The sequence below is a fragment of the Psittacula echo genome (genome assembly GCF_963264785.1).
Source record: "Psittacula echo genome assembly, chromosome: 1".
NCBI lineage: Eukaryota > Metazoa > Chordata > Aves > Psittaciformes > Psittacidae > Psittacula > Psittacula echo.
The window spans coordinates 56,214,315-56,286,403 of record NC_137735.1 but is presented as its reverse complement, the minus strand read 5'-3'; the positions used below and the strand labels follow the sequence as shown (position 1 = coordinate 56,286,403).

The 72,089-nt window shown below is 38.7% G+C and overlaps 2 protein-coding genes across 2 annotated transcripts; one reads left to right on the top strand and one right to left on the bottom strand.

Annotated features, from left to right (window-relative positions):
* Positions 1-51,152: 51,152 nt before the first annotated feature.
* GIMD1 (GIMAP family P-loop NTPase domain containing 1) lies at positions 51,153-54,297 on the top strand (the record flags this gene model as incomplete). Its single annotated transcript, XM_080638172.1, is given in 3 exon segments — positions 51,153-51,362; positions 51,366-51,545; positions 54,025-54,297. Coding segments are annotated over 3 exon segments (663 nt in total).
* A 1,916-nt stretch (positions 54,298-56,213) lies between these two features.
* Positions 56,214-71,107, bottom strand: AIMP1 (aminoacyl tRNA synthetase complex interacting multifunctional protein 1; the record flags this gene model as incomplete). The annotated part of the gene is made up of 6 exons (XM_080628055.1): positions 70,981-71,107; positions 70,057-70,170; positions 68,572-68,730; positions 64,966-65,177; positions 59,484-59,652; positions 56,214-56,380 (listed from the first exon to the last, which is right to left on the bottom strand). Exons 1-6 carry the CDS (start codon positions 71,087-71,089, stop codon positions 56,214-56,216), a joined length of 930 nt encoding a protein of 309 aa, XP_080484181.1. The 5' UTR covers positions 71,090-71,107.
* Between the last annotated feature and the right edge of the window lie 982 nt (positions 71,108-72,089).

Below are 72,089 nucleotides of genomic sequence, written 5' to 3'. Positions count from 1 at the left end.
TTGTCTGAGCACCTACTGCAAGCTAGATCCAACTATCAGGCCTTGAATAGGGAATGCAATTAAAGATTGACAGTTCCCACAAGAGCACCTTAAGCTATTAGCATTTCCCTACATCCAGCATACAGGAAAATAACTTTCCAAAGACTTAATGTGGAATTTCAGTTATGTTACTCAAACTAACCTTCCAATGCTATTGGTATATTCCCCCCATAATATAAATTAGATCCGAGATTTTTCTAAAGCTTAGTTTATTTTAAGAAGCAAAATTGTGGAAACACTGAGCAGCTATATTAATCTCCAATATTTTTCCAAATTCATGGATCTGTTCACTTTGAGTAGATACTCTCAGATGGCTCAGTTTCATCTGGAATATAAAGGTCCTGGAATAAACGTGTGTAAAAAATATCTCAACAACTGCCATTTTACAGACTTGCGTTCTACTTGGAATAACTCGCAGACAGCAGGTTGGAAACCACCGGTTTTGACTTGTGGAGTGTTCCTGTAATTTTTTTTTTCCCAAGGGCATATTTAACTCTCCCCAAAGAGACCACGAGTTCCATCCCTCAACTTTAGATGGACCTCTACATGCAAAGGTCACCTGCACTACAGCTTGCTACATCTGCTACTCTCATAAGCATACACTCTGCTTAAGTACTCTTTCCAGGTTCTTCCTTGACTGTGAGTTTTTTTCAGAACATCCCTTCAAGGGGAATTTCCAAGCCCCAGAATAGTAAAACATTACAAGCTCTTGCTGACCATGGATTGCACCAGCAGTCTGGGAGAGGGAATGAAAGAGAAACAAAGAGGAGAAAAAGAGAAAGAAAGGGAAGATAATTTATCAGAGTCCCATTCCCAATTTCTACATCATCAAACCTCTGGATATCAAATATGGAAAGAGCATGGCATTAGATCTGGGAAGACTGAATAGAGCACTTTTGGTAAGAGGGAAAGCCTTTTAACTAAACCAGAAGACTCAGTTATAAATTAGATCAACCACATCTCAGACATATTCTGATTTACTGCAGAGGTGATGTTTTATTCTATTTGTGGTTGTGTTAAATTTCATCCATAAGTATAAAATATTGTCCTTGCTTTAGCAAAGGTGTGCTTAGTAGCATAAAGATAAAACATTTTGTTAAATGTGTTAGAATTTCCTTACAACTAGACCAATTCAATGCAAAATCTGGGCTTTCTTCACAGTATTTAAATTCTAGACCACCCTGGGAAAGAGCTTGGATGCACTGCTAACTTTGCACTTGCCTCCTTGAATTGGTTAGTTTGGCCATTAAAAACCTGCCCAGGGAGCGCGAGTGACCAGGAGCGTGGCGAACAGAGCGGGCAAACAGAGTGGGTTGAGGCAGTTTGCGCGGGCAGGAGAGCGGGATAACCGCCTGATCAAGAGGACTCGCCTGGAGCACAGGGGGAGGAAGGACTGCTTGCTTGTGCGGAGAGACATAGACAGACCGATCGACCAGATAGATCATGGTCACAACATGATCAAAAGCTGTAGTGAGGAATAATGTGGGTACCCAGACCGAGTCTTCCCGCAGACATGCGGCCGTGCAGGGCTCTGGCTGCAGCGAATGCCTGAGCCTGGCACTTGTATTGGAGGGAGCCAGTGACACCGCTTGTGTGCGGTGTGAGTGAATAAATGATCTGCTCAGGCAGGTGGTTGAACCAAGGGAGGAGGTAGAAAGGTTGACAGCCATCAGAGAATGCGAAAGTGAAATAGATTGGTGGAGCTACACTAAGGCAAGGGCAGAGGGAAGTGGCTGAACAAGTGATGGATCCCCTTCCCTCCAACCATCAGATAGAAGGAGTGAACTTAAGGGACAAGGAGGTATGGAGGAAAGTCTCTCCTCGGAGCGGTAAGTGAAAACCCTTGCAATCCCTTCCTCCCTCCCAGTTGCCCTTGAATAACAAGTATGACGTCTTGGAACTACAGGGCCAGGTAAATAGAGATGGAGGGGTAGATCTATCTAGTGAGTCACCTAAGGCTTGTCACTCACCCCCATGCTTTAGAACTTCCTCAACCAAGAAGAAAAGAAGAGTAATTGTGGTGGGTGACTCCCTTCTGAGGGGAACAGAAGGGCCCATTTGTCGACCAGATCCATCTCACAGGGAAGTCTGCTGCCTACCTGGGGCTCAGATTAGAGATGTTAAAAGGAAACTCTCTGATCTGGTGTAGCCCTCTGACTACTATCCGCTGCTGGTTTTTCAGGTTGGCAGTGATGAAATTATTACAAGGAGGGCAAGGGCAATGAAGAGAGACTTCAGGGCCCTGGGATGGCTGGTTAGAGGGTCTGGAGCACAAGTGGTGTTTGCCTCCATTCCTGTTACAAGCAAGGGTGAAGAGATAAATAGGAGGAGTCTGCAGATTAATGTATGGCTACGTGATTGGTGCCAAAGGCAGGGTTTTGGGTTTTTCAATCATAGGCTGCTATATGAGACACCTGATTTGCTGGTGGCAGATGGGATACACCAGTCCCAGAGGGGGAAAAGGTTTTGGGGGCAGGAGTTAGCAGGGCTCATTGACAGGGCTTTAAACTAGATATGAAGGGGGAAGGGGAGATAACTGGGCCTGTTAGGGACAAGCCCAAGAGAAACATGCTAGGGCTTGAAGGATGGCGGACTAGGGAAGACTCTCAACCTATTGTTTCCTTTGAGGGAAAGGATAGTTGTTTACACCCTGTCCCTCAGGGGAAAAAGGGTACTAGGGCAAGAGTTAGCAGAGCTCACTTACAGAGCTTTAGGTTACATTCAAAGTGCAAGGGGATTGTAGCTGGGTTTGAACTAGTGGGGCATTGTTCTAGTATTAATGAAGACCAGAAGGCCTCCCGCCTCCCAAGGATGCCATTAGCGTGCTCTGCTCGCTCCCTGAAATGCCTGTACACCAATGCACGCAGCATGGGGAATAAACAGGAGGAGTTAGAAGTCTGTGTGCGGTCTAAAGGTTATGATCTGGTGGCAATTGCAGAGACATGGTGGAACAGCTCACATGACTGGAATGTGGTCATGGATGGCTATGTCGTTTTTAGGAAAGATAGGTCAGCAAAGCGAGGTTGTGGAGTTGCCCTTTATGTGACAGAGCGACTAGAATGTATTGAATTCTGTCCAGGGGCAGATGAGGGGCAAGTGGAAAGCCTGTGGGTACGAATTAAGGGACAGGTTGGTACAGGTGATACAGTTGTGGGGGTCTATTATAGACCTCCTGATCAGGACAAAAGAGTTGAGACTTTCTACAGGCAACTGAAAGCAGCCTCACAACTACATGCCTTGGTCCTCATGGGGGATTTTAACTACCCCAATATTTGCTGGAAGACTCACACAGCCAATCATTCACAGTCTAGGAGGTTCCTCCAGTGCATTGATGATAACTTCTTAATGCAAATGGTGGACAAACCAACTAGGAGAGGAGCGCTGCTGGATCTAGTACTCACCAACAAGGAGGGTCTGGTTGAAGTGGTGATCATCAATGGCAACCTTGGCTGCAATGACCATGAGATGGTGGAGTTTAGGATCCTGTGTGGAGGAATAGAATACCTAGCAAGGCCACAATTCTGGATTTCCGAAGGGCCAACTTTGGCCTCTTCAATCAGTTGCTAAGTGAAGTCTCATGGGAAAGGGTACTAGGTGGTAAAGGGTCTCAAGATAGTTGGTCAGCATTCAAGGACCACTTCTTCCAAGCTCAGGATCAGAGCGTCCCAATGGGTAGGAAATTAAGTAAGGGAGCCAGGAGACCAGCATGGTTAAACAAGGAACTTCTGGGCAAACTCATGTGGAAAAAGAGAATCTATGGATTATGGAAGGAGGGGCTGGCCACTTGGGAAGAATATAGGACAGTTGTTAGGGGATGTAGGGACGCAATTAGGACAGCTAAGGCCTCCTTGGAACTTAATCTTGCAAGTCGGGTTAAGGACAATAGAAAGGGCTTCTTCAAATACATAGCGGATAGAACTAACACAAGAGGCAATATAGGCCCATTGCTGAAAGAGGAGGGTGCCCTGGAGACAGAGGATATAAAGAAGGCAGAGGTGCTGAATGCCTTCTTTGCCTCTGTCTTTACTCCTGCAGACTCTCCCCGGGGCCCCCAGATTCCTATAGCCCCAGAAGGAGTCAGGATAAAGGAGGAGTTTGCTTTGGTAGATGAGGATTGGGTTAGGGATCAGTTAAGCAATATGGACATCTATAAATCGATGGGTCCGGATGGAATACATCCACGGGTGCTGAGGGAGCTGGCGGAGGTCATTGCTAGGCCACTCTCCATCATCTTTGGTAAGTCATGGGAAACAGGAGAGGTGCCTGAGGATTGCAGGATGGCAAATGTCACGCCAGTCTATAAGAAGGGCAAGAAGGAGGACCCGGGTAATTATAGACAGTCAGCCTTACCTCCCTCCCTGAAAAGATGATGGTACAGCTTATTCTTGACACCATCTCTAGACATATCAAGGATGAGGGGGTCATTAAGAGTAGCCAACATGGTTTTACCAGGGGGAAGTCATGTTTGACCAACCTTATAGCCTTCTATGAGGAAGTAGCTAGGTGGATGGATGATGGTAGAGCATTAGATGTGGTTTTTCTTGATTTCAGTAAGGCATTTGATACTGTCTCCCACAGCATCCTCATAGATAAGCTAAGGAAGTGTGGGCTTGATGATCAGGTAGTGAGGTGGATCAAGAACTGGTTGAAAGGAAGAAGGCAGAGAGTTGTGGTCAATGGGGCAGAATCTAGCTGGAGGTCTGTGACTAGTGGAGTCCCTCAGGGGTCGGTGCTGGGACCAGTGCTGTTTAATATTTTCATCAACGACCTGGATGAGGGAACTGAATGTACCCTCAGCAAGTTTGCTGATGACACTAAACTGGGAGCAGTGGCTGACACACCAGAAGGCTGTGTTGCCATTCAGCGAGACCTGGACAGGCTGGAGAGTTGGGCGGGGAGAAACTTGATGAAATTCGACAAGGGCAAGTGTAGAGTCTTGCATCTGGGGAGGAACAACCCCATGTACCAGTACAGGTTGGGGGTTGACCTGCTGGAAAGTAGTGAAGGGGAAAGGGACCTGGGGGTCCTGGTGCATAGGAGGATGACCATGAGCCAGCAATGTGCCCTTGTGGCCAAGAAAGCCAATGGCATCCTAGGGTGTATTAGAAAGGGTGTGGTCAGTAGGTCAAGAGAGGTTCTCCTCCCCCTCTACTCTGCCTTGGTGAGGCCGCATCTGGAATATTGTGTCCAGTTCTGGGCCCCTCAGTTCAAGATGGACAGGGACCTGCTGGAGAGAGTCCAGCGCAGGGCAACTAAGATGATTAAGGGAGTGGAGCATCTCCCTTATGAGGAAAGGCTGAGGGAGCTGGGTCTCTTTAGCTTGGAGAAGAGGAGACTGAGGGGTGACCTCATCAATGTTTACAAATATGTAAACGGTGAGTGTCAGGATGATGGAGCTAGGCTTTTCTCAGTGATGTCCAGTGATAGGACAAGGGGTAATAGGTGTAAACTGGAGCATAAGAGGTTCCATGTGAACATCAGGAAAAACTTCTTTACTGTGAGAGTGACAGAGCACTGGAACAGGTTGCCCAGGGTGGTTGTGGAGTCTCCTACATTGGAGATATTCAAGGCCCGGCTGGACAAGTTCCTGTGTGATGTACTCTAGGTTACCCTGCTCTTGCAGGGGGGTTGGACTAGATGATCTTTTGAGGTCCCTTCCAACCCTCGGGATTCTGTGATTCTGTGATTAGTTCTTCGCAGTCATAGTGACAACTTTAGCTGGCTTATATGATTAGGCACACAGCCAGTGATGGTTTTGATATCTGAGGCACTGACACTTAAATGTTTCACTATAAACCAGTAAACACTGATTGAGCTTAAGTGGAAGCAATGTTTTCAGCAATCCAAGATACATATGTGATATAAATATGTGATATTGACTATGTCTCCATTCTCATTTCTTCTTGATCCCCGTTTCCCCTTTCAACTCTCTCTGAATGGCTGCATTCTCCCAGCTTCAGGAGAGCAAAACTGGGTTCCCAGCCTTTCTGCCTGACCCTTTCCACATTTTAGTTCCGAGTCTGTGCCTACACACGGAGCAAACACAATCAGCTTATATGCAACCCTCTCAGGTACACACACGTGCGCACACACCCCCCATTATCTTGCTCTTTTGCCTTCAGAAATTAGTGGCACTACAGGTGGAGACAGAGCTCTCTGAAGGCTGCTGCTGGTATGACAAACCCAGCTCACCCTGTCCAGGCTCTCAGTGGACAGTTTGTCACTGTATAAAGGCAGTTTACACACTTCAGTGCAAGCAAAATGCCCAGGAGTTTCCCATTAAAACTAAGCAGTCCTGGGACTGAGTGCGCTCTCAGCAAGTTTGCCGATGACACCAAGCTGTGTAGTTCGGTTGATACGCCAGAGGGAAGAGATGCCATCCAGAAGGACCTCAACACACTTGTGAGGTGGGCTGATGCCAACTTTATGAAGTTTAACCATGCCAAGTGCAAGGTCCTACACCTGGGTCAGAGCAATCCCAGGCACAGCTACAGGTTGGGCAGAGAAGAGATTCAGAGCAGCCCTGCAGAGAAGGACTTGGGGGTGTTGGTCGATGAGAAAATGAACATGAGCCGGCTTCAGTGTGCGCTCGCAGCCCAGAAAGCCAACCGTATCCTGGGCTGCATCAAAAGCAGCGTGACCAGCAGGTCAAAGGAGGTGATCCTGCCACTCTACTCTGCTCTCATGAGACCTCACTTGGAGTATTGTGTGCAGTTCTGGTGTCCTCAATATAAAAAGGACATGGAACTGTTGGAACAAGTCCAGAGGAGGGCCACGAGGATGATCACAGGAGTGGAGCATCTCCTGTATGAAGACAGGCTGAGAAAGTTGGGGCTGTTCAGCCTGGAGAAGAGAAGGCTGCGTGGAGACCTCATAGCAGCCTTCCAGTATCTGAAGGGGGCCTACAGAGATGCTGGGGATGGACTATTCATCAGGAACTGTAGTGACAGGACAAAGGGTAACGGATTCAAACTTAAACAGGGGAAGTTTAGACTGGATATAAGGAAGAAATTCTTTACTGTGAGGGTGGTGAGACGCTGGAATGGGTTGCCCAGGGAGGTTGTGAATGCTCCATCCTTGGCGGTGTTCAAGGCCAGGTTGGATGAGGCCTAGGGTGGCATGGTTTAGTGTGGGGTGTCCCTGCCCATGGCAGGGGGGTTGGAACTAGATGATCTTAAGGTCCTTTCCAACCCTAGCTATTCTATGATTCTACGATTCTAATTCTTTCACATCCCATCCTAGAATGGTGCAGCCTTTCTGTCCCTAGCCCACTGGGACTGAATTCATAGATGGCACAGGCCACCTGCTTCAGCATACAGTAAAGGGCTTCTTTATGTGCTAATTGAAGTTAAAAGGAGACAACAGTTCACGTATTAAGTGTGGCTGGAAGCATTTCTTATTCATCACTTTGAAGGTGGATCACAGGTTTCCCATCTTATCTCAGTCTAACAATAATATTCAGGTATATAAAATAAGAGGGGGAAAAGGCTTGCAAGATGTTCTTGAAAAGAGAACAATGAATAAAATACTGCCTGTCCACCAAAGAAATATCTGTGCATGTACAATTAATTTTAAATAGCTATTTTAAATAGCAGAGTACAGATTCCTCCCCACCTACCCATGGAGAAACTCAGGAACTCTACCAAAAAATTGTTGCCAGAAATTACTTGAATTTGGCCAAATTACAAATATCTGAGAAAATTCTCTGTGTCTATGCATTGTTATCAAGACCAAGCTACAATCTTTTCCCACTAATTTACATTACTTGGTATGGAAGTTGACTATTGCAAACTATTTGCACTTGCATTACCTGTGTAACTCTAGGCAAACCTAGTAAGCCCACTTGCTCTTGACTTTAAAGGGACTTCTCAGCTGCATATTGAATGAGCTCTGCACATGCAGAGTTATTTAGAGCTTTGCATCAGTGGGTGTAGGCTGATTACAGGGTAATAGAATATAACACTATCATCAGACAGCTTGCTTGTTTGATGATTCAGCTCTTTCTTTACAGCTGTAAAACAACTAAAGCACATCCTACTAGATTTGTTACAGGCCTCACACTTACCATGTGAAGTCCGAGGAAGAGCCTTGAACTAATTTCAAAGAGCACTCTTATAACCTAGCACAAAGCAAAACTTGGGCTGATCAACACTGCAATCAATCCTTGTTTAGTTTTGTAGTCCAAGTACAACAGTGTCTGCCTTCTGTCAACTTCAGAAAGCCATATGTGACATTGGGCACTGGAAAGTCAACAAGTTTTGGGTTTTCAGAAGAAGTTAAACCAAGTACTTCAAGACATCACAGCTCAAGAGACAGGTTTGCTTAATGTTAAGCATAGGCTGGGTTGCATTCAGTTACACCAGAAGATTAAAGACTTGATTTAAGCCAGTCACAACAATACTGTCTCGTAAAGACTGACTCAACTCCTTCAGTAACAGCACTTCTATTCAATGCTAATGAATAGAAGCGTAATAGAAGTGCTAATGACTAGAAAGCTTGCTTTGAACATGCACAAGAATCTACCAAGAGTGACTTAAGCTTTTACTATTCTGTTTTAGGCGTCTCTGTGATGCCTGAATCTTTTCCTTTGTGCATCCATGAAAAGAGGAGATAGCAAACACTTCTGTTACAATGGCAACATTATAGAATCATAGAATAGTTCGAGTTGGAAAGGACTTCAAGATCATCTAGTTCCAAAAACCCTGCCATGGGCAGGAACACCACACACTAGACCATGTCACTCAAGGCTCTGTCCAACCTGGCCTTGAACATTGACAGGGGTGGAGCATTCACCACTTCTCTGGGCAACCCATTCCAGTGCCTCACCACCCTCACAGTAAAGAGCTTCTTCCTTATATCTAACGTAAACTTCCTCTGTGTAAGTTTGAGCCCGTTACCCCTTGTCCTATCAATACAGTTCCTGATGAAGAGTCCCTCTCCATCATCACATCTGCAGAGCTGGCAAATATTTCATACAGAATGCAAGCATTTTGCAACGTCTGCAGGACCAAAGTCCTGCCATTTACCATGTAAGCATTTGACAACATGAGCACTCCCATTTCAGACCTTGGGCGATCCCTGCTTAGCACTGCTGTTGCCTCCGTTCTGCCAGGACAGTACAGTTTTGGTAAGACATCTCATTAGCTTTTGCAAGATAGTTCAAAAGTAGTTTAGGGAGAGCATTTCCAGCCAAGTTCAGCGTGATCAAATCAGCTCTGCCTCACAACATTACCAGCTCACAAACAACCCTCCTACATCCATGCAGCTTTAGCTACGTGTTTTCCAACAGTTGTGCAACAATATACAGGCACAGTATCTCTTTACATGACTCTGCGGTTTCTACTGCAGCCATAAATATAACACTTCTTTTATGATCCAAAATGTGACTCTGTTTGCTATTTTTTGTTTCCATGTAAAAAGGTATCATTGCTTCTTCTACTATCTGCTCTAGCAGCTTGGAAAGTTGTTGTTGTTGGGGGTTTGGGGTTTTTTTGGTTTGGCTTTTCATTTGGTTGTATTTTTTATCTCCCAGGCATCTCAATCCTCTAAGACAATTTACAAGAGCAAACCCTTATAAAGGTTGCCTTTCGTATTATTCTCCTGTCCTAATTATCACATTCTTCCCACTATTTCAGACACTCTGTATACCTCACCTAACAGCAACATGCTGTTGCTGACATCAGCATATATTAAGTCTTCCTTGATGAGAAATGATGCTATTTAGAAATAGAAGGCAACAATTATCAATTCAAGGGAAAAATGCAAAAAATCTCCATGACCTTCCTGACAGACTGCTGTAATAGTCTGAAAACTGCAGATGTTTTTCCACTAAGTTTTTACAGTGTTTGTTTTGAAAGGACTTTTTTCTTTTTTTTCTTTTTTTTTTTTTTTAATGATGATGTCTTTTTCCCATTGTAATTTCTGTAAAGCAGATGTGACATCTTGGACTTAAGGGCTTTGAGCTGATTTTGATGGCTCAGTCTTGATGCTATTCATGCAGCACAGAAAGGCCTCTTGCAGTGGAAAAGGATCTGCTGTGTAAAGAACGAAGAATCACCTGGGAATAAAGCGGTTGTCTTCACTGTGTCAGTGACGGGACTTGGCCCTTGGATTTAGGAAAAGGGTCCATCTACTGCCTAGTCGCAGGTGGCTAATTCTCCGCAACTGCAAGAACACAATGCATATCAACACAATAGAACACAATGGGCCATATCAACCAGCTCCACACATCTCCATTTCAAGCAGAGTAAGGCCACATAAGCACACACACACACACACACTAGAGCTACAGCAAAATTGGACCTGAGAATGGCAGCTACATGGATTCCATCCTTGAAAGCATTTAAGAGCTAATTGTTTTTCCTAAAATTAAAAAACCTGCAGAACAGTTATGAACTGGAACAGATAGATTAACCTCTTCTGTAGCCAAATTACAGTCAATGCAGAACTAAAGCTTTTCCCCATAATATTTCCTCAGAACAATAGAAGGAGAAAAGCTATTGTCTGAATGTCCAGCTGGTGAGAGTGATCAACGACCTTAAATGCCTTGTCTGCTTGCCAGTGAAGCTGCAAACGGTTTCAGTGAGGTGCTGAACATACTCTTGTATTTTTTCCATGCTGCATTCCCAGGTTTCACTGATGTCTACAGAACAGGCATGTCACACAAAACCAGGTGGATCTTATGCAGTGCTAAGAGAATAATAAAGGAGCTGATTTTTCAATCTTCCTTATGGCTCTGCTCCTCTCCTCTTCCTCAAGACCCTCTCACAGATTCCCACCCGTCAGAAGAGCTTTCACTGTAAAGGAAATTCCATTTGTGGCTGCTGTTCAAAATCTTTTGTTATGATAATGGGTGTTATTCTAGAGTTAGCCACAGAGGTTCTAGCTATTATGTAAAATGAACATTAACAGAATTGACCCGTATCTTCCTGTCATCTCTCTTGCCTCATCTGTGGCCCTTCAGGTTGCAAAACAGCACCATGCAAACCCACCCTCAATGAGACCATTATTAATGTCAAGGGCATTCAATAGTTATGCACTGTTGACTTGCTCAGCTGCTGGGAAATTCCTCCTTTACCTGCAATCATGCCAGGAAATCTCTATTTTCTTGGGAACCTGTGCCCCTGGACAAATGACAAACAAATATTTTTCTCCTGATTCTCAATAATGTCAGACTCTTTTGGAAAGTCACCTTCTGTACAGAATGATTCCCTGCAAGCCTACACATCTACAGAAAGTTTGCTTTCAGAAGTCCTAAGGGGGAAACCAGCGCTGTATGCTACATATTTATGTATTCAAATGCAGAAGAAGACAGAAAAATGAATGTAAATACTTCAGAGCTCAGGAGTATGCTGTGATATCTTATAAGTGAAAGATGACAGACATTTAGTGCCAGTCAGATACTCACAAAGGTAAATGTGTTTTAAAAACACTCGTTAATCATTCCCAGCATGCTGGAAATCTTGAAACAGATGTTCATTGCAGGACAGATAATGTGGTTCATGTCCTCCTAACAGTCATCTGCCTTGGCCTCTTAAGGGACAGTGTGTTGTTTCCTAGCATTACCTCAGAAAACTTGGGAAAGTGGAGTGAACGTTACCACATATTAAACACAGTTCCAAAAACAGAGCAACATACCTTACACAGGCAAAAAGAAAGACAAATGATGGATATCTGTCTTAGGCCCTCAGGCACTCATCACTATAGCATCTTATCACAACTAAGATAATGTATAGTACAGAAACATTAAAAATGGCATTTTTAGAGCTGCCAGGATTACTTAGATAGTCATTAATTTTCAAATACGTTTGACAGGTCAAATGCTACCCTTAAATTTCCAGTGATGGATCAAGAACCACACAGTTAATTCCTACAGCAAACTGTTATCATAAGCAGGAACTGAAATGGTAAACCAACCTAAGGTGGCAGGCAATACACCCAGAATGAATGCTTAATTGATTTTTCAGTAAAGAATTAGCATTCAGTCTTTCATTCCTCTTCTTACACATGCTCACAAGGAAGCTGTACAATGTGAAATAATTAGACCATGCCTTCTGTTGTGGATATGGCTAAACACTGCTCATCAAATTCATTGTTCAACAAAATACTCTTGTTGGTGTTCAGCTACTGTAACTCAAATCTGTACGTTAGTATTTTATTTCTTTTGCGCCTCAAATCAGAGACAAATCAGCAAACAATGTAGTCCCATAAGGCATAAATAAGGCAGCTCTATAACCAGACTGAGCCCTTCACCTCCCTGAAGATTGTCCTTTCCAAGCTGTTCAAATATTTAATAACTCCAGAATATAATTACCCCTTGTATTCAATCATGTGCCAAAGTTTAACTAACCAAGAATTGTAATACAATATAGTTCCTTGAACCAGCTGAACTTTCACATTGTTTATTTCTCTGCCATATGTAAAAGGACCACCCAAACAGAATATCAGGTAAAGGTTAACATCCCTGCTCAGTGAAAAGGAAGGTGCTAGAGAAGATGCTATAAATGACACAGTAATAAACTGGTTTCGTGACACACAAAAGAGTTGGAAGATTTGTGTTTTATTCCAAGTTTTAGCCTCTGACAGCTGCAATGAAAGCAGTCACATAACTTATTTGGCCATGACTCAGTATTTTCTTTGTAAATTGGAGACAACTCCATTGAAATGTATCTGTTGTCTGAAGATTTTCTGAGGCAGAAAGGAAATGCAACTCCAAAATAAAAGTAGATTTTACTTTATTATTTTCAGAAACTGGATTCTCTCCCCAGTCCAACGCTAAGCATGACAAAAGGAGAACACGCTAATTCAAACAAATCACGGAAACTTCATTTGTCCAACACATAACATTTTGGGTTATGTTTAAAGTTTGAAAATTCCATTCATTAAATCTGACACTAGTAAATATCCCTCTATTTTATATCACTGAATTAAGTTTCATCAAGACATGTTATTTGAACCTGAGAATAGCACCTGCTATTCAAGATTTTTTCCTTTCTAGATAACCATTCAACTTTGAGACATGGAAAAGAAAACACTAAATAATCGGTTCAAACAAGAAAAAAAAAGTTGCATTCATAGATACCTTTTTAGGAACTGTTTCAAGACCATGTGGGGAACAGCTGATGAATTTAACAGGATATTTATTTAATATGGGTCATATTAAGGACTAAGAATCTCTTTAAGAAAAGAAATGTCAGCGCCCACTAAGCTTAAAATATGGTATTTCCTGACTGTTTCAGTTCAGATAAGTATCAGAGTCCAATTTTCCTATGTATTCCACTCTGAAGTCTTTCCCCAGCCACTGTCTGGAACACAAGGTAAGACAAAGCATGAAATGGGTTTTCCATATGGAGTGAAAAAGACACCACCACTGTTCAGCTTAAGTGAGGGGAGAGATGTTATCATTTACTGTCAATAGACAAGGGTGAATTAGAATCTCCCAAATTCTGACCCTGGTGCTATAGCAACACCATCTTCAGACAGGTCACCCACATTGTAACTCTCAAAAGGTGGCTAAGTAGGTACCAAACTTTCAATGGAGTTTAGGGTTCACATCCCAATCCAGAGAAGTACTTTATTTTATTATGTGGTTTGCTGGACTGGGATTTTAAGTTACCTGCTTTGCTTTCAGTCTGTAAAACTTGTACAGAAACATGCAGCAAGAGACCAAGAAAAAATCCTACAAGATTTGGAACAGAGTTTCCCAAAATCTCTTTTACATGTATGAAGTTCCTAAATACTTTTTGTACAACTCCAGCCTTAGCTTTTGTACAACTCCAGCCTTAGTTTTAATACAACTCCAGCCTTTTTAAGCTGATGGAGACAGAGCTTCATATGTGGCTCTACCCAACCATTAGCTTCTTTCTGGCAATGAAAAATACAATTATGAGGCTTTCTAGAGATACTTGAACTATTAAGATTAGGACACAGACCCAAATGGTAAACCAAAATGACATGTGAACTAACAGCAAAAAAATCACCTGTAGAAAATGGGGGTGGTAGAGTCTCTGCTCTTCGCTCAAAGCAGCACGATATATTTGGTACTTCTGTGCTGTATATGTCAGCAGATTATGAATTTGAAAAGCTTGTAAAGTAGTATGACAAAATCAAGATAGAAGTGAGAAGAATTCATGTACATGTGTGTACACTAAAATGGCTTTATCACACTGGTACTATCAGGTACATTTCAGAAAGATCCCAGATCTAGAAGGAAAAGTAAGATAAAAATAAGATACATTTGTCAATACAAGCTATCAACCAATCTACAAGCCTGAGTACATCCACAGTGGAGAAGACATGTTACTAGAATAAGGAGCCATCCCACTAATACAGCTGATGAAGGGATACTGGACTGTGTTAAAGACAGGGAGGGATTATCCTACATTTTGCAGGCTTTTAAGTCACTAAAAGCACTTTATAAATTCCTCTGGCACCAGAAGCTACATAAGGAAAACATAAGTTGCTCTATATGAACATAAGGTTTTTTAAAGCTTTCAAGGAAAGCTCAAACTCAGTGCTTCTAATACATTTTCAATGAAAGAGGAGATAAAAAGAGGAAAAGAGACTTTTGTATGAAACAGCCCATACAACAATCCTCTCTAACAGCTCATTTCAAGCCAGCTGTACCTTCTGAAAGGATTTGCTATACTTAAACAGGCTATTTTTCACATGCCACATGACCAAGTTGAGGGTGATGGGATTGTCAGTGTAATTTCACATCAGTATGCTAAAAAACCTCAAAAATCCCCCGCAAAAAACCAACCAGCTAAAAAGACCCACTCTCCTCTTTGCCCACTCACTTTGTGGTACTCAGCTTGAGGGTATGCAACACAGAACCTCAGGTTTTGATTCTACTTTCCATACAGCCTCCTCAGTCGAATGCGAAACCTTGAAGATCACATGTCATCAGAGAGCTGACATATGCATTTCTGAAGAGTTTGTAAAAAAAACCCTACCAAATAAAAACAAATTAGTTCTTTGGGTTTCTGCAGGGCAGTTCTAGTCTGACATTTAGTTTGCCTGCTTTCTGTCGTGCAAAAACCCCTCAGCTGCCACCACTGACTCCATGCAACAAAGAGAGGCTGCATTTTGCTTTGTTTAAACAGTTACACCAAACTGCTTTAAGCCACTGTAGAATTCAATAACAGTTATTCTCTCTGTGCCTCTTGGAAACACATTATCACCATAAGTAGGGCTAGCACATCACTTGCTACTCATTAGCTAAGAGAAACAGAAGCAAATTTGAATTGTACTTAAATTGACTGCTTGTTGCGTATTGAAGGTAAGCCAGCTATTCTCACCAGTGGGAGACAATCAAAGTATACAGACAGAAATAAATAGTCATAGAGATGTTTATTTATGAACAAAGGCATGGACCTTGAAACAGATACCTCAGAGAATGTTGCTGACAGGCAGTAAAGATTCTTCTAACCCTGAAAGAATCAAACGCTGTGGCCACAATGCTATTTTAAATTCTTAAAATCCATTTTCACCACTGGTCACAAATAATATGTGTGTGTACAGATGTGATTAAGTTTAAAAATTAATAAAAAAGGTCAGTATCCATCAGAGTGAAAGCCTAAAAACTCTAAGTGAGAATTGAAGATGACCTGAGACAATATGGCTCTTCAAAACAATGGAAAGTATATATAAACATCAGTAACTATGTAGCAGTGATGGACACATCAACCACAGTTGGTTTAGTATAAACATATTCTACTTAAAGTGTTGTTTGATTTCTACTTGGAAAAGAGCTATTTGTTGTACAAAAAGGTTTCAGATCACATGTGATTAAATTAAAATCAGCTACTAAACTGGAACACCTTCACTAAGAATGCAAAAAAAATTAAGATGCAAGTAGGTCACCCTTCACTCCTGCTACAAATTTCTCAAGCTGTCATCCAACAGCACATAATCAGGAGTGCTCTGTTTCAGAAAAACACACTCCAAGAGGGAGGACATTGTAGCATTTGGGAAATTGGCCAAGACTTGCAAATATGGGTTTGATTTCTTGCTCTCACAAGGGTTTCCAGTGTATCTTGGATTACATTACCAAAGGGATTCCAACAATCTAAAAATCAAACTTTGTAACAAACTTAGCATCAAATTTTCATCAAAAAGAGTAGTTGCTTAACTTGGAAGCATCTAACTCCACCAGCATGTATGCCTTCTACCTTCCAGATAATGAAATAAGAAACTCCCTGTTTTGGAGTACAACAATAACGTATCAGCCTTACCAATGCTGAACAATTCTCTTCTATCTAGTGAGGTCCCCAAGGGACACATGAAGGAATCTGGGCAGCAGACTTCTATGACCTGCTCCAAATGGTGCTTGGGTTCCTGATCTACTTCCATACTCTGGCGATAGGGCACACACAGAACAGACTTGCTGTAGACATGCAATGAAAGCAAACTGTATATCTAGACTGCAGTTGTCACACCAGCTCTACAGTGTCAGTCCCTCACTGTCATGCTATTGTCTTTGAGAAAGCAGAAATTGTCCAGGTGAGATCCTTAGGCACTGCCATAATAAGGCCAAGCTACACAGATGGAAAATATACCCATTTGGGACTCTATATAGGTATGAAAAGGAATGGGGTGATGGGTCTTGTGCAGCAAGTGTTTAAGAGCTTTTCTAGGTCATGGTCCAAGGGGAGAACAAGCCCTAGGGAGTGCAGAGTTTTCTAGCAAAGAAAAACTGATCAGTTGCATAAAAAATGCCTCGAAAGTCTGGCACACCTGTATTTAAGGTCTTTAGTGAATAACACCACAGCACAGTAAAATGTGTTTTCTATTGGGTTACATGAAGCCAATATTTAGATTAATTTTACTTGACATTTTCTACTTCAAATCATTACTTTTTTCATAAAAATGGGGAAAAAAAAGTAATAAGATAGATTCCCCTGAGAAACATTTTTCCAGTGTGAAGAATTTGTATCAGGGACTCTGGCCAATGTACAAATTTAGTATAAAATAATCAAATGCAATTTTACCTGTAGCTTTTTACCACCCCACCCTCAGTCTCCTGAAGGTAGTACTGGCTTTCCATTTTCTTCTCCTTTGTCTTACTTGAGATAGTACTGTGACCCACCGTGTTGTGAAAACAAATAGAGTTCCTGGTTTGTTTGGTTTTCCTTTATCTGTCCTTCAACTTTTGTTAGGTTTCAACTGCAGCTCACATTAACAGAGAACATAAATCGCTATCACTACCATATTCCGGTTTTACAGCTGAAGCACAAAATGAACAAACAAGAGGCAGAAGGACTATAATGAAAGAAGAAAAGAAAATATTCTTATCTTCAACTTTTATCTCTTCTTTTAGATATCTCCCTAATTTTATTGTCATCTCTCCCTGCTTCGCTGCCAGATGGGCTGTTGAAGCCTCTGTAGGACAACCACTAGCCAACAGATTTTTCTTTAAAGGACATGGCCCTTTCTAATCTTCCCCTGCTACATCAGAACCATGCAAGAAAGAAACAATTTTGCTAGGCTATTTTGAAGGTCCTAACATTGACGTGCAGTAACAGTCAGGGATTCTAACAATCTAGCAACAGAAATGCTGGTTAGAAACTAGCATTTGTTTTCTGAATCACTAGAAGTTCAATGCAACTGGCTTTCTTTTTTCTTTCAAATTTAGTTATTGATAACACAAATACAATTTCATGGAAATGATACTTGGGATTTGTCTAGGCCCATGTGCCTAGACTCCTTTTTGATGCAAAGGAGGAATGAGGGATGGTATCATGCCTCATTCTACCCCAAATGGGCTTGAAATGACCCAACTACTCACCCTGGGAAGGTAGTTTGAAAGCACTTCAAAGACCTGCAGTTTAGACATACCTTTAGCACTGCAGGATGATAGTTTCATCAATGAAGAAGCAGTGCAGCCATAACAAGACACACTCAGGAGTGGCTATGCATACTACAAGTACAGCTCTTCCTCATCTGTTTATCCAGAGAGGTGAAAACCGTAGATAAAACTGATAAAATTATCAACTCGCTGCTTCATCACTTGCACATTCAATTCGCGTTGTTTTTATCCTATGAAATTTCATTCCTTAAGACAAGTTCATTTATTTTTTCCTTATACAATGGTGACACACCCTTGTGCAAAATACCAGTATTATATTTCAAAATAACATTACATATTTAGAATAGATTTGAGAAAAGGACTTACAGTTATTACAGGAACTGGAAATTGTCCTACTTTAACATACACTAGAATTTCATGCGTTGCCATCTCAGTCTGGTACTAGTCAAAAAACAAGACAGAATATTGGACTAACGAGATCCAAGGTTTATTTCTAAATCAGGTGGCCATTTCTATGCATGTCTGTGTGATAACTTTTGACAGTGAAAAAGGCATTTGGTCACAGTTTCGTACATACACAAATCATTAAGATTTTTACTTACACTTTATACATATTCATCAGTCACAAAGAGTTCCACACAAGCCATGATCAGGAACAGAATACTCACACTTGAAAAAAGATTCTCTTTTGAGCTATCAGCAACTCAAGGACATACCAGGAAGTGGTTATTTAAAGAGTTTTCTGATCTTCACCAAGGAGTTTGCTGCTAAATGAAAAAGAATGTACAAGCACAAAAGCAGCAGTTCTTTGTGCTACAGTTACTGAGGAAGAACAGACTTTCCCAATCCTTCCTTTCCAGTGAAGCATCGTCTATGCTCTGTGCAGTCCAGGAACATCTCTGGCACTGATGTTTTAATGACCCTTTCCCACAGATTATTCCCTTACCTGATTAACCTTATTGCTGTAACACTATTTATGCTGATCTAATTTCACTTCCAATTTCAGTGAATTTTTCTGCCTGCCAAGAGCACTCATTACTCTGCAACACTATTTGAAACCCAGCCCCAACAAAACAAGGAAGGCTCCTAAAATAGTCCATGAGCTGTTGCAAGTTAATGCCAGAATGAAATCAGATATTTGCCTTTGATCTTCCAGCTACTCTATCTGATCTCTGATGAGAAGACCCCAAAAGCTGTATTTTTGTTTACTATACTTCATATAATGCCTATCTGTAGAGTGATGGGCTTGATATATTAATCTGTGCTAAACTTATCTCTGACTTCACAGAGGAGCAGATCTGAATGCTACTTTTAGGAATTGCTAACCAACAGATTAGCACACAGGAAAGTGCTACATAACATGAGAAAGAAAACACACACTGCAACAAAGATGAATGAAATAAAATCCAAAGCACGGTATCCACAATTGCATAGAGAACATCTAGAAAGAACAACAAAAAAAAAAGTTTTTCCCTTTTAACTGAATGGTATTGGAAGATTTTTTTGGTTGGTTGGGTTTTTTCAAACTGTGAAGATGTTCTAAAGCAAAGAACTCAGTAAAAATTGGAATTACTTATGTATTCACATTTCACTCAAATAGTCTAAAGCCTATGTTTCAAAGAAATTTAAGCAAATGAAGCTTTAGTAGGGAACATTTTCACAGCCTTACTAAAATTTGGGAATACTGAATGTTGAATAAATAAAATGTAAGCAAAGAAATGCCTGATGAAGAAACTGTGATTTACACTCAGTAGGTACGATGTTACTCACAGTGATTTAAACAACTCGCACAACCACAAAAGGGATTCAGAAAATGTGATTTTTTGAAAAAATGCAAAATCTGCTGTGGCTAATGTTTGGGGGTCGGAGTTGTTAAATAAATAAATAAATACATACATACATAAATAGAAGACAACCGCATGAAGACAGGAGTCCAATCATTCAAAATCTTTACTATCAGATGTTAAATTTGGACAACTTTTATTTCTTCCAATTAAAGCTTTTTCAATTCTTGCTAAAGATACCTTTTGGTAAATGGCATTACTCTATCACCACTCACTAAATGAAAATAAGCTGCATAATGGCAAGTTTTGGTTAATTTCTTTACCAAAATTTTGCAAAGCTAACTTTTAAAACAAGTGAGAAATTCCTTTCCAGGTCTTCACTTGAACTCTTGCTGCTTTTTGTTTCTCAAAAGATTTAAGAAAGGGGGATTAGCGGTGGAAGATGGAGGTAAACCTAACAGCGATGCAGTAATCTGTTTCCTTCCAGCTATGAAGGCTGCCTGGTGAATCTTTCAGCAATATAGGAATATTGGCAAAAGTTCTTCCCATCCCCTGAAAGAGTCATCTGGATTACATCCTCTCCAGCAGTGGGATTTAACCACTTGTCAAGAAAGACAGCCCTTTTCATTAGGTTTATTTATTTATTTATTTCAAGAAAACAACTTTAAAACCAGTCCCATTAAAAAAAAAAAAAAAAAAAAGTAAGAAAAAAAGAAAAAGGATGCACATTTGTGCGGGTTTCTCAAGACCCAGACTGAACTTCACAGGGTCTTCAGGAAGAGTAACTGGTGTTGGTTTATATATTCAGTGTGTTGCAAGAGTCCCACTTATTCATGAGTCTGATCACAACATTCCTGTGGGGTGAAATTACTATAGGGTGACAACACTGATAATTTTACAAGTATGAGGATGGGAATAGCGAGCCAACATCTACACACAGAAATCTGTTTGCCTGCCAAAAAGTTCCGCAGTTGAACAGACTGGAAAAGGGTCATAGCTGTAATCAGTATTTCCCCAGCACAAGAATTTTGAAGAAAGATACTAAACCAGGTAAGTAAATCACTATACTGCAGCTTTCTTCAACACTGATCCATTAACACTATCAAGGGAAAGGTTTTTTTCCATATCTGCAACTCCAGCTGAAAAGTGATGATTTTGGTCACAGTTTAAGCACACCTTTGAGTAGGCGTTGGGATGTCTATAACCATGGAAGACAGCAGTTTTGCTCCTGCTCTGGTCTCAGTGTTGGCTTTCACAGGGCCTATGGGAGATCCTCTGACAGCAAGCAGGTTTGAAAGCAGCTGTGATTACAGTCACTCTGAGGCTGCCAAATGCCTCAGGTGGGGTGGGACAATGCCCCATTAAAATTTTAAGCATGTTTGCTGCCACCAGAGATTTTACATTTTGATAAAGAAAGCACAGGATTAAGATATCAGAGAGTATGAGCGCGGGGGGGGAGCAGGGGGGGAGGAGAATGGGAGAGGAGGAACAAGAAGAAAATAAACCAAACCAAGGCTGTTCAGCAGCAGCATAGTATGAACTGAGGGCACATATGCTACAGAAAGATACAAGACATTTCAGGTACATCAAATGGTCCAGTTATGGCGAGGGCTGGTAACCTAATAGTAATAGTAATACAGGGATCCACATTTGCAGAGTATTTTAACTCAGAGTTTACAGCAAACTTTCCAGAGAGGTTCAAATGTGCACTCTTCCCAAATGTGACATTTTCACATTTCAGTCTTTCTGACAGTAGATACACCTCTGCACACTTTCTCTGGTATGTATGTCACTGCTTTCTCTGGTAGATATGTCACTGCACACCCTCTCTGCCAGCATACCATTCACAGCTACTAGTGCTTGGAAAGAAGTACACCATATCACACCAAGACCAACAACCTCTACAGATCTGACACAAGTCACTTACAGCAGAACCATCGAGATGCTCTGAATTTAGCTCAGCTCTTTGCTCCCCAGAGACATTTGTAAGCTACATTTGGCACAGTTCTCAGAGTACATGCAGACCACCTTCCCCACTGCTTTAGACTATCCTGATGTTTGATAAATTCATAACACAACTGTTTTATTAATCTCTTCTGTTATTATTTTAGTCATCACACATCTGCATGTCAGATAATTCAACACTTTCTTACGAGTTCCTCGTGAACTTTTCTCCAAAATTATTTCCTCTCATTTGAGCTCATTCTGTTTACTCATACTGAGTAGATCAGCGAAATATGTTGGATCAGTGTCGAGTTAACACTGGATGTTCAAATGGAAGAGTAGTTGATTTGATCTGCTGCTCATTTATCGAGACAGTGTTTTGTTTGTCAAAGGATGTTGAGTCAGTTGGGAAATCTTGAAGTAGTAATGCACATGCAAAATGGTATAAGAACAATAGATTGGCCCCTATCATTTAGTATTCTTTTAGTTTACCGTAAAGTTTTAGGAAGGAATTCATGGTAACTTATGAAAACATAGTTGCAAGAACAAACACTATCAAGGAATGAATCCAAAGATTCTATAATGAAAATCAGATTGCTAGACTGAGTGCTAGATATACTCTTAAGTCCATATCAGATCCATTAAATCCTTTACTTCATTCTCAGATACGAGTTACCCAGCAGTTTCTATTATCAAAACCATTTTATTTCAAGTCCTATAGAGGTACAGGCAAAAGCAAAAGGAGGAAGGCATGCCTCACCCAGTTCTAGCAAAGGCTGCTTTGGATGACATGTTCTCTTGTTACAGGTAATCACAAACTTTTATCATTGTCATATTTTCAATGAACTTGTGAAACGCACGGGAAAGAGATTCTGCATTCACTATAGATGTCAAGCTTGCCTACTGACATCTTACTGGAAAAAGAGGAATAAGAGCTTATAAAGCCACAGAATCATATCACCTCCTTTATGAAAAAGCCGCTCAGCATTATTTGCTCATCATACACAATTCACTAAGCGTAATAGAATTTGAAGACTTTGTGCAGGTTAAGAATCAGTGATCATGTGCTTTGGAAGAGTAAAAGGGAGTTGCGTTCTGATGTTTTGTTGGAATAGCACAGCTACTATTCTCCACCAAAACAGAGCTCACTTCTCATATTTGCCACTGTGCACAAAGCTGGATTTTCAAATGGCAACTCAGTAGTCTTAAATTATGGGATTAGTGCATTCCTAATGACTTTTAAATAAGCAGAATACCTCCATTGCAGGGAATAAGGCCTCCTTCCTCTGAGAAGAAGAGAAATTCCTCTTTGGCCAAAGCATAGCCTCTACTCTCTCTGTCCATGCTGATATCATGATGTCCATGCTAAAGGCTTCAGCCTTTGTACAGCTGACGACATTTTTATCTTAACACTATTCTACTCTACCTTTGCTATCAGTTTAGAATAATGCATGAAATGGATAAGATTATTCAGCTCAAAGAGAAAACTCTTTGCTCATCATTGCATCTCTCACTATCTCCCTCACTAATAGTATAATATACTGGATCATAATGAACTAAAAGGGCTGGCAGCTACATTCAAGATGTTATGTACACTTGTCTAAAATTATCATATGCTGTTTCTTAAACAATTCATATAATGTGACCAGCTAATTAAAAAAGCTGTATTATAAAGGCAAGTTACATTTTAAATAAAAATAAACTGCCAAAAATAAGTTTAACCATGCTACCTAAACATGTCTTTAATATAATCTTCATCCGGAACAACAATGAACATGTATAGTCTCAATTTTTACTATTTGTTTGGCAACATCCTTCATTCTTTTACCTTAGTCATGAATGCTTTTGACAACAGATACTTGGCTGAGAAGCTGGAAATCAAACTGCAAATACTGCTGTAAAAGGTAACAAATGGCATCTTAATCTTTCACTGAAAGAGGATTCCAGCTTTACAGTGCAAGAACAGACCAGCCTCCGCGATCACATCTCACCCTTTTTGCTGTACTGTACTCTTTCAGGACCAAGCATTCCCTGCTGAACCCAAATTGTTTACAGGTGAAACAGAACTATAACCTGCAAAGTAAAACCAGCAGAGATATTGGTCCTTTTTCTTTCAGTGCAATAGAAGCATCCACTGAAGTCATCAGGACAGACCTTACTTTTCCACTACTGTTAAAAGGTTGGACACCCATTTGAGCACACACACATGCAGGGAAGTCAAAAAGAAGCTTGAAGAATCCCAGATCAGATTTCTAATGTTTCCAAATAAAATTGGGTTTTCCTGACATATGAAAGCAGAAAGAACAAAATGTTCATCCACCTTATATGACAAATAAGAATTCTGGTAGTCAAATTTTCTTCTAATTCCACTTCCAAAGTTGTTCCCAGAATTTATCCTGTTGCACAAAAGTGAGCAAGCACATTTTGTAACAATTGCCACTTATAGACAATAGAGCATCAGCTTCTTGACATCTTAGGAATGTCAGTTCTCCAGTGTTTGTATTTTTTAAAATGTGGTTAACACCCCAACATTTTTGCCACTGAAGCAATCAGATCTAAGTACAGATGGAAAGCAAAATCTCCAGGATGTTCCAGGATTGCTATTAAAAAAGCTGAACCTCAGAAGCCCCGAATGCTCAGAGATCTGCTGAATTTCAAGACAGAAACAGTGACACCCTTGACTGTTCTTACTTTTTCAGGCAAAAAAAAGAAAGAAGAAATCTTTCTGAGCACCTTCCATGGCTAATCCAGGTTTATGACTGACAGCAAATGGTCTCTGACGCACAAGTTTCCACAGTCATCCTGAAGTTAGGTGGCCACATAATAAACTCAAAGTTCATTAAAACTGCCCACTGATGTTTAACTTCATTCGCAAAAAGTGGTTGAGGCACACATCACAGCAATATATGCCTGAAAGAAGGTCTTTGAAGTAGTAGTAAAGAACTTGTTTTAACATTAGTTTCATAGCAATCTTCACTTTTGCATAGCAAAATACATTACAGCTGGCTACTCTTCTCCTTGAAATATTCAGGGTGTCTAACAATCTCTGTTAGAGCATGTTTGTCTAGCAAGGTTTCTAAGTAGTCTTAGAGCTAATTACAAGTTGATTAGAGAGGTTCATACATGAAAGCAATAAATCTCTGAAGTCTGACAATAAACAAAACATTTCAGAAGGAATAAGAACACCAGGCAGGTAGGCACACTATACAGAAAAGCAACGTAACCTTTATTTGCTCTTTGCTATAATCTGGAGGGCTCCAATTCTTTCTAGATATCACAGGGACCTAATACCTCCTTCAAAATAAAACCCAAGTCAATTCCTAACTATGGAGCCACAATCAGCACTCTTGTAACAACTTTGCTTGAATGTTGCAGTTATTCCTGACATTTTTAGTTCACTTTTCTCTTGATATATAATACATACTTCTGCTTCAGGCTGTCATAATGTGTTGGCTCTCCAAGTCTTGTATATATGGTATACCGCCAGCTATGAAGTCATGCTAAGATTGTGAAATACATCAAAGCAAAGACAGTCAAAGTTTCTTCAGGCATTCCCATCTAATTTCCTCATTCTCTGCCTTAGCTGCAGTTTATGTTGCACTAAGTTCAAGCATGAGCCTGAGATTCTGGTAATCCATCAGCAGAATAAGATGCAGACTTTAAAGACATTTTTCAGAAGTATTGTTAGTGGGTGAACCTCAAAGGCATTGCTGAAAACACCCAGTATATTCACTAAACCTCAAGTCTTTGCGACAGTCTTCTTGGAATCAGCTGGCATCTTGCCCTTTCTTCTCCCAATACATATGAAATATTTCATGCTTTTGGAAATTAAAACACAGTTTTAGTGATGGTTTTGTTTGGTTGGGTTTTTTTTTTTTAAACTCAAATAAAACCCCAAGTAGCTACATCTGCCTTGATTACTTGTAGTACATATTTCTTGTGAAACTTGGATACGAGTAGATATGTCAACATGGTTAAGAGTAATTTTCATAACCAGTAGCACCTCAACATTTAAGTTCCTACTACAACTTTTTCACTTACAGGTCATATGCCCCTAAAGCAGATCTTTGGGTCATACTAACTGAACGGCCCAAGCAAGATCTGTGCTTAAATCTGTCTGCCCACCACTTTGAAATTCTGTATTAATTTTTAAACCTGTCTTTTTATCAGCATAAAAAAAAAAAAAAAATATTATTCCTAATAATAATTTGTTCTTTTGAGGTTCAGGTGAAGGAGACATTGAAATACTAGGCCATATCTGTACTTATACTGTGAGCTGACAAACTGATTCCTATTTCAACCTAGCTAAATGACCACTAGCTGTAAGGGATGCTGCTTTCTACTGACTGCAACTTCCCTTATCAGTTTGCTCCATTAAATGTTGGCTCAACAGCTGACACTGCTTTCACTCATTACTGAGCCAACAAACACTAGCTAAAGCCATCTAATTTGCATAACAGAACAATTAAAGTGAAACTGAAGAACATTTCTGATTCTGATAATGAACAAAATTGTTTGGATTTTTATGAAGCCATCATTGTACACCGGAGTTAGTAGGAAAAGTTTACTGACAAATTTCTCTCAGAAAGCACTGGCAGGCAGCCCAATGTATCCATACTAAGAACATAATCTCACAACATTCTTCCATTGCTTTAAAAATATATATGCATTTACTTCAAATATTTCAAGTTAGCAGCCTTACTGGCAAGACAATTTTATACTGCATCTGGCACTGTTTAAAGTCTCATTTTATATTAAAATTCAGTGACTGAAAAAAAGAGTGCAACGGTGGCCAGACCTTCACTGACCTAATTGCTCATCAAATTTAAGAATGACAAGCCTCTTTTTCTTGCAATTATGTTAAATTTTTCAGGAACTCAGTTTTCAGGAGCTGGATGCATGTAAGTTACTGAGGGTGGGGTTTGGCTGGTTTTATGATTCCACAAATAAAATACAAAAGGAAGAGCCGTCTGTGGGTTTGAGGATTATTTTTTTTGCCTCTAAATTCTTATTTTAAAAGTTTAATTTTTGGTCTTTATAAAGAGAGGACGTTGATGGAACCATCACCCATGCTCCCATTCAGACAGGCTAACACTTCGGCTGTGGATTTTTGTCTGACAGGACTTTCCAAGAAATTGTCAAGGCACAATGCAAGTACAGTTAATATATAATTTTTCCCAATATTCTCTTGTCTTCTCTGTCTTTCTGTTCCCCAAGGAACCAGAGTCAGAAGTATTTCCAGGGCTCTGTACAGAGTTCCAAGACACCCTCACGCATTATGTCCCAGACGAAGCTCCCTTCAGGGTTCACTGCTGGTCTCTAAAACCCACTTAATTAAATGATTCTTGTCACTAATCTTCCAGGTGGCCAAACCAAACAATATTGTCTTCAAAAACATTAATCTACCACATATTAAACCAAAATTACTTTGGAGCCAGTCTAGCCAGCAGCGAATCATGGTCCCCCCATGCCTCTTGTCTATGACATTGTCAGGTCTACAATGTTGTCTCACATTGCACTCAGTAGTCCTACTCCACTTCCCAGCCACATGGACCCCTGCTCTTCAGGGAACCCAGAATTAACAATTCTAGCACTCCCTTGTTCAGCAGCTGACTGCATTGGCTCTCTGTAGCAACAGGGGACAGAACTTCTGTTTGCTTTCCAAGAGTAACATTGTACCTCACCCATTCTTAGGGCATTTCTCAACATGTGCTAAAGTAGTTTATCATATTATGCATTGATTGCTTTCCTAATTTCCTATAAAAAGCCAACATCCTGTTTTAATTATGCAATACAAACAAAGGCATGGGCATTTCAGAAGAAAAGCATGGAGGAGGTTGGCGGTTTGTTGGTTTTTCTATTTTTACTTTCTTCTTCTCCCCTACCACCAACTTTTTTAGCATAAGATAACCAGACAGAGTTCTCATTCTCCTGCATATATTTAGGGGAAAAAAAATCTAGTGGAAATTGCTACTCTAAGAGGCAGAAAAGCATAAGGAAAATGCTATTGTACAGTCCATTGGAATGCAGAGTTAGGACAAATATTTAAACTCCACCTTTTCTGAATACTGAATGCATGTTAACTTTTCCCATTATTTTTCACTCCTTTCTAAACACCAACCTGTTTGGATAGCCATACAACAACTTAAAAAACACGTAAACCAATGTCAAATGGAGAACAAAGACAATCCAGTTAACGTCAGATTTTGATGTTTTTCCAGCATTTTTTAAGCCAATTTAGAGAGCCACTGAAGTTCTTTGAACTATTTATAGCAGTGAACTGCATGAACCAAGCAAGAATGAATAAATACTTGCACGAACCAAGCGTCAGCAGGTAGCTCACAGACAACTACCCCTGATTTGAGCTACTCTACTGCTGTATACCTAAGCTAGTAACAGCTGCAATGATTTTCAACAGCTACCCTACCATACAAAGCACTTGACACCATAAGGGTGCAGGAAGAAATACGTGTGATAAACAAAGGGAATATAGGGCAAAAATCCAACAGCTACATCAGCATCAATCCTAACAGGCAGGTGAAGTGATGGAAAGACATGTTAAATACGACTATAACCTAAAAAGATTCTTTCACACACTTCCAAAAGAGCCTTATAGGGTTCCAAGTGGATGAAAAAGTTCTCCAGAAGAGAAAAATTACCCAACAATTCTATGACCATCATCATTGATAACTGCAGTGTTTCATTCTTCACATTTTCTATCCTAGATCAGTACTGGCTTTTTTTATTATCATTGCTCATTTACTGCTTGAAAAAAAAGAACACAAATGAAGATTAAATTAATTTCTGGAAAGCTGTCAGAGGAAAATATTGAAGTCCCACATTTCATTAAATTAATAGCACTGGACAATTAGTTTATGCCCACCCCTCAGCATCACAAGCTAATCGAGCAATACATATCAGAATTTGCACTAAAGATACCTCTGAAAGAGACAGGAACAGAAAACAGCATAGTTTTTGTGTGATTTAAAGAAGTGGAAGGAAAAAGACCCTCCAAAACTGTTAATTTCCACAATAACAACATAACTGGATAAGTGTAGTAAATGAAGAAATGGGTTTTAAAGGCATTTCTGCTTCACCGGGTGGGAATCACATGCCATATCCTGTAGCAACATGAACTGTGAATTTCATATGATATGGTATAGTATTCTATATATATAGAATAGTTCTTAGCATATATACATAGCTATATATGCTATATTCTGTATATATTAGTATACAGAATAACCAGTATTTCACTATTAACCTGTGTTCTGAGTCTAGGTTTGTACTCAGATTAATCAAACTCTTATTTATTACTGAGTATAAGCATGTCCACTTTCATGATCAGTTTTAGTGAGTCATGTATTCAAATGAAAACTTCAACTGCATGTGTTAAAATACAGAGAATCGCATAACAATGAGTCTTAGAAAAAACTATCTTGCACCAGTGCATTGCACTTCTCTAGTGTCCTTCATTTAGAAAGCTTCAGAGCGTTCCTCAAGATTATCTGCATTTTCATCATATTTTCTCAGGTCTAGACTATACGGACACTGCTTCTTACCTAAAAGCAATGGTGGTTGAACCTGGCAACCTAGATCTCCTCTTACAAGGAAAGAGCTGTACACGGCCTGGAACAAGGACTGGCCAAGTGGCTGGCAACTCTACTGCAAGACTGCGGTCCTGGTGGACAGGAGGTTAAACATTAGCGACACGCACAACCTGGCAAGAACAAAGGCTAACAGCATATGCAGCCATACCAAGCAGAGCATTGCCAATTTTCTAAGAAAATGATTATGCTTCCTTAATTCTCAATTCAGTGTTGGGCAACATCCTAACATTCCTCCCAACATGGGTAAATTTTGTTACTGTCACTAGAACACCAGGATCATGATGGTAATTACAGAGACCACTTCTAGCAGCAGTGCAGCATCTCCCAAAATAAAAATCATCTGCTTCTGCAAACTGTTGTGTCCCAGGAAGTTTCATGTCCAAAATCTAGCCCCACTTGGCCATACCTTGCTTTGAGATCAGACTCAATCTCTGTATTATCATTAGGTATGTTTCTTTACTATAGCACCTTTCATACTAGCCAGGTCAGTCGGTCTTAATAAAACCCATGCCAGCATATTTGAAAGATTACATGTATGATTCACGCTTTTAATGCAATTACTGTGATGTTTTTATTGGAAAACTTTCACATTCTTCAGATTCTCAGTGCTATTCCTTGCAAGGAGACCTACAAGCATGGAACATTGTTTCTTTTGTTTCACATCCCCAAAATGAGTACAATCAACTCAGTGAGATTTCAAGACATTTATCAAGAGTCAAGCCAGGGCTACACAAGTTGTCTGGTAAAAAGCAACAGTCACTGTTTGTCATACATTTGATGGAAGAAAAGAAGAAATTTAAAGGAAAAAAAAAAAAAAAAAAGGAAAAAAGATTGCCCCCCTTGTAGCAATGCTTTCTCTAAAAGCTACCAGCTGAACTGAGGAGAAAGTTGCTCACTATATTAAACCATTGATTTATATTGTCCAAACATACACATCCAGCTAAAACATTCTATTCGACCACCATTCACCACCAACAGGATTATATGTGATACAGTTGTATCTATGCCAGGGTTGCTGCAGAAACAGTACTGACTCCAGCCCAGGGAAAGGGGTGGGGGAACAGAGTGAGGAGGGAAAATGATGCTCAGATATTTAATAGCAGCTCAAAAATTTGTTGAGTGTGATTAGTACATTACAGGTAATAGATTAAAATTACTTCATACTTCAGGCATCTCAAAATGTTTAAAGGATTACAATAGGTAAGTATTGCTTTAAGGAAGCACCACATGGGATCACTTATTATGCAGTCAGACCTCAAATTAAACACATGGAAAAGAGAAATGCTTTGGTAATTTACTCTACGCCTACCTCTAAAACTCCCTGTTTCATCTTCTGCGCTGCCTGTTCAGTTCTGTGTCAAATTGTCTCCTAATGTACTCATAAGCCCTGCCTGTCTCTTGTTACTGCACAGGCGTGTGCCAGGCAGCAAGCCAACTGGAGGCATACGTCTTGATGGCTAACTGATACCAGCTGATTCTCTGCCTCCTATAGTTAGCATGATCCATTGAGGCAGCAGAACCACACTTCATGTCCATATTCTAATCATTAGCACACCTGCCTCACACAAGTTTCAGGCACTGGTCTTCAAGCTAGTGCAATGTCATCTGGAATAAAGACTGTTGCAATAGTTGGACTAATTCACTCCAACCTAAAGTTTTCCGTATAAACTTCTCTTTTTGTTTTAAACCTGCTGAAATTCTTTCTTTCTCATGAGAAGAAGAAAAAAAAAATAAAGCTACTTATGTGGCTGACCTCTTTGCATAAATTCAAATTTAACTGAATATAGGAGTTAAAAAATGAAGTACTTTAACCATTTCCCATTCATACGCAACATTTTAAGATCAGCACAGACAGACAAAGAGTAACTCTTTGAAAAGCACTCACCTCCACACACATCTGTATAAGTTGCTTTTTGGTTTTGAGCTCCACCACTTCCATCTCCCCAAATACCCATGATGAACTGAGATGAGTAAGGACTATGGTGGCAGACATTAATTACTTTCCTCTAAACAACTCAGCCACAGCGTCATCAGCTTTCTTTTCCCTACACATCAGCAAACACAAAGCACTCTCCTCTTGGTACCTGCAGGACTGTATTCTTCTCTGGGCTACTAAGACTCAAGATGAGGCATTTAACTACATTAGGTCTCAGTTCAATACTATGACAGCCATGCTCTCAGATAGACTAGCCTTTCCACAAAGCATCAAACTCTGCTTCTTGTGTCTTTCCTCCAGCTTTTGCCCAGAAAGCTGGCCACATATACATTGGATCCAGATGACTTGCATCTCTTCATAACAGCCCAACTGAAAACCAAATTGACAATTCCTTCCTCAGAAAGCTCACAAATTAGGACAAACCTGTAGAGACTGAAGTTATCTGGGAGCAGAGAAGGGGATGAATTTTTTAGACATGCACAAATACAGCTTAATTAAAACGCTCCCAAGCCTAGATGAGAATTTCACAGTATCACAGTATGCTAGAGATTGGAAGGGACCTCAAAAGATCATCTAGTCCAATCCCCCTGCCAGAGCAGGAACACCTAGATAAGGTTACACAGGAATGTGTCCAGGTGGGTTTTGAATGTCTCCAGAGAAGGAGACTCCACAACCTCCCTGGGCAGCCTGTTCCAGTGTTCTGTCACCCTCACTGAGAAGAAGTTTCTTCTCAAGTTTAAGTGGAACCTCTTGTGTTCCAGTTTATACCCATTACCCCTTGTCTTATCATTGTTTGCCATTGAGAAGAGCCTGGCTCCATCCTCATGACACTCCCCCTTTATATATTTATATACACTAATAAGGTCCCCCCGCAGTCTCCTCTTCTCCAAACTATAGAGACCCAGCTCCCTCAGCCTTTCCTCATAAGGGAGATGCTCCACTCCCTTAATCATCTTTGTCGCCCTGCGCTGGACTCTCTCCAGCAGGTCCCTGTCCTTCTTGAACTGAGGGGCCCAGAACTGGACACAATATTCCAGATGCGGTCTCACCAGGGCAGAGTAGAGGGGAAGGAAAGGAGAATTTGCTCTGCTAATCAGATTTAGAGCCTCAGACACTCCTGAAAAATGTTGCAAGCTCTCTCAATCCCACCTCATCCAACACAGTAATAAAAGGGAACAAACATATTAAGATAAAAAAGAACAAGTACCTCCTCCACAGGCAAAAAGTACCAGAAATTTCCAAAATAACTATGAGAACACAGGGCTGCTCAGATCCTCTTGTGCACAGGAAACAGAAATTCATCCGCATATCCTCCACTTAATCTATCAAGCACCACCACTTCTCCACCATCCCAATCCATCTCCTCTTTATCTCCAGCCTACATTTAAATAACTCCCTGTTTCTATACCTTAATAATTAATTCCAGCATCTCAACACCCACTTTGCTGCAGCAGTCACCTCCATTATTCAATGCAGAAAAGCAGAGGCTGCTGCTCATCAGAGGTGAGCTTCTCTTTTAGTTTTGCAGTGTAAAAGAATTAACTGTAAATCAACAACTACTATGTTTCTTTAGAGAAAAAATCCTGCACAGAGCAGACCTATGCTCAAATAAGGGAACAAAGCCTTCCTATGGCATGCCAGCAGGTCACAGGTGCACCCCTTGTTTGGATGCCATCACCTGTGTAGCACAGGTGGTAGGAATCAAAGCCTAAATCATCACTCAGCCACATTTTTGCTGGTTCAGAAAGATAACAGCATCATACCAACAATGGTTTACAACTGCAATAAATGCCTCTATGTGTGTTTCAAACCAAACCACATATTTACTCTGTACTATTTTATTTGCAAGAATATTAACAAAACTCTATTTTAAAAGTGAAGAGAGGGCTTTCCTCCCCGAGCTGTCAAACTCTCCAGTTTTTCCTTGACTCCTTTCAGTGCATTATCCAAAGAAAAAGTTTGTGAGAAGACTATAGTTTTCCTTGTGGGAATCATGTTTCCTTCTCTGGCAAATCTTCTTTTCTACTGTCTCTCCACTGGTCTTAAGGATTAGCCCAAAAGAGCAAAGAAAATTAGCCTTCTTCCTGCACTCTAATTCCTGTTCAACTTAGTCTGAGCCGCTTTCCTTATACTTTTCCATGCTTTCTTATGTGAAAAACTATGGTTTAGTAAGAATCTGACATTTCCTTAAAATGCATGTTTTGTTGGCACTGATGCTTTTAGCAACAGCGTGAAGATACCCCATTACTACAGTACTCATTGCTGCTCTATGATGAGCATGAAAACACTGCCAAGCCAGCAGCACTAGAGAAGGTGGCCAAGCACCATGTGTCCCTTTGTCTGCAGTCCCCTCCACATCAGAGAGGCTGGACACTTCTCCTTGCTTACACGCACACAAGTGTGTACACTGTGTTAAGCTTGATGGATTTTTCACTGGAAATCATCTCCTGGAGTGATCGAGAAGGTGCACCTTTAAGATGATTGGGAACAGTCAGTGTTAGACAGCTCCAAAAGAAATTAATAGAGTCTAGCAGGAGTTAGCAGAGATATTTCCATTCGCAATCAGGAATGCCATTAATAACATTTTGAAAAGCACGAGTAGAATCCCATCTTCATTACCTCAGTAATCCTGGAAGGAGGAGAAGCCAAGAAACTTGTATGTTTAAAATTTCAGTTACATAATTTCCTTCATGTTTCACAAGAGACAAATCTGCTTGCCTTTTTCTGTGTAGAATGAGAGCCAAAGTTTTCCCATGCATTTCATTCCAAGTTTGTTCTTTATTTTATACCTTCATTACTATATAACCTTTGTGGTTATATGTGGTTGTGCACTACAGTCCATTGCACTGAAATATGTCTTCTCACTTTTAAGATTGCCATATGAAAAAAGGTCAGGGATTGGTTTTAAAATAAAATGCAGAGCTGTGGATACAGACATGTGATACACAGTTTGCATGGCAGGCATCCTATGCTTTGTTAGCAAAACTCATCTTCAGTAGCAGTTCTGCTCCTTCAAACACAAAAAAGAGTTTCTGAAGTTACCTCTTAGTGTCTCCTTCTCTGTTACTGTCCATAAGCTTATCTCATTAATACAGAGGTTATATGGTTGTACATGCATTCTGCTGTTTCACTTTTTTTTTTATAAAAAAACCCAAGTTTTGATGCATGATATAGTAGGAGACACGGTGGAAAGGAGCTGTAGTTAGGCTGAAAAAGAGTGGTGTTTGGACTGGCTTCATTTTTACTCAGAGCACGGTTGGAAAGGTACTTAGGAAAGTGCCTCAGGATGTGAAGCCTCTCAAGACCCCTCCTCTTCTCCATAGACTGAGCACCTCTTGTAGTGTTACTACTTATATAAAAGGAACAGGTCTATATCTGAAATACAGCAACCTACAGAGGGAACAAGGGCAGCCAGCTGGAATACAGCAATTCCTCATAGGTAAAAAGTATTGGAACAAACCATTCTGTATTAGTGGTTTGTAAATATTGAAGTTCAGCCAAACAGTAGATTTCATGTAGACATGTTTCAGTTGTACTTGATAAATTGTTACACAGACCTTGGCTAGCATTCACGGCTACTTTGTCCTGCAACTCCTTTGATAGTGACTCACACCTTTCTGCTTTACCTCATTTGCTCTACTGTTTTCTACTATCACTGTGTCTTGTTCAACCAGTACCTAATTTGCCAACAGAGCTCAGGGTCTATTTGCTTCTCCTGTTTATGCTTTTGTTCTATATGCGAAGGATCCCTATAAACTGTATCAGTGTCCTTCAACAAGTAATCTGTTGCTCACCATCTCATGGTTTGAAGTGCTGAAATTTCACCTTTTCTTTCAGCAGAACTGAAATGAGAGAGATTACCACTGTCATGCCGGTAACACTTCTTTTCCAAACTTGCTTCACTCTTGAAGAATCCTTTTATTCTGGGAGCAGTAACAGGAACTTGTTCAATTACAAGAAATTTCTCTACCATCAGATTAAATGTGAGTCTTCTACCACCAATATAAGTATTTACATTCTTTTGAAAACCACAGCTTCAGTTGTCCCTGAGTTACGGTTTGACCCAGTGTAATCTCTTCATTTGTGCAATTTTTTGTATTTTTTGTTTTTTTTAAACACTGCACCAAAACAGGATGTCCTACAAGAACTGGCAGTAAAACCGGTGATCATTAAAGATCCAGTACTACATTTTGCAACATTTTTGATGAATCACTGGATAAATACTTGGCCTGAGCATGATTTCTGCAAGCTTGAATTGACTTTTCTCACCCTATTTTCTTGTCTACTGATGCTTTGATCTTGTGTAAAAGGAAGAATGGACCATAAAAACACTTAGACAGATATTCTGGCTTCACAGAACATGTTTTTTCATTTTGACAGTTTTTAATAAGGTTTCTGATTTCTTGAAGAACTGTAAAAAGAGAAACTGTGATTTCCACACACACACCCCCCAAAAAAAGAAAAAAGAAAAACAGAAGAAAGATATCCAAAATAGTTATAAAAAAGATATAAGGATATTCCAGTTAAAGTTCACCAAAACAAGTATCTCAAGATGTACATTATGAAATTGATATAAGCTCTATAAAGAATAGCTGTAATTGTACACTGAAAACAAAGGCATTTTTATACTCTCATAAAACTACACTCAGTAGAAAAGCTACAATTAATGAAGAAAGATTTGCTGGAGGTGGGAAATATGAAATACATTAAACAAATATTAAGTAAGACAAACAGAAATTAATTTTGAAATTAAAAAAGTGGAAAGGCAGATGAAACTGAGAAGGAAAGCATTGTGCTGCTCGTAAATTGTAGAACTGTTAGTTTAGTGTTCTACTAATATAATTTTTTATACTTATTTTTCTCTGTAGAGTGCCAAAATTTCCAGTAGTTTTTACTGCTATGTTATCAGAAAATATACAGCCACATCACAACTAAAGTTGTGCACTAGAATCAAAACAACCAGGAGGAGAAAAATAAGTGTCTCAAGATATATATGAGAAATGTACATATACTTTTTAAAAAGCCCCAAACTTCTCTCCAGGTACCCTAAGTTTTCTGTTTGCCAAGGTAATAGCTTTGATGAGGACCAGCAAGGCAATGAAAAAAAAAAAAATCTAGTTTGAGACTTCTTTGGTTATTTCTTCTCTTACTGAGATACATTAAAAGGCACATTTCTAAGCCAACATCTTTAAACGGCTCACACATTTCTACACTTTTCTGTAATGTAATTTGATAAAGCTAAATGATCATTATAGTATCCCAACACTCGCAGGCAGTTTTATTTTGCAGGTTCACAGTTTACCTTTGTCAAAAAGTTTTTAGTTCTTGATGAAATAGTTCAGCCTTCAGGTTATGTCTTAGGGTCCTGCTTTCAATACATGTATTTGCAAAAGAATCTTTACAGAGAAGAATCAGACGCACAGTGACCTGTGGTTTTTTAAAAAAGCAGCAACTTTCCTCATGATGTGTACACATACCACATTCTGCGTTTAAAGGTTGTATAGATACAATCCTAAAATGAAAACCATTGAGATAACTGTTCATATCTACCAACTGCTGACCCCCTGTTCGGGCAGGTAAGAATCTACGGACTTCATAGCTGGAACTGTCTGTCAAGCAGCCCAACATCTTTCCTCATTTTATACCCTACATGAAGCTTCTGCGATGTGAAACATTTCCTCTGGGCCTCAAAGTGCAACATCTAAAGTTGCTCCAGCAGAGACCAAATGATCATTTGTAGCAAGGAGTAACTCAACCTCGTTACACTAGTCTTAATGAGACACAAGTTAGGGATTGGAGGGGGCAGTAGAAGACAGAAGCAACTTAAATTTGCAGTGAGAGAAACACCAGTATTCATCAACACACAGAGGTCTCATGATGTGAACAGCAATGCCTGATTTTGTTTAATGTTGACTGAAACTTTCAAATAAATGAAGTAGGAACATGGGAGAATTCCCTTCCTCGGGACCACCAACCTAAATCAAATCCCTGACTGGGAGTGATTGAACGAGAACTTGAGAAAGATGCTCTTTCATCAGCTTGAAAAAGATGTCTGCTATTCTGTTACAGAATACCAACACTCCTTGTCCTTTTGTAGACAGAATATATGACCCAAGAGAAATGAGTATCAGAGAGAAGGAAAAGGTACTTAAAGATTGTGCCTTTTTATCAGTGACAAAATATTTCTCCCATTTCTTGGAAAGTTTAGAAATGTGCTGCTTTTTATCCTTTCAAGAAATATTTTTCTCTCTCTCAATTCAGACTATTAAAAATAATATGAGGAATATAATACAACTTTAAATGAGAGTTTATACATCACATGTTTTATGACAGCTGCTTTTATTTCACTTTAGATTAAGAACGCCTTTATGTTGAGGCTTTGGAGCTGACCTTACAAAGCAGCAACACCATTAGCCCTGAAGCACATGTTTCTCATTTAATGTTTCTGAGGTAATATTCTTTGTGAAAGTGAGAGAAATGAGAACACAAACTTGCAGGAAAAATAAAAGTCTGAGTGTCCTCCTTTGGAACAGAATTAAAGTCAGTTTGGACACTTGAAAATATGAAGTGAGAGGCCATGGCCTTACAAAGAGTTTCTCAATGTGATCCCAAGAGTTACAGTGCTCAGCTTTCCTTTAGTATGCCATAGCTCATTGTCATTTCCTCTCAAGAGGCTGAACATATTTTGCCATCTCAATTTGAAGTGAAAGGTCTCGCTTACATCAATGTTATTTCAGTTTTAACCAGCATTACTCAAATAATTTATAAGCATGCCCAACCAAAAGAGCACAGTTGTAGTTCTAGCTAACAAACCCAATGGAGTTATTCTGGAGTACAGCAGAAAGCAATTTGATCTGCTGTATTTGCAAGAGTCATGAGTTACTGTTATGCATGGAAATTGAACTTATCTTCATGATGTTTTACCATTGTCATGTTCTACTGGCTCAATGCATGAGCAATCCAGTTGCTTTTTTCTCAGTAAGCTCAACAGTGCCTACATAGAAGTCCTCCATCCTGCTTTTGCTCAATAACTCCATGCATTAAAGCTTGGTCAGTATTCTTCAGCTACTGCTACAGTCACGATTTTATGCTTGAAACGCTTTTCAGTTGGTGAATCTGAAAAGCTGCAGACTATAGAGTCTACAAGGTTCAAGGTGAACACAAAAGAGACTGACAAACACAGGAAAGAGCTGGACAGGGGCACAGTTTGGTAGCCACTGGTTGCTCTTTATTTTGGAACCTTGTCAAAGAACAGAAAAACTGAATGCGCAAGGACATAAACTGTACGATTTGGAAGAAAAGCAGACAAATTCAGTGCTAAAATTCCCATCTATGCCAGCGAAAGCTGGATCCAGGCTCCTGTAAACATATGGCCTTTTACTCAAAGCTATTCTCTTCTCTGAAACACACTTCTGCAAAGCCTTACAACAGTAATGATGCAGGATTTGCTGGAGCTGCAGTCAGGTTCCCAAGCCCAGAGACTGCCCGCTGCACTGTTCTCTAGGAACAGCTTAGAATGGAGACATGGGACTTCCTTTTTATTTTATTTTAAGGAGAGAAAAAGGTTGTTTGCTACATTCATATTTAAGCATTTAAATTCCCACTTCTGATTCAAAACTGCAACATTTTTCCCTTCCTACTAATTCAAATGAGAATTCTTGGATGCTGAGCACTTCTGGAAATTAGAGACTTTATTCAGGGGACAAGACAATCAAAGAGAAGACTACTTGGAGCATCCTTCTGACACTCATATCCTAAGCCTCAGAAGTTCCACCTTTTCCTAATCTTGCAGATATCAGGAATGTAAATTCAGACTATCGGATGCAAAGAGACACACATATTCAACATGGATTCCACACAAAATAAAAAAAAAAAGTCATTATTTTAACACAAAGCTGTACAATCTTACCATTTGCTTCACTGAGGTAATTTCCTCACTCTTATATAGACCCAGATTAGAACACTCCAACCAAATAAATCAACCAACAAACAAACCAGAGTCATTCTCCTGCGTTGTCCAGTCTAATCTTATCTTCCTGTTCATAAATTTTGCCTCACTTTGTGGTGCCTTTTCCTCACTTGGGCAACACTTCATCTTTTTCTGCTGGGCCTGCAGATGTGTAGCACTCCCTCATATAAAAGGATGACAAATACCTTCACGCTTTCCTTTCATTTTGGAGAGGGCTTTTTCCTACTGTGCAACCCCAGTATTGGGGAAGAAGTAGTAAGAAAAGCACACTCCTATGACATTTTTGCCAAGAGTTAGCAGATATTCCTTGTCAATATTGCATGTAAAAATTTACCCTCTGCCTATACAATCCCTCGGTTTCTTCTGATGTATTTAACTTCTTACTCTGAAACACAGCAAACCAACAGTTTACTGTTGACATAGCTGCAGTTAAGTGACTCCAGTGTCTAAATTTGCATTTCAATAAGGTTAAGCACATTCGGATCCAAGAAATCTGAAAGGTGAAACTATAAATGTCATGTGCAAGGGCAGATTTAAGTATCCAATATGTCTTATTCAAATTACAGTCTGAATTACTATATCATCCTTATACTAAGGTCCAAAAAGGCTATTTTCACCAGATTACAGTTCAAATTACAATTCTGTTACAAACTTTATGTCCATGATTAAATACAAACTGGGGGCAAATCCCCTCTTCCCTTTCTTTTTTCTTTTTGTTTTCTTCAATAGCTGGTCTTGTTACCATGAAATGGGAAGAAACAGGCCAATATTTAGATTTCTGCTCAGTTTTCTGTGTTTGGTCATTTTGACTTCATTCTCTTTGATGTCTAGAAAATAATCTTTCTTCATGCTGCTTCTATTCAAAGGCAAAAAAGTATCTCTAATTATTTTGGTGTGCTACGAATAAGCATGGAGATGCTGGGACAGGAAACACATACATGACATGACATGACAATTAAAAAAGACTAATTTGTTAGCAGTTCTGTAATATTCCCTAAATGTAGAAATTCTAAACACTGAAGTCATTTGCATAACTCCTCTTTTCAGCTGCCAGGGCCCACAAGCTGAATCTTCCATAACAGTTATTATCATGGGGAGTAAGATGGCACGCCAAATTTTGCAGACTAATATTAAACAATGCAGCACGAGTCAGTATGATACAGGGCATATTTCAAACAGCCACTGAATCTCTCATCTACTAAAGCAGAGTCTTTTTTTGTGAACTATTTCTATATTATGATTTCTCACGCTTTCTCAGCATGTTCTGGTAGATGTCTGCCTTTCCCAGCAACATCTATTTGCAAAGCCTGTCAGCTCCCCATGCTGCCTTGTGGAACTCCGGTGCTAAAGGTAGGTTAAGAATTGTGCCTTTAAGAAGTTACTTCTTACCATTTCTAAGAAAGCATCTACTTTATTTATTCATACAGTTGTGTTTGAAGGAAAGAGAAAATACAGCAGAAACACTGCATTTGGAGCTCTTACAGAACAACTGAAGTCTTCATCACACTCTCCCAGCCTCCAGTGAACTCTCTCACATCCTACCAGAACACAAGCTATTTTATAACCAAACAACCTGAGTGATGGCATCAAAGGTGTACCAAATCACTACACACAGACTTCTAATTGAAAGTAAGAGTTCTCTACGATCTGTTTAAGGCTGTTTCTCTGTACCAACCTATTTTACACTTTGCTTTGCTTCCCTCAGGAAGCACCAAAACTCAACTAACTGTTGAATTTTGTCACTGATAATTTAGCCACTGAATCCTAATTGTATGCATGCTAAAGAGAGAGTACTTCCTTGAATAAGAATAGATGTATCTATGCTAGAGTAAGAATTTTCAAAACCAGCTTAAAATCCCAAACTTGCCAGAAAATAACACCCAAAAGATGATCATGGGAAGGAATTTAAGATGCAGCTCTCTGACAGATGTTTAAACCAGCACATCTTCTGCACAAATGCACTATATTTATATATAATCATCCAGTTATTCAAATCTGAAACAGGAAAAACAAAGACATGTTTTCTCTTTACACCAAGATTATAAATTAAGACATGAAAATCGGGTCTTGTGAGGTTACGGAAATGCTGACAGCTGAAAGGTTTTGTTCCCGCATTACAGTTTCCATCATTTTTGGTTTTTTTTCCTTAGAAAAAACCTCAACAAATCTGTTCTCTCGCTTGAGACAAATACCATTTCTAAAGAAAGAGTTGTGGGTGTAAGACTTGAAAAATGAGTTCTCTTGTTTGTTTTTCATGATGATTTTGTGCTGACTCTAAAAAAAGGTTTTGTAAAACCTTAGCTGATGAGAATGGACAAGCACTGTTTGAGCTACAGTTAAGATAATGTAAAAATGTAAATTCACTATATCAGTTTATTTTTTCCAATTCAAAACTAAACCACTTGAACCTCTAAATTATTAGAGTGCTGGTTCACTGAACAGGGAGACAGAAAATTTTGTTAATCTACTGGGAGTCATCACTTGGTCTCTGCTATACGTCTGTCCTCCGTGCACCTCTGTTCTGAGAAAAGGCCTACTGAACATTGCATGACAGTAAGTTATAGCTGAGTTTTCACCAGCAGTGCTGCATTTGCGTTGCGCCACAGATGGAATACTCCCATCTCTCCCACAGAGGTTACTCACAGCATGACACCACATTTTAATCTTGTCTCACGGTTTAGTGTACTGTATCGTAAAATGCATCAGAGACTTTAAAATTTGGATAAAAAACATAGCTAACTACAAGCAGGTGAAGCTATACTTTAATTTACTTTATCATAGTCCATGAACTTAATAGTGGGTTAGTGAAGCTGCATAATCATCAACCTTCCCTTCTGACCTGTTAATCCCAATCTGTACAGGGAACCCAGGCTTGCATCAGAACTGGAGTCACTAGCAAGAAACAACTCATTCCAGGATGCCAGATGTCTGATAGAGGAGGAAAACCAAACCCAAACGAAATAACTAAGCAATACCCCAGAAACTTTTTTGGGGCACAGAGACTGCTGTCAACTAAGGAATCTAATGGATGGAAGTTGTACCTAGCTCTTCCTGGCTGGAAAGACAGCCACATGGAGAAGGAAACAAGCCAAGCCTAGATAAGGAAGGTGGCAAGCAGACTCCTAATCAAGACTTTGCTGACCTGAAGGAGCAGAGCATGTTCACAGAATTTGTATTGACAAACTGGTTTGCAGACCTCAAGGGAAAGAAAAAAAAAGGACCCCTTCTCTCCTCCCCTAAAAAGAGCCCAAACACCAAAAACACACAGAACAATACCCAATATAAACTGGCTTCTGAAAACTTCCGTCTGGTTCCTATTTGTTTCTTCATGTACTAGTAATACCCTTAAAATTTCCAGCCTTTAAATTTTGGGGACTTTAATGAGTAAAATGTATGACATCAGAAGGAACTGGGTTCACATTTTCTGTGTGCCATGTGGAGTGCTAGACCTGGGGCTGTTTTATCTGAAGATACTTGGCAGAAGGCTTCCACTACGTGCAGATGTTTCAGTCTGCCAAGCTCTGACATAACCAGCAAGACAAACATAGGATAAAATCCAACAGACCTGCAACTTCTCAGTCCTCTGCTGTTTCTGAAGCTCAAGTGTGACTTCCATTGCTCCTAGGTCCAGTGCTCACTGGAACCAGGATTCAGGTCTTCAGTGTTTGCACAGACTTTTATTTTTCTTGTCCATACCAAAACTTTAATTTCAGGAGAGCAAGCAGGGATGCAGCTCTGTATTTGCATTAACAACAAGCAGATTTCCAGCCACTGAATAAGGTCTATCACACTTCAAGCCCTAAAGATCCTAGACACCCTGCACACTTTACAGAAGTACCACATTCCTGAACATGGCATATTGCAGATGCTACAGCACACACAGCATTGAAGACCAGAAATATTCCAAGTTCTTAAATCATTTCCACTGTCAAAGGAAGGTGGGCATTTTTGCCTATTTGTCCCCTCTTGCAGAAAGGACACTGATTAAAAGAGCTCCAATCTCACAGTATTTTGTGACAGTTGGTAACGGAAAGTCACAAGCATTGGGGTCAATTACTGAGTCTGGGGCTCACAATCCCAAAACACACACCAGCTTTGTAACCATAACCGTGTAACTTTGCAACTGCACTCTTTCCTTACACATACTGTTCAGAATTTTAATAAACCATCTACAGCAATTCTACTTTTCTAAACAACTGCATTGCCAAAGCACGCCACACTGGCTTGTAAGACAACTTTTACAGCGTAATCCTAACGTGACATGTTCAAGTGGCTTGAGATGAAATATATTGGAAGATGTCCTCAGATTCAGCTTGTTTGGAATGTTTTAAAATACAAAAAGCACCTGTTCAGGCTTATGTCCACAGGGTATCATGATTATCAAAACCAAAGATACTTCTAACTAGTATTCCAGTTTCTTAAACTTGCATTTTTAAGAAATTCTCTTTGCAATTGAGCATATTGCTTCCAAAGTGTAGGTATACAAAGAGAAGACAGGAAAGATTCATAATCAGAATTATATATAAAAAACACCAGGTTGTTAGTTATTGGGTATTTTAAAGCAAGTCCTCAACATGTGTTATATGTATCCTTAGAAATACAAACACACTGCAAAAAATAAGAAAATGAAGGAACTGAGTATAAATCTGTCCTGAATACATGCTATTGAGTAGAAAAGTGTCATTTTTACACATCCTTGAGTTCAAGCTTTATATGTTCTGTATTCCTGACATTCTATGAAACATCTCTTAATGCTTAGAGTACATAAGAGTAGCAGTGCAACCAGTTCAACCCTGTGTACCAGTGCAACTTCTATGGTTATCAGTGTTACCCTTTCCAGCCATTGTGGGAATATTTTTGGAAAGCGATCTTAAGTCATTTAGGTCTTTATAGAGCAATCTCCAATACGATAAAAATACTTTTTTTAAAATACAATCAATGCTGTTATTGCCCTGCAGAAATCTGTTCCCTTCAGTTAAATCAATCCTACTACACATCTTCAAAAGAGGTGAATACTCCCCATACTATTTAGATGAGGAAACTGAGAAATCGTGCAGCTTCTCAGAATAAGGGAATGAGTGTTACAGAAAGAGCAGCGAGATCTAGGTTTCCTGAACTTCCAAGATATGTTTGCCATTCACAGGACTTTTGCCCCAGATACAAAATACCTTTACACACATGGATGAATTTTGAGGCTAATCAGAAGAAGGTGAATGAGTATGGGGCCAGTCACAGAGTTCATCCAGCGAAGTATGTATAAAGGAAAAAGGATTCTTCCTTAAGTCTTATATTCATACTTTCTGACTATTGTTTCTTTCTGAAATATATGCCTTTGAAATCAAGTTTATGACTTCAGGGTGGGAGAGGTGGGATGTTGGGGGGGGGGGGTGTGTGTGTATATTATTTATGTATGCATTGTCTTACTTGCAATAACAGCTTTATTTCTTTGGACATTTTGCATATTTCACATGAAGCCGTGAACAGACACAAACATGTCAGACTTGAAGCACAGTCCTATGGCTAAACCTGCACACTAGTGACTTATGCCCAACCACTATATTAGAGATAACATATCCTGGCAATATGGATGAAAACAAGATAGTTTCAATATCTCTAATCTGCTCAAGAGACAGTATAGCACAATATATTACAAACATTCTTTACATCGCAAAAAAAAAAAAAAAAAGAAAAAAAAAGTCCCCAAAAATTATATGGGAAGATCATTAGTTAAATTGGAGAATGTTTGAATTAGTAAGAGAATTAAGAAAGCGGCAAGCTGTGACAGTAAGTGTGATGTCCTCTATTTTACAATGCATGCCCCAGCATTTTGAAAAGCCAGGCCACCCCAAACCATACTAACAGGAAACAAGAAAAAACTGTGCTCTTGTGGCTTACTACAGCACTCTGGTTTTAGCGTACTCTGAAGCAGAGTGCTTGGAACAATAACATTCGTGCCAACTGAAGAGACACAATACCTCCACAGCAGACTTATCAGATCAGCATGTACGAATACAGGTTTCGAGGATGAAGTTGCCTATTATTTGCAGAGGATGAAGGAAAAGGATATCTTGTGGATCTTGATGATTCAGTGAGTGAATGGGGGGGAAGAGGGGAGGAGGAGGATGTCTGACTGATCTCACTATGCTGATAGTCCTGCTCAATCTCCTTTTAAACACAAGGTAGGTCCTTGATCTGACTTTCTGCCAGCAGTATCAGTGTAAGAAGTACAGTGGGAGCCTAGGGAGCTGATTCCACAATTGTACCAGCAGACGTCGTCTGACAGCTGATGCAAATGAAGCATTAGCCTGGAGCTATACCCCACCTGCCTTCCCCTTACCAATGCAGTACCACATAAGCTACACAGCCATCTATACTGCAAAGAGAAAAATGGTCTTGTAGATTGCTGTAAGTGCTTACTTCTGTTAAAAAATACTAAGGATGCTGGGGATTGGCTTAAGCAAAGGGAAGGAAAAAAAAAGGTCTGTTTTAAGAAAACATTAATGTATTGTGTGTGTGTGTTCCTTTAGGATCAGCACAGACGCTTTTGTTGCGAACACAGTCCAAAAGGAGTAGAGCATCAGTAGATCTGTCTGTCCTATCTCTCATCAGTGATGTGCTTCATGTTTTTCAGAAATGACACATCTAACAGAATGAAGCCACATGGAATGAAGCTACATGGACTGCATACCTTTCTGGATTTCTCATGTTATTTGGGAAGGCTAAGAGCTTTCCTCTGTGTGTGGCAATCCATAAAATGTCCTCACTGGGTTTTCTCTAAGTAATAGAAATTCATCAAAGCACATCTTAAATTACTTATTATGGCATCATCTTGAACTAAAATGAGAGCCCACATCAGGAAAGAAGCTGTAAGGGATGGGAAGGCGTGGGAACTGAAAGATGACACATGGTAAGACATGCCATGTGCCTAAGGAGAAACTATGCTATTTCAGTTTACAAGATCTAGCCTGCTTGGTATACCCTAACAAGCATCACAGAGAGCTTGTTTAGGGTGCATGCAAACCAGCTGGGTGATCACAGGGACTACAACAGAACAGCAGCTGACACAGTAATGTGACTAAGAAGCATTGCAATTGTAGTTAACTCTGTAGATAAACACAAATCCAACAAGCACTTGCAAATGATTTTAGCTTTAGTTTTTCAAACACAACTAAAGAAGCTGGTACACATGCTGCTTATTTTCAGGGGGCCTACTCCCTTAGATTCTTTACAATTCCTCACTAGGCTTGCTTGGTATTTCTATGGGAGCAGTACAACGCTTTCTTTATCAGTTACAGGAAGTCTTCCTGCCTGCCAATCTGTAATAGGCTCAGTTTTAGTTTTCTCTTTGCCACTTCAATAATAAAGTTATACAAAACAAAGAAAACAAAATTAAAAGCTTACCCAATGGCAGTGAGCATTGCTAAAAAGCATCCAAGGCAATCTTCTACCCTGTACTTGTTCTTTGCAAATTCATACACTGATAGTAGATTTTATGACCTCATATCCAAAGCCCCATAATAAATGTCCCCAACTCAAAAGCCAACGAAAACAAAGGTTGAGATTAGAAAAATAATCAAATAAGGGACAGTAACATTTTCAGTTCCTTACCTTTCCACTACTGCTGCTCAAATTGGTTGAGGTGCTATGCTGTCTGCATTTTATATATCAAATAATATTTCTTGTGACAAAGGAGAGACAAATGCTTTTTACATTTCTTATTTCAAGACACACGTGAAGACTCCTGTAATTATTCTATATTTTCTAATGCTTTAGCTTATTTCTGACCTGGTATTGTATTTCAGCAGAGGACTCCAGAGCAGGGGGCCCCCAGCTGAGTTTTACAGTACCTGTGGTGCAGGCTGATACTGCCACCTTGGGGAAGACTCTTTCCACGTATGTTGAGGAGCCTAAGCAAGTGTCCTATAAATTAGTTCGATTTTTTTGTTGTCATATAGTCCCAAGAAAGACTTCTTACAATCTTCTGCCCCTGCTGTTGTAAGATCTTCCAGATGCATCCCAACTCGGACTGTATTACATTCATAATAATGCTCAAAAGAAATGCCCTTTTTTTTGTGAAGTGTGCTTAGCCATGTTTTAGCCATCATTTAAGCAGTGCCTCATTTCCAGTACTCTTTATTTTACAGCCATCTTTCTTAGCATAAAAGACCTGTTCTGCATGCAACTGGGCAAGCTATATTTTGCATACAACAATCTGCTTCTGGGATTCTACCTTTCTTGGTAGTCTAAATCCTTGTCCATGCACAGCTCAAATTATCCCCTTGGCAGGCTATTGGCTCAGTTGGATGTGACTGCTAGGACATACCTCTGCTTCAGATGTCATAGAAGGCATTACTGTGCATAGGAACAGTCCAATGAAAAGTACAGAGCTAAACTGTGACAATTTAACCAAAGTCAAGACTTCCAGGCAAATTAAAGAAAGCATGTGGATTTTATCCAAAGTTTTATGAGGAAGATCTATCATTTTGCTTTGCAAGTCACCCTCCATTCAGACTTCGAGTTCGTATCCATTAGCAAATCAAGGAACCTTGCTATACACTTTATATATAAATATAGGCTTGATACACAAAGGCTGTGCACATTATTGAGCCACAAGGCTTTTCACAGTGGAAATTATCAGTAGTTGCCTTGGCTACATATGCAATACAGGAAAAGATTTAATGTTTCACCTCTCATCAGGTGAAGCTCATGAGCAGGGAACTGTCTGAAAACAACTAACTTGTCTATGTACAAGTAACCAAGCAACAAAAGGATTACACAGCCATCTGGAGCCAAGTAACAAAAACGGTGAATTCTGTCATGATGAATGATGCGAATTTACACAAGGAGGATGTGAAGGCACCATTAACTCCTACCCTCTGCTAAGGCACTAGCTGTGCTTGTGATACCACAGTGGAACACAACAGGCTTCTAGAGGAACTGAAGTCTCTCTCCACTGTTGTGGCAGGCAGGAACAGCCCTGGCACTGCAGTAAACCAATACTTATGGGTTCCCACATAGAACTACATTTTGGATGACAATGTCACCAGCTGGACTGGCCTCTCAAAAGCACCTTCCTTTTTGACTCCCACCACAGATAGCCTTGTACCAGATTCCTGTTCTTACTCTCACGACACATAGCTTAATACCTCTGGAGTAAACATGTGCTTCCACCCATCTGGGATTTAGAGCCAGAGAGGGGGCTTATCTAAACCTTTCCTTGTGAACAGATAAGGGCTTACCCCAATCTTTCATTTTATTACTACAACCTGGTAATTAACGCATAAAATTTATATTAATTTCTCCATTAAGGCATAGAAGTTTAAATCAATGACTTTCCCCCTTGTGCAAAATTGTCTAAAACGCAAGTGATAGGTTCTTACTGGACAATCTTTTTATCCTTGGTTTTAATGCTACTATAGCATGGCAAAGAATTATGCCTGCAATAGAAATCATAGAATCACACAATGGTTTGGGTTGGAAAGGACCTTGAGATCATCTAGACCCAAAACCCCTGCCAAATGTTTCAAGCTAGCAAACCAACAGCTAACACATACGACTGGCAGTGGTGCAAGACTTCAGTTTTCTTCCAGATTCACAAATAATTTCTGTATTTTAATCCAATTTTTATTCTTTTAATTCATGTTTGTTAGGCAAACAGCTTTACATCTGCATATGCTTTACACGGTGCTTTGAAAATATTGCAATTATTAATTCATTGCAATTATAAGAGAAAGTGCATCTGCTCTTCACATGCATATACGAACACTCATTCAAGAAGATGCAATGACCCTCCATTACCACTCTCACATTTAACTGCTGGTAGAAATCAAGTAACTTTACACAAAAATAAAAATACAAATTCAACTTCATACAATCACTAAAGTGACTGCAAAAAAACACATCTGCAGCTAAGTTGCAAAAATTCAATGCCAATTACTATTAAATGGAGATCTATTAGTAACAGATTAACCAGGTTAATGTGTACGTAACAGTCTCAGCGTGGTACAGTGCTGCTGTTAGTTTCAAAGTTCACATAGGAACTCCTTTTTACATAGCACATGAGGTTCGTGAAGTCTGAATGAAAAAGGAATTTAAGGGAAAATAAGGTGATATAATACAAAATGAACGTAATTATTTAAGCATAGACTGCTTACTGGAAAAAAAAAGAGAAATCCTTGATCACAGGAGGATGGAGCCAGGAGGGGGCTGGCCTCTGCTCCCAAGGAACAAGGGACAGGACAAGAGGAAATGGCCCCAAGATGCATCAGGGGAGGTTTAGATGAAGATGAGGAACAATTCCTTCCCCAGAGGATGCTCAGGCATTGCAACAGGCTGCCCAGGGCAGTGGTGAAGTCACCATCCCTGGAAGTGTTGACACACTGTGTAGAGGAGGCTCTCAGTGTGATGGGTTAGTGGTGGCTTTGGCAGTGCTGAAGAATACTTGGACTTGATCTTCAAGGTTTTTTCCAACCTGGTTGATTCTATGATTCTATGATTTAAAAAAGGAATGCACAAATGTATGACCACCATGTCATATTACTGTGCTACAGAAAAAGAATACAATGCACATCTAGACTGATGAATAACTGATGACAACCATTTCATAATGTGCCTTTTTTAAAAGGTATTCTTACTTAAAAAAAAAAAAAAAAAAAAAAAAGGTAAATTGATCATTGAAAAATCCACAAAACCCTTACTTGAATTCAGTAGGGAAGATCATAATGTTACAAAATTAGTATGTTAACAGGTCTTTCATGTTTGGCTTTGTACTGAAGTTATTTCAGAAAGATTGATTTGGGCATGGGTTTAATATGAGGGAGAAAGCTGGAACTGCATGTGCAAGAATCTAAATAAACTAATTACAGGAAATCTCATTCTAAAATTATTCAGGATCTCTTTGAGTGCCTAAACATGGTATGCTAAAAAACAAAAAACCAAAAAAACAAAAAAACAAAAAACAAACAAACAAAAAAAAACCAACCCAAAACCAACAAACACCACAACAAAACAACAAACCACCAACAAAAACCCCCAAACTTTCTCAAGTTCAGGTGCCACTGACAACTTGAAACCAACTATTTCTTTGCCAATATAGTTTTCCATATTGGAAACACCTCTGAATTTATTTAATCAGCCAGTATTCCTGTTGGACAATTAACGTGCACCAAAACCCCTTTAGATACTGGGTTATAAAAAAGTACAAAGAGAACAAGAGGATGTATTTATAAACAATTACAGTAACTGGAAATTATACCCATCACTCATGCCCGTCCACTAGTCTACGCTTTTCTTTTCCACCAACTGCACCATAAGTCTAGAAGTCTGTATACACTTGCAAAGTCTTGATTTCATGTGGGGTTAGAACCTGCAACATTGGCTATTTCAGCTTTTCTTTCTTTTTTTCATTAGGACATACTTCTAACATTTATTTACATCCGAAAGCACTTTCAGATTACCATCTATTTCAAATTTAGTGGTAGCTGATCAAAGACGTACTCTAAGCTGTTCTCTGTTGTGAAAAGGTGTTCCTTCCTTGACTATGCAATTTTTTTTCCTAAAAACTAAGTTAAGATTTACTTCTTGAAACATGGTCCCTTAATAACAGCTTTCCTCCTTTTCATTATCAACTCTCTCTGCGTGCTGATCCCGTTTTCCATGGTTGTTTCCCAAGTCCTTCCTTCCCTGTTGCTCTTCCTTAGCTTTACCTGCTTTACCTGTTCCCCAAACACTTCTCACACCCGATTCTTTCCCAGCTCTTCAGTTTCTGCAAGTGTATGAGCGCAGCCTGTTAGGTTGCTCATGTACCTGTGACACCTTCTGTGGGGTCTTGTTATTTCTAAGAAGCAGACTAAGAAGGGCAGCAAAGAACTGTCCTCGGATCAGACAGAGTATACATGCTGTACTTCATGTTTAGCTACACCATGTACTCCTTAAAACATTTCAGGCAGGGCATGACACTCAAAAGATACTGAATTTTGCAATTTTTTTGCTGGATCTTCTGAAACAGCTCATGTTATTTGTTCTTCACTTAATGACAGGTATGGGGATAAAAGCACAGAAAATGGCAGGCAGCAATGAGATGACCATCAACCTTGTTGTCCTTGGAAGAACTCAGAGTGGCAAAAGTGCTGCTGGGAACAGCCTGCTGGGCAGCTCAGACTTTAGGAATTATTGCTCTCCAAGATCTGTGACTACATGCTGCAGCCTTGGCTGCAGCTGCTGCATTTTGGGAATCATACGAAGAAATGGCAGTGAGCTAGCTCTCCGTGTTTGAGTATTTGACACTCCAGGCTACCCTCACAGTAGTCTGAGCGAAGAGCAGGTGAGAGACACAGCGAGCTCAGCCCTGGCTCACCACTTCGGGGAGGAAGGCCTGCATCTCGCTCTCTTGGTCCTGAGGGCTGACTTGCCTCTGTGTCCAGATGAAAGCTATCATACAATTCAGTTCATCCAGGTAACAAACAAATAGTCTCTGCCCTAATGGCAACTCTTCAGTCTTTAGGTGGCAATAGCTATGAAAGAGTTGACCGCAAAAGTGAAATACAGAAGTGCAGCTGAAACACAGCATTCGCAACTCCCAACACCACAGCTACACTTAGCACACTAAAACTGGAAATAGAGAGGCAAAAACTGTTCCCCTTGTGCATGGACTCAGCCCAAAGGAGTTTAGGAACCAAATTTACTTTTCAAAGAAAGCTTTTATCTCAGCAATCAGTTAAAACTTTATCATGAAAGTTCTAGCTGATTGAACAGCTTTTAAGGCAAGCAAAAATCAGGTTACCTCACCCTCCTGCACTCTGTGTAGACAAAATGGAGCAACAGGTCCAAAATCCCACAGAAAATCGGACTGACCTAACACAAGGATGCTCAGCTCTGTCCTGCACTGTCACTACTGCTGTAAGACAGAACAACTGGAAAGTTACCATAAATATATTCATAAAACGAAAAAGATGTCAACAAATAGACACTGCTCAGTTTATCTGTCTGATCAGATTAACTATGTACGTACTATTAATGACGACACAAATGGTTTCAGTTGTTGCCAAAGTCACATTATGCTTTGCATCTGTCTTACACTAACGAACTTTATAAACATCTTTAGGATGGAAAAGACTTCCTGGTTCATCAAGTCTTATCACCTGCTGTAACTGGTATTACCTAAATACACCTATAACATATATATGTAGTTAAAAATATACCAATATATACATATATAGATAGAAAAACCATTTTCAAGTGTTCTGTTTGATTTGGTCTTCTGTTACTTTCTGATTACTCTTTATTGGTAGGCTACTCCTGACTTTTCCAGTAGTTTGAGAGTTGGTTCTAATTTCAACACTCTTACTCATTATCTGTTTACATATACTTGTTTTCAGTGTTACTCTTTTCCCTTATACAGCTCTCCATCTCTCTATACTTTATGGTATTAAAGAGCAGCATTTACTCAAACTTTTTACTCTAAGCCAATGAAAAATCATCATGTTCCTTAGTTTCAGACTGTTCTGGATTAAGTCCATGTGGTCATTAAAAGCATAAGAGATGCCACTATGTGTGGCATGTATGTGCCACTATATGTGGCATATTTATGTACTAAACTCGTACTGGAAAGAAAGCATGTTTAAAAATAATGATAAAGCAACACTCCTGTTTCATGATTACAGCTCGCTCTCAGCATATATAATGGTCAGCTTTTTAGTTACTTTCCACTTAGCAGATCAGATGTTGTGATTTCCTCAGCCACAACCAGGGCATGGCAGCTGCCCGGATGCCAGGAATAGGAACTCAGTACTTTTATTTGTTATGTTTTGGTATGTCATTCCAAGAAGACTTTAGCGTCAAGACTATCTTTAGCAATCAGGAGTTTTCACAATGTTCCTCTGCAAATTACAGATGGCATTATCAGTGAAGATAATATAGCCTAATGAATTCAGAATGGTGGATAATGACTTCAGAACACTAGCATCGAGTGTGAGTCCTCAGCAAATCAAGGCACTATCCTTTCTCTCCAAAACTGATAATCCAACATGTCCTTAGACAGCTTACACCAAAAATTTGTGTGGGTACAATTTTTTTTTACCCTAGTGTCTAAAACATATTAATCACCATCAATAGGCAGTTTTTTCTAACTCACTGCTTACCCTGGAAGTAGAAAGATATTCTTTAAATCAGTTTTATACACCTTGGTGTTTAGGCTACAGTTAAGACATTTGCAAAGTGGACTTTATTCCAAGTAGGTTTCTTGTCACACACAGGTGTTAGCATGATTGCACTGAAGTTGTAATTTCATTTACGTCCGCAAATGAAAGCCTGAGCACTTATTTCCATTAAAATTTTCTATACTCATTGCAGAAAGCAGCTTGTTTTCTCCATTCCCCTCCATCAGATGATAACAGACAAATTCTCTGTCCCATTGTTCAGATTGATGCATTTGATTTGTGATCTGAGTCGCTGAGAATAGTTCAATTTTACAGGATACAGCTGGAACTGCAGTTGGCCCTATGTAGAAATTTATCATTTATTTTGTCAACACAAGGTAATTTGGTGATTTTGAAATCCAAATTTCAAATATCTGTAAAAACTGTAGAAATATGGATATGAGGAAACTAATGATTTAAACAAATGTGTGACACAGCTAAACAACCATTTTTCCTTATCTACATAGACATTTTTTAACTGGAGAAATACTGTTCACATCCGTAGCAAGAGAACAAAGAACTGCTAGCACTGTGCAACCACATATTTCCACTTAAAGTGGATGTCAATGTCTTGGGAAGGTGAAAAACCCCAAAAATTTCAGCAACTCAGATAGCATGAACTGGATTACTGCCAGGAAAAGAACATGTAGCCGGTCTGTTAATGCCTAAGTATATGAAGTGGGAGCGGGGAAGAGGAACAAGAAAAGATAACTATTTAGGATTTGGTTTTTATTACAGGAACTCCTGGGTCCCACATGGAATGATTTCACTGCAGTTCTACTTACTCATGCAGACAAGGCAGAAGAGGCTGGATTCAGCGAGGAAGCATACTTGCACAGTGCCTCAAGTACCCTGTTGTCACTTTTGAGCTCAGTACAGCATAAATACATCTTCCTAGGCAACCAGAAGAGCATAATTAAAGAGGAAAGAGCTACTGTCTTAAGAAAGCTCTTGAATTTAATAAAACAAAATAATTATCAAATGCTTCCACATAAACATAACAAAGCATAAAATTAGCTTTCAGGTGCTGATTTGTCTATTTGCTACGGCAGGTAATATTTAATAAAAGAGTACTGGAACTGGAAAAGTCCACACCCATACAAAATACCTCTGAACAGCTGGAGATGTCTCTTTAGATTACCAAACTACTTGTCCTTCAGAATACCTCACACTACTGCATCCACAATCGTAGCTTCAAACACAAAATTCAAACAAGCTAGTCCTCTAAATCACAGTTCTAATATGTATGTAGTCACAAATCAGATTTTATTCTCCACCAAACTATATATTGCAGTTTATACAGAACACTGATCTGGAAGAGGAAAATAAAAGTTAAAAATGAACGTGAATTCAGACTGCTTCTTCAAGTTTTCAGGAGTTTCTCCGAATTCCAAAGTTTGTGAAGAGCTTTCAAGTATTAAATGCTAAGTTTTACCTACTGTAAAAGTATTTCTTTACCCTGAGTAAGAATTAGTTAGAATTGAGATTCTGAACTTCAAGAAGTTTGTTTAATAAGACGTTACCGGTTATGTAGTTTACACAGCAGATAAAATAGCTCCTATGTGCTTAACACTATCCAGCACATTTAAAAGAACCAATACTATTGCTTATTCAGAGATGCATGAAAAATTAATACAGTTTACAGGCACATACAAAAGTAATTTGAAAAATAAAATCATTCATCTCTTCTTTTATGCCTGTTCCTTTTAATTTTACATCATTGTCATTTTGTTTTCCCAACCAGTTTACTGGATGAAGTTCAAAGCCTACAAAATCAGAGTGGCTATATTTTTTTTATTTCAGTGGTTAAAAAAGCACTTACTGTTTCAGTGGTTAGACAGTAACTAGTTTAATATTATATGCTAAAGTATCTGAACTATCTCCAAACAGTTACTTTAAAAGTTTATTGTAAATTGATCTAAAATAGTTATTTTCAGATTATTAAAAGGTAGGAATTAAAAGCAGCAATTTGAGGCTACTACCACAGCAACAATGACTACTTGTACTACATTATTATGGAGCAATTCTAATTGTAACAACTGAAGAAGCTATTTCTGTTAAAACAGAGGCATCTTTTTATAAAATATCACTGCATAAAAATACATTAAAACAAAACAAACCTAAAAAAAATTCAACTCATTTTATATCTGTCCAGGCACTGGAAACAGATATTTTTATGATAGTGTTTGACTAGCTCTGGCAGTCTATCTGCTCTTCATTCTTTCTTAGTACTATCCATCATTTGGAACGAAATATGAAAATGGACTAGACAACTATTATAGCAAAATGACAGCTTTGATCTTACTAACATGATAACTTAATTGTAGGACAAGAAATTACACCCATTTGTCTATTTAGGGCACAAAGGGTCATAGTTTAATCTTCCCCTTACAAACGTCTGCAGACTACTGAGACAACACAGCCAAGAACAAATTTGCAGAAGTTTATAATATATCTGAAAACTGCTTATATAAAGAGGAGAAAAACTATTAAAAGGTAACAAGAAGAATGAAGACAATCATGGTCTTTACTGACCAACTGCTAGTCCTGCACCTCTTGGAGAGCAGTTAGCACACAAGGAACGTGGCAGAAATTTTTTCCTTATTGAGATGCTCTTCCTCCATAGATCATCTAAACCTTTTAGCTGTCCAGAAAATATGCTTGCCTGCCTGTAGTTCTACCATGAACAAGCCTTGCCAATGAAGTCTTGAGCACTGAGTGGTTAATGACCATTGACAATACTTAACCTCAAGGACAGTAAGCACGGTGAATGTGTGAAGTGTGAAAGTGTTGGAGGCATAACACATTCTGTACCCTCTGGAAGAGCAGTCAAACAAAAAGGGTATTAGCCATGCATTTCATGTTTTTTATTGTGCTTGCATTACTTTCCATCTCAACATCTAAAAAAGTTTCTAACAACCATTTATTTATTTAATTCCGCTGTTTGCCATGGTCTCTGCCCTGCAGACTCCTTTCCCTTTCACTTCAAATGGAACTCCTTTGTATGTAGCAACACACTGGTCATTGGTATGAAGATCAGGTTGAATTTGCTCCCAAATCTTCTTCTTGGGATTAAGTTCCTTCTCAGGATCTCCTGTTTCAAAACAAAGAATAACCTAATAGCACACAACACATAAGGCTACTTAACAAGAGATCTATTTATGCAGGCTGTCACAGATGCGTACATAACATCACCACACACACTTTTAAGGTTATCATTTATCAGCAATTCTCAGAATGAATACTTTTAATTGGAACTAGTGATATTCTAGGAAATATCTCCAGAGCATGTCTCAAAATGCTGAGTTTTTAGGGGTAAAAAAGGTGTTAAGTAACAGACTACAAATACTGCCAAAAAGAAGAAATCAAACCATTGCTAGCTGTTGATTTACACAATTTACTTGAGATCAAAATGGTTCCTAACAATTAAGTAGATGTGGACCATAGAAATATACTACTCACCTGTGTTGACACAGGTTTGTCAACATCTTAAATTTATTAATTAAGTGCATTTGGCAGGTGTCCTTACAGTTGAGAAATACTGAACTTAGTCAAAAATAATCCAAAATTAGAATACTGACACATAATTTTAGCCCCGAGTTTCAACACTGTTCTTCTACTTCTTTTTGTACTATTTGATGACAAGTTCTGTTGCTTAAAATAACAGCATTAGCAATCAGCTTGTATTTCAGCAATTATGGTCTCACAGTCTCTGCAAGTCTCAGTTCCTTGTTGCTGTGTACACACCATGGTAAGCTACGTAGGCCCTAGAGGTATCGACAGTCTAACTACATTACCAAAACTAATTATTTAAGAATCTCTAATGACCACAAGACAACTATAAGGCTTCAGGGACTTCAACATATGTGTTTCTAGTAGCTGTTTGAAGTTCATTATTGCTTGGTGTATTCCGGACTGGATGACCAAAAGGTGGTCAAATGAACTACTCTCCTTCCTCCTGTTGTATTGGTTTTCTCCTTCAGATATTTTCAATGCTTCAATATACTCATTCTCAATGCTTCCAAAAGTAAGTTACTTCTGCCTGTAGAGAGGTCTAACTTCTGTAACTTCTATATCTGTAACTGTGTAAGAGAAGTGGACCAGGCCAGATTTCTCTGTTAAGTAGGCTAGCCTTGCCACAGCAAAATTCAATAATGCAGTCGAGTTATTTCACAACCACAGTGCACTTAATATTTAAAAGAAAAATCAGTAATGCCATTAATAAATTAAACATGTAGAGCTAACTGTACATTTTAACAAAAGCAAAAATCCTGCTTAATGCTCAAGTTCATAAACAAAACCAGACTTGGATTTAGACTAAAGTGAATGCATACAAACTAATAAAATCATTAAACAGAATGTTCAATGATCTGTACATTTCTTTCCCCCTCCTTAAATATAAAAATCAAGCAAATTTTCTTAGTAAGAAAAACCCCTTGACTTTTATTATAAAAACCATGCTTTGGATGTTTCTTTGGAATCCTCTGTCAAGCACCCTTGGGATCTGTGGTGAGCTCATATTAGATTAGCATAGGCACCAATTTTAAATATTACCAGAGCTTTAAGCTGTGCATTTGCTTATGAATTCTCCTCATTGCATTCCTTCTTCCCAGAAAATATTCTTTAGAAGGGTTTCTATAAATAAATTTAAACTTGTACAGGCTTAACAAGCTTCTCACTCTCTTTACACAAAAAGAACCAAATAAGGGGTCCCAGATTTTGTTAAACATGTCATTCAGTCTGGCAGTTTAAGTATTACAAAAGAATTTCCCATAATAAACAAGAAACCTCTCTGCTTTGTAACAGCTCAATAACTACTGAAAGAATGTGCAAGAAAGGGCAAAAAGCTGGGGTGATGTATGTGGCCTTATGAAAAATTAATACCACTTAGCTGCTGTGGGTTATAACTATATAACTGAAGGAAAGCATATGTCCTAAAAAGCTTTGATTAAAGAAACCTGTTAAATACAGACTAATCACTGCACTCCACTTTTAGCACTTCCTATTTTTTTAAAGAGATAATTATTACTAAATTGCCAGGTTTTCTTAGACCAGAATCATTACTTTATTATATAAATAAATAACAGATATATGGGTCCTGTGACATTTTTGCATTGAAGAGTTTTGTCAAAGTGTCAATTATACTGCTATTAGAAAGTAGATATGGCAGTTAGCTGTGAAATCTCCAAGAATTATTGCTATCTTACAACAGTTACTGTGTGGGAGGGTGTAGTATTTACAGACATATAATGGAATAATTTTTCAATGGCTTATAAATTGGACCACTGAAGGAGGACAGAAATTTGGTGAAGTTCTTAATACATAGAAAGGTCCAACAGATCTTGAAGATTCATGTACTGGAGTATACAACAGTGTCAAGTCCACTTAAGGGCAATGACATCAAACAAACAGAAAAGAACACTCCTCCAGACAACAGCATTCCTTACCAAATCATTTCCCTATGACACTCAAGATAGTTCTAGGAAAACTCTCAAGTCTGCAGAAAAAAGTCCAATTGCTTTGAATCAAGACACCACGTGCTTACTTTGACTAAAAGGACCAAGGAATATTAGCCTGTATCTCATGAATATTTTTTTATGGTGGAAAGAGAAGGCTTAAAAATAACTTGACTCCAAGCTGCTTGATGGACAGCTGCATATGTTTTAGCATTGCTTTATTGTTGCTGCTGCTGCTTCTGTTGCTTCATAGGCTTTCATACTTCAAACTAAAATAAGACCCAGCTGTCCTTTCAATTTTTATTTCAAGGACTCAAACCAAACCTTTATGCTTTAAAATAACTTGATCAGAATGTGTTTAATTACAAATACTGAAATTAAATGACATCTGACATAGCAAGGATTCTACCCGCCTCATTACAGAACCATGAAGTGCTAGATTGCCTTTGAGGAGATACCAAACCAACCAGAAGCTGATAATTACTTGGACAAAAAGTAAGTAGCAAAAAAATCTTAGTCTCTAGCTAAAAGAAATTAAAACAAAAACACACTAAACCCCTCAGGTGACTATTTTCAATCCTCTATTTGTACAATTTTAGTATGCTAATAATAAAATAGTTTGAATATAACTAAACCAGAAAATTTCAACAACAAAAAAAAGCAACCAGCTTTAAAATACTATTTTATCTGCTTCAGCACTGAGGTCAGCCATTTCTTCCACTTTCCCAGATACCTACTTACCAGGAAAACCATCAAAAGTGATTCTATCTCCAGGTCCTGCCCCAGGTGGGGGAGCCAGAATTTCCACTTTTTCTGGGGAGCTGGCACACATCACCATTGCCTGAGATACTACTCCTCTCATCTTTGCAGGCTTCAAGTTACAGAGTAGTATTGCCATTCGATTCTGCATCTTGGGGAGGAAAATGGAAGGATGTGAGAATTTAAATGCCATATGCTTTTGGAGATTCCAAGTATTTCATTACGCCAAAAGAACCACAATGAAGATACCTTAATATGGACAAGAATCATACAGAAACAGATGCACAGTTTTAATGCCTGGACACCAGTAACAACACTTAAACCACCTGAGAGTTGGCCAGGGAGTAATTGCTGAATTGTGACATACTTATGGAAATACAAAATGTGCAATTCAGAAATCCCCAAACCAGGCAATGCATTTCACCCATACTCCATCTTTACCCATTCTAGATCATCACTTCAGTCTACTTTGAATATAGGACAATTAACCAAGCAATTTCCATTTAATGTTAATAGTAAAAAACAAACAAATAAAAAAAATAACCAACCAAAAAAAAAAAAAAACATCCACCATCACCCAAACCCCATCCTACAAATTGGCTAGCTCACAGATAAAAATTTCAAACTGTGTACTGGAAACATACAGGTGTTTTACATAATCAGTTCACTTGAATCTTAAATATTACTTGTTTAACCCAAATGTTTTGAATTCTTTTTTTAGCCACTAAATATGGCTGCGTATACTGTGCACCGCAATTTGTTAAAACTGTAACACTAGTTTTCTTCCTTTACTCTTTTATTTTAATAAAAATAATAAATCAGAGAAAACATACTTGGTTAGGGGAAATCGCCACACTTAGGCCTGAAAAACAACAGTTTTTCAATAAAAATTAAATAAAAAACTTAGAGAGAGACAGAAAGCAAGAAGCCTTAATGCCCATACTCTTACTACACATCTCTGTATTTCTTGATTTTGGTCTTTCTGCATTACAAAATAAACTTAAAAAAACCCCCTGCAATATTAATACATGATCATTTGAGGTTTATTAAGTATGCTGATTATAGCATATTTTCAAAGTAAAACAATTTAAAAGAAAAATATAAATACCCAAAATGAAACAGTTACAATAACAAGTTGATCTTGTGTAAGTTTTAAGGAAGCCCATTGACTGAAACTTTAAGTTACTGTTACACAAGAAATGGCTGTAAGATGTCAGTGACACTCAAGTGCAAATTGTAGATATTATCTAGCACTGAATAAAAATTGGCAAATAGATAAATAGAAGAAACAAGATTTCTGCATTTGGTACTCAACTTCAGTTTTGACTAACTGGAAAAAAAATCCAGAGTTCAGAGCATTGCTTTTTTATTACAGATTATACAATTGACAAAATCAGACTGTATTAATACAGAAATGGAGATCATCACCTTCAGCAAACTAACAGCAGGAAAAATAAACTAGCATCACATCAGTCCCTCCTTTCCAATCAGTGGCCCAAAGGTTTATATATATTGCATGATATTTTTGTATGACAAGTAGATTACCATTTATAAACATTTTAAAGATACACATTATTTCATCACTTTTACTAGGAAGTATCTTCAAATGCTTTTGAAAAACTGCTCTAAAGTAAGATTCACACTGATTTCACAAATTAATGGCAAAAAACCCACAAGGTTAATTTTTATAAAACAAAAAGAAAATCCCACCCCAAGATGCTCAGCCAAAACCACAACACTGCTATTTGAAGGGTGTTTTTTTGATCTTCATTATAAATGGCTCAATTTTTAAGCCTGTTCTCAGATAAATGACAATTCCCTAAGAATAGAGAAAAAAAAGAAACTAGACCTAAACAAGTGCTTCCTAACAATGCAAAAGTTTTCAGTTGTTGTGCGTTTCTAGAAAACACAGGGTTGATTACAGAAACAACAGTTCTGTATTCAGGCATTCCTTCTGTCAAGGAAGCTGATGTTTGGGTGTCACTCTATCTACACTGCTCTTAGGAGATCTTTATAGAGTAAATGATAAATTAAACACTGAAAAGCATCAGCTACAAATGGTCAGATCCTATAATTCTACTGATGACCACTCTCTGTAACCACAAAAATTAGAGGAACATATAAACAACCTAGTTTTTCAAAGCTAACTGTAAAAGTAAATTGGGGAGTTTCGTGACGGATAGATAAGATTTGGCAGAAAAAAAAAAAAAAAAGAAGAAGAAATCTGACTCCCATTATGTGAAAAGTTCTATCAGAAATACAGGGAGTTACTGAAAGCAGATGAAGGTGACACAGATAGCGTGCTTCCTTCTGCATATCTCTTATTATCCAGTAAAGTAAATTCTGGTTAAGAGCTATAGGGTAAATCTCTACACTTAAAAGGAAACAAACAGAAGCAAGTCTTTGTCTACACGGAACTTGATAGCTAAGGCTTTGATAGCTCAGGAAATGTTTGATACATAAACGACCTGAGACTCAGCAAAGGATATTCAAATGTTATCTCCTTTAAGAAACAGTAACAACCTCTGTCGGCCTTCCAAAGAGCCTTTTGTTTCAGAAATCCAGGAACTTAAAAACTGACAACTCAACTAGTGATAAACTCATTTAGTTTCAGCAAACATGTCAGTTGTGACAGTTTCTGAGGTTGGACACACAGCTACTTCACATTCAGAATAAAACAATGCAGTTTCCCAACATGAATGAAGCACAGGAACTAAACCGAGGAAAAGTTTATCCTGAAGTTTACCGTATACAAACCCCAAGACCTCACCCTTGAAGCATAAGTGTTAAATCGCTCTTTTCCCTAGCTAATCCTTGAAGTTACCCACCTAACTTATTATCAGCTAGCTATCCTCTATCTCAAAATCAGACACTGTGCCAGACTGCAATGGCAAGTGAATACGAGTTAAAACCAACACGCTGATTGCTTTAAAACTAGAGCAAGCTGCAATGCCAACATCAACAAAAAGCCCTCCTCAATCTATTACATGCTTGCCTGCATCTTAAATTTGCCAGCAAATGTAATTTTGCCAGCAAAAGTAAGATTTCTATTTGTTTCATATCTGAAAAGAAACACAGTAGCATTTAATATACTTGAAGCCTAATGCTACAAAAGCAGAGGAAAAATGGCTTAAGAAAGGTGTCTTCTATTATACAGGATGTGTCAATATATTTACAGTCATGCTGTAGTCATGGTTCTTTATAATTTATAGAAAAATGTTTTCCACGCGGACTAGACAAGGAAAATCAGAAGATCAAGAGTATGTATAAAGAATATAATTACCATCCTATCCAAGAAAAAGAAATGCAAATTCCAGTACCGTTTGATAATTTCTGGATGGACAACACTAACCCTTAAATAATGCTCTAGAAAGAAAAAAGATTAAGCCAATTTAAAAAGAAAGGAAAAGTTTCTGGTATAAAAATGAGACTATACAGTTCCTAACAGATATAGCTGCAATGCATTCTCTCACAAAGAATGGTTGTAGGATAGTGTTTCTAATCATGGCCTCTTCTCTTCTTGCTAGGTTTAAGATACATGCCCTGCATTCTCATCCTTCACTTTAGACCACTGACATGAGCATCTCCTAGGTTAAAGGGGATTTCAGGAGGGAAAAAAAAAGCAATACTTGAGAATGGTCTGTATTTCAAGAAAAATTGCCCGAAACAGGTATTGACGCTAGGAGCACACAGACATCCACTTCAAAAAGCCAGATGCAGTGTCAGAAAAGCTGTCTATTCCTAATGACATTTCAGAATGTTCTCCAGTTGTCCTCAGCTGCTGCTGGAAGAGCCAGTATTAGCATGATTCACCTTGTGCTTCAGTTCCATATCCCTGTTACCATCTGTACAAGATACTTGGGACTGCAACTTCTGACTTGGCTTCACCACCATCAGTGGTGCACAAAACCAGAACGTGCAACACATGAAGTAGGCATGCAAGAAGTTTTCACACCCCTAAATAATTTGCACTGCATACCAAAATGTTAATGAAGATACACATTGTGCTTCTTAACCAAAAGTAAAATCAGATGGTACAAATACAACAAACATTGCTAAATTAGAACATCAAACACTGCAATCATAAATAGCTGAATTTTTGGTGAATTACATCCCTAGTCCTAGATCTGATGTACACATTCTTATATAAATATGTCAGTAGTCACATGGCAGGCCTTCATGTCTTTGAACACTTCAAAAAACCACAAAAGATGGAAGCTTGCCCCTAAGAATTTACTCTGTAATAGAGACTTACCAAAAAACAAACCCAGACACACAAACTAACTGTTCCCAAAGAATGTGCTAAAATGATCCCTAATTCTTTTTTAATGAGTACTTTGGATTATTTTTTCCAGACAGAAAGCAGGTTCAACAGAAAAGACTGGTACTTTTACAGCATTCTATACACTTCATGTTAGTTTATTAAGAAAGGCTTTAAAGATGTTTTTCTACATACGTACTTTGCGAGTTGACTTACAACTTGAGAGTTGACTGCTAGCAATTTGAATTTCTGCCCACTGCAAATCCAGTAACTGGACATTATCAAGTGTCAGCACAGAACAGTTAGTGTATTTACTAATTTTTTTCAGTTCAGTAACTGTCTGCATCATAACAACAATCACAATTTTAATTGCTTTCTGTACTTGCAGTCTTAACACAGGGACAGGGCATTAATAAGGACAGAAAAGCCACTTGAGAAAATGCTGCTTTTCCACTCTAAGATCAATTCCTTCATGACCTGTTCCACAGTTGCTCTATACAACATTGCTTTAATTGCCAAGCTTGCATTTCAATTTAAAAGCAGCCTTCAGTCAATTCCTGCCTTCCATGAACCCTTTAGAAGGAGGGTTTCTCTAAAAGGAAAATGTAATCTTGAAGTATTAGATTGTTCCCAAGATATACATAAACCATGCATATCAAATGCAAAATGTATCAACTAAAAAAAGCACAGAGCAGACCCTATTCTGGACAAGAAAGTAAAAATATACATTCTGCATTTCTTGTTGTTTAAGCCACTCACTACCATCTAAGTCAAATTTACATGCACTTTGCTTTACTCCATGCCAACCACTTCAACAGGCTATGAAGAAAGTTGGAAGGCAAAGGTTTCAGAAGTTTGGCTGATAGCAATATAATTTAATATGGGCTTTCTATTACATACTAGGAAAGCTAAAGGGAGAGTCACATCTCTTTGGTTTAGGAGCTCACTGTGTATTAATGGCATCACAGAGGAGTCAGGATATGATCCCAGGACAGAAGCAGAAAAGAACTGATCCAGGGGAAGGGTACTCCTCTGTTTTCTGGCAAATGTTGTTAAGCATTACTTGCATTTGCATTTTACTTTTGTTTTCATGACCACAAAAATCCTTTAGCAGATGAAACACAACCTATAAACAGGATGTTTATGAAGCTCTTGAGATACTTGAGGAATGGAAAAGATATCAGTAAATAATTTTGTCAATACCTGATCCAGAGGAACATGTTTCACTAAACCGCTGACAACAGTCCTTGGGCTTGCTTCACCAACATCCACTTCTTCAACATACAGAGTGTCTGCATCTGGATGCTTTTTGGCAGTGATAATGCAGCCAACACGAAGATCCAGTCGAGAAACATCTACAGGTTTTGCATCACTACTTCCAGCAGCTGGCTGCTGTTTCTTCTCCTTCTTGTCACCTATTAAAGAAAGTTTAGTTCATGAAATAAACATTCAAAAAAGCATAAATAATGTATATGATTATTGCAAAGGAAAGCGAGGTAAATCTGAGAAACAACTGTAAGTGCAAAACACAAATGAAGAGTAAAGAGTTAGCACCTTTATTAATAGTTTCCAGTGGAGAATCATACAATCCTAGAAAGGCTTGGGTTAGACAGGACCTTAAAGATCATGCAGTTCTAACCCCCTGCCACAGGCAGGGCCACCTTCCACTAGACAAGGTTGCTCAAAGCCCCATCCAACCCGGCCTTGAACACTGCCAGGAATGGGGCAGCCACAACTTCTCTGGGCAATCTGTGCCAGGGTCTCACCACCCTCATAGCACGTATTTTTTTCTTAATATCCAACCTACATCTCCCCTTTATGTTTAAACACATTCCCCCTCCTCCTGTCATTACATGCCCTTGTAAAGTCCTTCTCCAGACTTTTTGTAGGCTCCCTTTATGTATCAGAAGACTATTACAAGGTCTTCCCAGAGCCTCCTCTTCTCTAAATTTAACCACCCCAATTCTCTGAGCCTCTCTTCAAGAGCAACCCTTCAAGATGACCTTAGCTAACATTCTGCACTATCCAAAAATACTAGTGTGCAAAAATGCTCATGGCTTATGAGGTTCCACTGATGCAGTCTTTATTCTATGGCAATGCAAGGGTTTATTATTACCTATACATATTGTATAGTATAAAACATCAACGAAGCAACACTCCCCATACTTAGCTGCTTATTTAGATATTCCTTTCAAGATGAGCAAGTTGTATCCAGTTTGTGTGTAAGACTGCCCTGTTAAAAAGACATTCAAGATTTGCTTAAAAACTATAATCTCTGTGGGACTAAGACACATCTAAGAAAACTTACTTAAAATAAGCATATTCAGTTACTCCTTCATGCAAGATAGCTTACTCATTAATGTAAGCTAAACTCCCTTTTTTAGGGAGCAGAAGAGGAAAAAGTGGGCAAAGCATGTCGTTTTCCATTATCCTTGCTCTAACAGAAGCTTGAAATGACACAATACATTCAGAAAAATACTGCCTTTTTATTATTAACATAAGTGGTAGCTCTTTAAAAATATTTCAGTTCATAAATGATGAATAAAAAGCTCTGGTGTTTACTAATCTAATGGTAATGTAATTAATAAAACCAGTCATATTCATAGTAATTGAAGAGAAACTGAAAAAATACCATCAAAATACTTAACAACTAATGTCTGTCTAAGATAATTTCAAAAGACCTCCTATCTATCCTTGGTATCATTCTTCACTGTTCTCCACTTCATGACATTTCTCTATAATACCCAACTGGGAGGAGTGGTTGACAGGCCAAAGGACCATGCTATCCTCCAGAGGGAACTGAGCAGGTCAGAGAAATGGGCTGACAGAAACCTCCCCAGGAAGTGTTCAAGGCCAGGTCGGACAGGTCCTTGAACAAATCCGTCTAATGGGAGGTCTCCCTGCCCATGGTAGGGGTATTGGAACTGGATGATCTTAGGGTCCTTTCCAACCCAAACCGTTCTATGATTCAATTGGAGCCAAAAAAAAAAATCAGCTTTTAGCACCCTATTTACTTCACTTGAGAGAAATGTAGTCTGTCACCAAATAAGGAAAAGAGCAAAGCATGTCTGTACACAGCATATATATAGATGTGCAGAAAACATCTATATGCTGCAGGCCAAGGAGAGAACAGCACTTGTCTGGCCTGTGTTGGCATCAGCCCAGGATCAATATCCAGAGAAGCGTCATAGATGAGGTTTGCAAGCTGAACAAAGACAATGGGAATTACCAGAGAGGAAACATATGAGATGGGTGACAGAAAGCAAAGGGATTTGAGATATTCCATAATTTCATCAATTTCAAGACTGCAAAAAAAATTTTATTAGTTACTTTGATTTTTAAATACTACACCTACAACAGATGTTTAACTGCCCAGAAATAACCTGTTCAGGGCTACTATTTAATGCTCATACCATATTTCACCTTTTCCCAAATACAGTCACGGGAAGGAAAAAGCCAAATAAACTGCTTTCCAAATTTAAGCTACTTATGCAAAATGAGAGGAAACACAAGAAAGCTTTATTTTTCCTTACCAATTACATGCTTGCTCTGTAGCCACTGAATACTTGAAGAAAATAGTTAATTGCCTGATATGACATATGGCCTCTGCTTTTATATTTACAGCCCTGTGGAATATTGATGTGTCAAAGGCTGCAGTACATCAAAAGAAATGAAGAAGCTTATAAGTCTGCATATAGCTCACTGAAAAAATCAGAGACACAGTACCCTACCAGCATAATATCCAAAATGTGAAAAGCTGTACAAATCAGTTCATAGCAAATAAATAATAACTTGCCTAAGAGAATGATTGCAAAACATCAGTTTAAATTACAAAAAGAGACATCTGTATTTTTATGCAAGTGCAACAGACATCTTTTCTTCTATTAAGAGAGTTGATTAAACAAAAGTCAATACAGACAGCTAAAAAAGAAAAGGAGGAGGAAAGGCATTAGGAAGGCTACATACCCTTCTCCTACATTTACTCCCTGCTGCCAAAACTAGATTATGTTGTTATCTGCCTATGTACTTACCCCGGTACGCTTACTCTTAACCACACAATTTCACCAATGTCAACATGGATGTATTTGTTCTAATGGAACTTTACTGACTGTAAGAATTTTCCAGGAATAATAAAAAAAAAAACCAACCCAAACCCAACAACAACAAAACCTTCCAAAACCCAAACCACATAAAAAGAAAAAAAAAAAAGAAAAAAGAAAAAAAAAAACAAACAACCAAAAACCCAAAAAAGCCCACATACTTTTTTTGCAGAAAACGGCAATTTCGCACTCTTCCTTTAGTATTATGTTATGCTACTACTGTTTGCAATGTATTTTGCTGAGCTCGTCTTCACCTTTTGCTTGCACTGTTTCCATAGCAGAAAAAAATTCTAACTAAGCCTGAGAACAGAAAGCCAAACTTCTCTAAGTTTTGTGTCCTCAGTTTCATCCCACCTCCTTCGCCCTTTTTATTTTTCCCCCCCTTTGTGTGTGTATTCTGATTTTGCTTTTTTCTGCTGTGGGGTATTTGGGTGCTTTGTGGGAGGGTTTGGGTTTTTTTGTTATTGTTTAAAAAAAGGGAGTTCAGTCACATTAGAAGAAATTTGGCATGTATCTCACGTAATTAAGAATCTGCAGCTTACCTGACAGCCTTCATTAACTTCAAGTACTTCCAAGATTTAAGAGCTAGTGCATGACTCTTCCTACTATGGCTGTAGAAACTGTTTTCTTCTGTACCCAAAACGATGTAGAAATACTTGCATAAATTAAATGCCTCAACTGTCTATCACAGCTAAGAAAACTGAAGTACCTTTTTTTTCTACTTTTTCCTTCTTTTTCTTTTCTTCATCTTCACCTTTTATTTCATCTTTGGAATCAGTAGATGATGTGACTGCTGTAGTTTGTGGAACATCATCTGAAAACGAAGCTGGAGAAACAGCTGTACCAGGAGGAACTGTGATCTGTTTTACTAAAATCAAAACCACAGAAGTTAGAAGGATTACCAGAACTTTGAACACTATGACATTTAAAGTTTCTGACATAAGATGAAAAAATAAAGAGAACTGAGAATTTTGCTAAAAATACCTACATCACAACTGCTGAATAGTGAAGCACAACATTGTGAAACACATTTCAGAACTCAATCTATATATGATCATTCTGATCAGTTAAGAACAATGTCTTTCACTGTGTCCATCTAATTTCTGTGCTCAACTACTTAGTTCTGTCAAAGTAGCACTCATTAATTTGCTTAAAAAAAAAAATAAAATCTTAATTTAGTCCTATTACCTTGTAGATAAAACAGCTAAATAAAGCTGGTTTTCCCATCTTGGAATAAACGTAATCCTTGAAACCTCTCTCAAGCATAACAAATTCTGTGAAATATCCTATACCTGTCAAGTATTGCTGCAGAGTAACAGACAATGGAAAAATATAGATTAATGGTTTGGTTTAGTAGATAACAGGGCTTTATTCATACCCAAAGGAGAAAAATATTTCTCTGCATTTATATAATGGTAATTTCTTTGAAGATGGAATGTGCTGTTTTACCAGAAAAAACATTCAATACAGTTGAATGCTAGCATCCAGCTAAATTGGATACTATCTCTGACAGCATGGGTAAAAATAGTAATAGCTGTTGATGGCAGAAGAGGCTTTCTTTGAAAATAATTTTAAACAAAACATGCAGGATCTGAAACACTTCAATTTTGTTTTTTCTCCTTTCTTTTTACTACAAATTATATAAAGATGGTGCAAGCTGAACAGAGCTACACAGAGGAGTGCAAAGAAGGAAAAAGTGCAATGAATGGCTGGTCTTATTAAAGCATGAAATGAAAAATTCAAAACACATTGTTTCTAATTTTACATTACCACAGATTTTCTAATAAGTCACTGCCTATCTGTACTTTGAACTATGGCTTGATGTTCCATAGGGATTTTTCAGTCATGACAGATTAAAACCTCGCAAGCATCACAAAGTGTTAGACATCCAGCAATTTCTAAGTTATTATAAGGAGCCACTGCCATCAGTCAAATTCATGGCTAATTATGAAAGTCACTGTACAAAATCATACAGAGAAGCAGTTCCATGTCTCATTAAGGTCCAGCATGTTAGTCTTGCACATACTAAAATGTTGGAATTGAGTAACTTGTCATTGGCATGGAACCTAGGAAAATCCAGAATTTGTCAGAAATGCCACAGAGTCACATAGAGAAAGATAAAAAACAAGATAGTTCAGATCATATTTTGTGCTAAATAGATCTATGTTGGATGAGGATAGGACTCTTCCCCCACCTCCATTTCGAATTTCTGCCTGAATCAGCTCCTGTTTCAGCCCTTCAATTTCTTTCTTCAGTTTAGCATTTTCCACACGGAGCTTCTTCTCTTCTCGGAGAGATGCCTGCAAGACTACAGGTTTCAATCATTAGGATTCAACCATTAGGATTCATAATTTGGCAAACAGAGGTTTGGTTTTTTGTTGTGTTGTGGTTTTTTTTTTTTTTTTGTTTTTTTTTTTTTTTTGTTTGTTTGTTTGGTGTTTTTTTTGTTTTTTTTTTTTTTTTTTTTTTTTTTTTAAAGAAAAGTGAAACACATTGAGCAAAACAACAAAAAAGTGGAAGCTTTCAAGGAGTATATAATCAGAAATATTTTGTAATCCTTTTTTGTTGGAATAGCCATTTTTTACAATACTTATGTACTCACGTTGCCTCTCAATATACTAGCTCCTCAGCCCCCTAAATAGACTCACAAGAAAAAAATTCCAGGAAATCTCTTTGAAAAAGCTTGTTCATGTTTATAATACAGAGCACCTTAATTCATTGATACCAATATAAAAGTTGAAGGTATGATACTCTTGAGAGAAACCCAGTGGTGAAAAAGCAGTAACACATTCAGGCAAATGCACAGCCTCACACTATTCCTGACTCCCTTTCTTCCCCCAAATAGAACTGTGTCCTATTGAATTTCCATTATCTGTTTGTGTCATTAATCCTTCCTCATTCGTGCCTTTTCAACTTCAGAATAAGCAGCTTCAAAAAAACCCACAAACCACTAGACAGTGAAGCAGTGCTACTATTACAATCTTTATCTTCGAGAACTTGAATCACACTTAAAGGGCTGACAACATCAGTGAAGTTGTCCATGTTCTCATTTTTTCTACAAGGAGTTAATGTTAACCATCTGGTTAATGAGTTTATCATAAGATAGGTAATTCCTTACTAGCTTTCTCCTTGAGCAGAGCAACTTGTTGCTTGAGGTATTCAATAACTTGATCGGCCTCTGCACCCTTCTGCTCCAGTCTGTTCAGCACTGCATTGTTGGCTGCCATCTTTACCAAGAAACGGGCTAAAAACCTAGACAAACAACAGACAGTCTAAAATTAATGACTTCTTAATGTAACAATGCTGCCATCTCTCACCTAAATTCAGTTGCTGGATAAGGAAATTTGGTAAGTGAAGAAGCTGGGCTCCCACCTCCTAATGCAAAGCCCAAACAAAAAGCAATGTTGAACAGAATCTATGTCTGACAGCTGCTTTCAAGTATTCTGGAAGAAAAGCTACTTTTCTTCCCAGCTGCAGAAAACATGTTCTTCCTTCATGAAACAAAAAATTCCACCTTCTCACAAAGGTCTGAATAAATCAGGGGAGAGGGAGGAAAGGAATAAAAGAGAAAAGGCTGGACAGCAGAATACCGTGTCCTGGTTTCAGCTGAATAATTTATTAAATGTATGCAGAATTTTATTGAGACTAAGAAAACAGAAACATCCCACAAAAAATTCCAGACTTTTCTAATAAATTTATTTAAAATATACTGAATACTTCACACACTGTGGTCGTGCCTACATTAAGAATTCCTGTTATTTTACTTTCAAGCAGAATTTATCAGTATTTTTACTCAGGTTGATGCAAGTTTTATTGCAGATTTACACCTTACACCTTATTGTAGCACTGATTTCAATTGTCTTATTTTGTTCCCAGTAAAATGGAAGGCTGGGCACACAGTTAACAAATTAAAGAAGCAGAAAACACAGAAGATCAGTAAACACAAAAGCACAAATAAAATGCTGTTCAACTTTCTTTTAGCATGTTCAACTCCTTTTATTGGGTTTCTCTAATGTTAAAGAAACTAGCTATACCTTGTGTATAGCCCACATTTCTTGAAAGCTACCATATCTGGCTACTTCCTTCTCTGCATCATTTGTGTCAAAATAGGTTTAGAAATAACTCAGAGGTGAACAGAGAATCGCACTCATGCCAGTGTCAATGTATCACCTTATTGCACTCTCAGTATCAACTTATATTTGATATCTGATCTTCTATTACAAAAAA